Consider the following 72,089-nt stretch of genomic DNA (forward strand, 5'->3'; position numbering starts at 1 on the left):
GAGCAAGTGTCTTTTAATTTCACGACTGCAGTCACCATCTGCAGTGATTTTGGAGCCCAAGAAAATAAAAGTCTCTCATTGTTTCCATTGTTTTTCCATCTAACTGCTGTGGAGGCTTTTTAGGGCAATGAAAATACTCTATGATATTATAAGGATATTGATGACATTATACATTTGCCCAAACTCATAGAATATAGCATCAAATTGAACCCCAAGATAAACTGTGATTTTTGTGTGATTATGTATCAATGTAGGTTCTTCTTTGGTAAAACTGTACCATCCTGATGAGTAATGAAGAGAATAGAGAAAATTATGCATGTGTTAGGGCAGGGAATATATTGGAAATCTCTGTACCCTTCTCTAAATTTTGCTGTAAATCTAAAATTGCTCTTGAAAAATTAAAGACTTAAACATATACACACATATTAGAACTTGAACCTACTGACCAAATCTCAAATATTTTTAGTTATACCTAACTTTAAATTATACCCCTGTGAAATCTACATGCTTCATTTTAATTTTCACTGGAAAAGATAGTTACCTTTTCCAATCAACTTGACAATATTAAAGGAAATTAAAATGATGGTCTGCACTACTATATGAAACGATTTCTTTTCCTCCTCCTACTATTATAGATATGACTTGAATTACATGTTAGCTTATGTAAAATGAGTTTTGGTCTCAGCTATCATATAAGTCAGATCAATTGAATATTCCACCACTGTATTTTAGCGATTATAAACTAAGTTTAATATTATAAGTTGCTAAAGGAATGTTCTAAGAAAATACAGAATTATAGGACTTCCCTGGTGGTCCAGTGGTTAAGACTTCACCTTCCAATGAAGGGAATACAAGTTCAATATCTGGTTGGGGAGCTAAGATTCCATAAGCCTCATGGCAAAAAACAAACAAAATAAGCAGTGTTGTAACAAATTGAATAAAGACTTAAAAATAGTCCACGTCAAAAAAAATTTAAGGAAAAAAAGAGAAAATGCTCTTAATTTTTAATTATTTTAATGTTAATCTTCATAAAAGCAGCACATTGTAATGAATAAGTTCCTAAATCCCCAGCCTAACATATGTGTCTGGTTTGGTTTCTATGACTCTACTTACCTCTGTTACTGATTGTAATTATACTTTTTCACCTTGCAACTGCTATGCAATTAGATTAATCAAATTAGTTTTTACTTACAATGCCCCCCCCAACTTTTGTGCTTTATCTTCACTTTTTCCAATTTACTATAAGGTGACATAGTACATTCAGGTCCTGAAATAATTTATGCTAGACAGATAAGTCAGGTTGATTTAAAATAGTTTACATATAACATACTAAGATCGTCTACCTCCAGATCAAGTTTTAAGTGAAGGTTTAACTATAATACACACACACAAAATGGAATATAGGATGTAAAATTCTGTAAAGTATGAAGAAGTATTCACATAAAATGAGACACGATGTGCAACAAGTTTAATCCCACTAAGTAGGAAATGCTCCACTTTTCCATAAGAAAGTATTTCAGGTAATACAAAATTACTTTTAGAAACCTATTTTTCTATAAATATGATGCATTTTATAATAGAGCCCATACTCATTTCTATTCAAATTACCAAAAAAAGTCCTTAAATTTTTGCCAAAAGCATAATCTTCATCACTAAAATGGGTTTTATAGTGTAATTTAAATCTTTGGTGGCTTGCCTGGAAATGTGCATGTTTCATGAATATTACAAATTAGTGGAGATGTTGATTGCTGATGTTGTATCATCTCCAGCCACTCACTATTAAACAGAAAAAGAACAGTCTACTCAATGTTGCATTCACCTTTCAAATGGTGATTCAAATTCCTCACATCTTTATGGGGAAAAAAAGACCATAGTTTGGTTCATAGGGTATTGCAATATATTGCTAAATTACTGTGATATTTACTTGAATTTGCTTGAATATTAGCAAATAAAGATTAGTGAATTGCAATGACCTTTTGAAAAGATAACTTCCCTGGTGGTTCAGATGGTAAAGAATCAGCCTGCAATGCTGGAGGCTTGGTTTCCATTCCTTGGATTGGGAAGATCCCCTGGAGAAGGAAATGGCAACCCACTCCAGTATTCTTGCCTGGAGAGTTCCATGGACAGAAGAGCCTGGAGGGCTGCAGTTCATGGGGTCGCAAAGAGTTGGACACAACTTAGCTACTAACACTTTCAACACTGTGAAAAGATAACAGTATAGGTGTATAATCTTGATCTTCTGGAGCAAAAAGGTTTCCTTTGCTGTTTATTGGCCTACTGTCTGTTCTATTGTATCTATATTTATCACAGTCTTGAATTTTGTCAAAACATTTAGGTGATGGTTTAATTGTGAAATTAAACCAAATAAAAGTGAAGTGGCTCAGCTGTTGATTTTTTTCTTTATTTCCAGTATACAACATTTTATTGTCTGTCTGCTGCTGCTGCTAAGTCACTTCAGTCATGTCTGATTCTGTGCGACCCAATGGATGGCAGGCAACCAGGCTCCCCTGTCCCTGGGATTCTCCAGGCAAGAACACTGGAGTGGGTTGCCATTTCCTTCTCCAATGCATGCAAGTGAAAAGTGAAAGTGAAGTTGCTCAGTCGTATCCGACTCTTAGCGACCCCATGGACTGCAGCCCACCAGGTTCCTCCGCCCATGGGATTTTCCAGGCAGGAGTACTGGAGTGGGGTGCCATTGCCTTCTCCGTTATTGTCTGTTTAGTAGCCTCTAATTCTGAATTTTCTCCTAATATAGGATTCAGCTCTCACCTGGTACACAAAGGGCTAGACTAGCTCCATCACTGAAGAACTGTTCAAGGAATCACTTCCTATGGGGATTGCAATGAAAACTTCTATTAATAATTGGAATCCCAGGCAGATGGTTGGGGGTGGAAAGAACAAATCCCCACAGAACTACTCAATGTCCACTTTTCAACTTTCCAAATTTCCCCAAGAAATACTCTGCTACACTTCTGCTAGGAACAGTGTTAGTCAAACACACAGGGTAGACTAAAGTTTTTGTTTTATCTTAACGCATTGAGAGAATGTTGTTCATGTCCTAAAGAGCAAGCATGTAAAAATTAGAGGTGATGTTATTTGAGAGTTTAAGTATTGTTTAAAAAAAATCTTGAGGAGACAAAGATCTTGCTGGGTTAACAGTAGAAGCTAATTATAAGGAGACTACTAATAAATGAATAATCCTTAAAGAAAACTAGGAAAACCAGGGCAATGCTTCTTAATCTCCAGCTTCAGAATACCTACATAGCTATGAAAAGTACTTGAAAACATTTAGTACCCTAGAGAAAACAAAAAATTGATTTATATAGATACATTACAATTCAGGCCAAAATGTCAACAAAGTTTTTTATGACAACAAAGTTTTAAATTCACATGAAGACCTCTATTTTTATGTTGAAAAGCAAATCACGGAAACAAACTATGGCATGCCTGACAAGAAGTAAAATGAATAAGCACTGTCCTTTTAAAATGGGAGCTTAATTAAAAGTATATTATAGGTGTTATAATAAATCAAGAGAAAAGAGAAATGAGGAGTAGACCTATAAATCTGTAAAAATCTTATTTATGACAGAGTTTTCATAGCATTTCAGTATGGAAAATTAAGGATTATCAACATCTGGTTCTGGGACAATGATTGTCAACATGGAAAAAAAATCAAACTTTTACATAAAACACTAAAAACAATCCACATGGGTTAAAAAAAAAAATCAAGCCATGTGGCTTAAACACATACACAAACCTTTAGAAGACAATATAAAATAATGCTCTTTCTGATCTTTATAAACTTTAAATCTCTGATAAATCTCATTGTTTTAAAATTAAGCTTGCTATTGATTGAAATATACTCTAAAGAAAGCAAAATAAAACTAACAGACTGAAAAGTGACTAACAAGACATGTAATTTAAAAGGAATTAATGTCCATGATATATAAAGAACTCCCTGAAATCAGTAATAATTTTAAAAGGTAAACAACTTTGTAGGGAGAAAAAAAAGTAAAACAGGAAAGAAAGTGAAAGTGTTAGTCACTCAGTCCTGTCAGACTTTGTGACCTCATGGATTGTAGCCCACCAGCCTCCGCTGTTACTGGAATTCTCCAGGCAAGAATACTGGAGTGGGTTGCCATTTCCTTCCCCAGGGGATCTTTCCTACCCAGGGATTGAACCCAGGTCTCCCGAGATACAGGAAGACTCTACATACTGAGCCACCAGGGAAGACCAATGCAGGAGACACAAGTTCAATCCCTAATCCAGGAAGATTCCACATGCTGTAGAACGATGAAGACAATGTGCCACAGCTACTGAGCCTGTGCTCTAGAGCCTGGGAGCAGTAACTACTGAGCCTCAGTGTAGCAGCTACTGAGCCTGTGTGCCTAGGGTCCAAGCTCTACAAAAGAAGCCACCACAGTGAGACGTTCACAAAACCCACCTACAGAGTAGGCCCTGCTCACCACAACTAGAGAAAAAGCTTGAATAGTAAAGAAGACCCAGCACAACCAAAAATAAATGAATAATTTTTTAAAACTGTTTGACATACCATCTATTGGTGAAATATGAAGTAACTTAATCTTCATATGTTGCTCACTTACCTAAATTTATAAATCATGTTGATAAACAATTAGCTTTTTCTATAATATTCAAGAAATTTCAGAGATTCCTCTATATTCTAGACACTTCTATTTGTGTACCAGAAATGCTCATAGAAGCATTATTTGTGATAGGAGGAAAAAATCAACAGAAAAATGGATAAAGAAATCATGGAGAAGTCATATTTTGCAACACTGAGTAGGAAATGGCAGCCCAATCCAGTATTTTTTCCTGGAAAATTCTATGGACAGAGGAGCCTGGTGGGCTGCAGTCCATGGGGTCTCAAAGAGTTGGACACGACTGAGCATACACACATGAAACAGCAGCAAAATTGAAAGAACTATAGATATACCTGTTGTATCAGTTGAAGTCCAATCAAGAAAGAGAAATTACACAGTGTTTTAACTTTGAAAGTTAGAAGAATTATTTACTATATCAGGAAACTGGAAAAAATAATTGGCTTGAAGTAAAAGAAACTCTGAGACATACAGAAATTGCAAATATTAGGAGAAGCCAGAAGTCTTAAGGCTGAGATTGGATGCCCTAAGGAAAACCTGTCTCTCTCTCTCTCTCTCTCTCTCACACACACACACACACACACACACACACACACACCACCTTGAAGTGAGAGCCAGACCTTTGGAGAGGGCATTGCTAATGTTCACTGAATGCAGAGAAGTGATTTCATCAGAAATTCACCCTCTAGGAGCCTGGAAAAACCATTCATGGGGAGGAGTATCATCAGCAAAACCTCCAGAGTCGTGTGCTAAGGGAGGGTGATGGGTGCTAGGTGGTGCTGTGTGATGCCTGCTATAAGATTATGTACTAGAGAAGCTGTCTGCACTGCAGGAGCCCACTGAGCAGCTAGTTGGAAATATCCCTTCCTCATGCAGTGTCCTTTTAGTGTCCTTTGAATATTCATTGGAAGGACTGATGCTGAAGCTGCAATACTTTGGCCACCTGATGCAAAGAGCTAACTCATTGGAAAAAACCCTGGGAAAGACCCATGCTGGGAAAGATCGATGGCAAAAGAATAAGAGGCGGCAGAGGATGAGATGTTTAGATAGCATCACTGACTTGACGGAATTGAACTTGAGCAAACTCCTGGAGATAGTGGAGGACAGGAAAGCCTGTATGTGCAGTCCATGGAATTGCAAAGAGTCAGACATGACCTAGCAATTGAACAACAACAAAACAACATACTGCCAGTTGGCAAAAAAAAATTATTTAAAAGGTCTAGATCCATTGTTGGTCTAGATCCATTGTTGTTCATCTTCTGAAACAAACACAGACAAGGTATAGGAGAAGCATGAAACAACTTCTTGACTATCTTTAGTCAAGATACATGGAAGATGACACTTTTTATCTTCTCTGTACCCTTTGTTTGGATACTAATATTTTGCGTGGGCTTTTTGTATTGAATTTTAAAAAATTTAAAGGCCCAAATCCAAGATATATTGAATAGAAAATCAATCTGACCAGTGGAGTATATGTACTACATACATCACTCAAATATTTCAGTGCATAGAATAATATGTACACTTAGAAAATTTTTACAAAGATAGCGTTATTGTTACCATCTTTCTAAATTCCATATATATGCGTTAGTATACTGTATTGGTGTTTTTCTTTCTGGCTTACTTCACTCTGTATAATAGGCTCCAGTTTCGTCCACCTCATTAGAACTGATTAAAATGTATTCTTTTTAATGGCTGAGTAATATTCCATTGTGTATATGTACCACAGCTCGATACTGGATACTTGGCGCTGGTGCACTGGGACGACCCAGAGGGATGGTATGGGGAGGGAGGAGGGAGGAGGGTTCAGGATGGGGAACACATGTATACCTGTGGCAGATTCATTTTGATATATGGCAAAACCAATACAATATTGTAAAGTTAAAAAATTTAAAAAAAAGAAAATTTTTACAAAGATAGCAAATGATATCAAAATCTGTAATAATACTGATAATAGTAACCTCACCCAAAATAATAGCTCTAACCAAAAGTAATCTGTAATTGCTAATATCATTAAATGAAGAGATTCATAGCTCTAAGTTTTAATTAATCTTTACTTTCCTATTTCTCTGACTCAGTAATAAGCTGAGATGTGATAATAGTAACATCACCCAAAATAATAGCTCTAACCAAAAGTAATCTATAATTGCTAATATCATTAAATGAAAAGTTAATAGGAAACTTCATGAATGGATAGATGGATGGATCAAGTTGTCATAATTTGGAAGTACAGAATACCATATTTCAAAAAGTTTACCGTAATGTAGAACCTAAATTCAATCAAGTCATTCCCTCACTTCTGGTTTAACATAACTATAGGTAAAATAAACATATCAAAAGTCTCTTTGGAGGTGTAATTAGCAAAATCCTGAATGTGGGAAACTTCACAGGACAAAAGATTTGTGTGTTTTTTTTTTTTTTTTAACTGTAAGTTTAAATAAGATGGCATAAGGGTCCTCAATATTAAAGGAGCTTTGAGAATACAGAAACAAAATTCAGTTTGGACCTTGACTGGATTCCAGTTTAAGTAAACCAATATAAAGGAAAAGATAAGAGATTGAAGAGTACAAACACATACTGCATTATTGATGGCAATTATAATTGGATAATGGATAATCTGCTGCTGCTGCTAAGTCGCTTCAGCCGTGTCTGACTCTGTGCGACCCCATAGATGGCAGCCCACCAGGCTCCCCTGTCCCTGGGATTCTCCAGGCAAGAACACTGGAGAATCTAACCAATATTATAAGATTTTGTTATAATACTGTTGTGATTATATTTTTAAAAGTCTTCATCTTTTAGAAACACAATTTCAGAGTTTACAGTGAAATCATTTAAGCTTGGGGTTCTAATTACTCTAATTAATTATAGATAAAAATTGATAAGCAACATGCTAAAAATTGTAGAATCTGGGTAATGAGTATATGGGGTTGCATTTCACTATTGTCTTTTGCTTCATGTATAGAATTCTCCAAAAAGAGTTAGTTACTAAGATCTTGAGACATTTCAGCAAGCAGGTGATGACAAATGGAAATGAATACTATAACATCAAGTATTAATAATTGACAATGTGTAAAATACCAATAATATTCTGTTAAATAAAAAATAACTAAGTGTCTGATCCATTGTTTAGGTGATATATATGAACAGATCAACTCTTCTCAATGTAGTTTGTGCATTATTAGAAACCTAGGTATGTTGTAAACACTGACAAAGAGACATTTAGTATATTCACAGAAGAAAAAAGAATTACAACAGTTTTCCTCCTAATTTTCAGTTGCCACTTTACACCTGACATAAGAATCTTTCAGTTGTTGCAAATAGGATATAAAGGGGCAATGGAGCAGGAAATAATTTTTATCGTGGCCTTTCTTCACTAAGGTATTCTCTGATGACAAAAGTGACATCAAAGAGTTTAGCTATAGTTTTAAAGTTTCCTACAAAAAGCATATTCAGCAGCAACAATTTTTCAACATTTCCATATACATTCTGGTATTCATAGATGTATGAATACACGACATTTGTATTCAAAATAAAGATATTATGTACAAAGCTTTATTTAAAATGAAATATTACACTTTCTCTCCATATTCATTCACATAAGTACATTCTTATTGTATACTTATATATGTGTGTATGTCTGTGTTTCCATGTGTGAACATGGGCTTAAAGGAAAACATACTATAAGTTAAAGCTGGATTGTCTATATTAACATCAAACAAAGCTGAATTTAAGCAAAGAAATATTATAATGCTAAATCTTTGGTTTTTTTAATTTAATTTTATTTTTAAATTTACAAAATTGTATTAGTTTTGCCAAATATCAAAATGAATCCGCCACAGGTATACAATGTTCCCCATCCTGAACCCTCCTCCCTCCTCCCTCCCCACACCATCCCTCTGGGTCGTCCCAGTGCACCAGCCACAAGCATCCAGTATCGTGCATCGAACCTGGACTGGCAACTCGTTTCATACATGATATTTTATATGTTTCAATGCCATTCTCCCAAATCATCCCACCCTCTCCCTCTCCACCAGAGTCCATAAGACTGTTCTATACATCAGTGTCTCTTTTGCTGTCTCGTACACAGGGTTATTGTTACCATCTTTCTAAATTCCATATATATGCGTTAGTATACTGTATTGGTGTTTTTCTTTCTGGCTTACTTCACTCTGTATAATAGGCTCCAGTTTCATCCACCTCATTAGAACTGATTCAAATGTATTCTTTTTAATGGCTGAGTAATACTCCATTGTATATATGTACCACTGCTTTCTTATCCATTCGTCTGCTGATGGACATTTAGGTTGCTTCCATGTCCTGGCTATTATAAACAGTGCTGCGATGAACATTGGGGTACACGTGTCTCTTTCCCTTCTGGTTTCCTCAGTGTGTATGCCCAGCAGTGGGATTGCTGGGTCATAAGGCAGTTCTATTTCCAGTTTTTTAAGGAATCTCCACACTGTTCTCCATAGTGGCTGTACCAGTTTGCATTCCCACCAACAGTGTAAGAGGGTTCCCTTTTCTCCACACCCTCTCCAGCATTTATTGCTTGTAGACTTTTGGATCGCAGCCATTCTGACTGGTGTGAAATGGTACCTCATAGTGGTTTTGATTTGCATTTCTCTGATAATGAGTGATGTTGAGCATCTTTTCATGTGTTTGTTAGCCATCTGTATGTCTTCTTTGGAGAAATGTCTATTTAGTTCTTTGGCCCATTTTTTGATTGGGTCATTAATTTTTCTGGAGTTGAGCTGTAGGAGTTGCTTGTATATTCTCGAGATTAGTTGTTTGTCAGTTGCTTCATTTGCTATTATCTTCTCCCATTCTGAAGGCTGTCTTTTCACCTTGCTAATAGTTTCCTTTGATGTGCAGAAGCTTTTAAGGTTAATTAGGTCCCATTTGTTTATTTTTGCTTTTATTTCCAATATTCTGGGAGGTGGGTCATAGAGGATCCTGCTGTGATGTATGTCAGAGAGTGTTTTGCCTATGTTCTCTTCTAGGAGTTTTATAGTCTCTGATCTTACGTTTAGATCTTTAATCCAGATTTAACAATGATAAATTTAAATACATTCTTTCTTGCTTCCATTAATGTGTGCAGAAATCAAGTGTCCATCCTATTTCGTTCCTTTGAAGATAATGTTTCTTTTTTCCTCTTGCTACTCAAACACTTTTGTTGTTAAGTTTCAGCAGTATTACTCTAATATTACTTTTTTGTGTTATTTATTCTGTATGTATTTTCAATAGAACACCTCTTTGTCATCAATTTTGGAAAATTCATGCTTTCTATACATTCAGATTTTTTTATTGATTCTCAGATTTCTCTTTTTGAACCCCAGTTTCATGTATATTATAGTTTTATATGGAATTGATAACATTTCTTTTATTATTAATGTTTTCTTTCTTTAATTTAGATGGTGTGTGTGTGTGTGTGTGTGCGTGCGTGCTCAGTCCTATCTGACTCTTTACAAACCCATGGACTATAGCACTCCAGGCTCTGCTGTTTATGGGACTTCCCAGGCAAGGCTACTGGGAAATGTTTGTCACATGTGTTAAGTGTTCACAGAGTCCACCTAGGTTATTTTCTCCCTTGGATACTGTATAAATTATAGTCACTTATAATTACTTGTATTGTATGCCAAAAACCTGGGTATGCTTTCTTACATATAAAATCAAGTCATTTCCTGAAAGTACATTGCTCTACTTACTTGGCCTTGATTCTCCTTTACAATTGCTTACAGCATTAAATAATATATATTTTAAGCTTTCCCCCCTGCCAGTATTTCAGTATCTATGCATCTGTACATTTTCATAGCACCTTTTTTTTTTCAAATGGCATTATGCATTTGCACATAAATTCTTCTCTTTTCCCTTGTCATCTCTGCTAATCTTTTTGCTGTTGTTGCTCCATTTGGCATTGCAAGTTCAATTTAACTTAGGAAAATCAAGCTGTCTATTCTACTTCATTCATCATCATCAACCAAAATCATTCTGGAATCAAAACTTGTTTTCTATTATCTTGTTATTTTTTGGTGATGATATATGGAAGGGAAAGTAGACAGTGGCAGGGCATAGGATTGAACTGTAGTTTATAGCAAACATCTGCCTCTGCATCGTAACCTTGTGGGATTTGTGCAGACTCTTTATCTACAAAAATCAAAATTCAGAGAGATGCCTTTTCTGCCAAATGTCGTTAGATGCAGAACTCACTGTGCAGGTCATCAACAGAAAATTTAAGTGTCAAGTACACATAGATTACTCATATTATATGCAATTATAAGAAAAACTCAAGCACCGAGTATGTTCTAAGTGCAATGAATAATTTAAATTGAATTTAGAAACTTCTATCTTTGTATTTTGAAGGAACAGAAACAATTTAATAGATCATAGTATATTTTTGATAAATGTTTTTGAGGACAGGTAATAGAAGGATAGTTTAGTTGTGCTAGAAACTTGGACGAGGTATAAACTCATATCACTGTTTTAGTACAAACAGGCAAAGGGTATTCTTAATCATATTAAGATCTGATAGTTAATGCAAAGTAGATAGTATATTTTCATCTGTGATTATAAAAAGAATACATAGTAGGTAATTTCCTTCTATGGACCTTGAAGGTTATAAATGGAAAATCACTCAGAATCACTATTCTTTTATCATGCAATTTAGCCTCCATATTAACATTTAATAAACTTAACTGTTACGCATTATACAAGTCATATGAATGCTAGGTTTTAAAGCAAACATATAAAGTCTAAGTATTACTATTAATTCATTATCTGGTCAGGTTTATGAAAGTTATTGGACTTGGACACTCATTTATTTAATTTTTTCAGGTTTTAAAGCTCTTTAAAATTATCCAACAAACCAAGATACCTATATTTGGAAGGAATATATCAATTAAATGATGACAATTGTGAGCAAAAAAATACATCATGAATTACATGAATTAGTATTTACCTCAGAAAGATTTTTTATGATTTTACTTTTGATGATAGTTCATCCTTGTTATTGTTTTAACCACCAAGTTTTTCTGAATATTATCGTTTTATTTTTACCATACACAGTCTACATGTAGGTAGCCTCTAATTTATGATTCTGCTATTTGGATAACAACTTAATTTAGATAAATCCTTTTATTCCACTATAAAGTCCAAATACTGGATATCTGAGGGCTCCTTAAAAATCCTATAGTACAACTTCTGACCTTATGCAGAAGAACTCTCTAAAACATTCCAGAGATGTGGTCAATCAATTTGGAACCTCTCATGAAGGGAAAAGCCATTTCATCATAAGCAATGTGTTCTGGCTGGGGAGTTCTTACTCGTATTGAACCAAACTTCTACTACACATTCATCTAAATTTTTCTTTTGGAGTTAAACTTAGAAAAATTTAATCCTATAATCATTAAACTCTTCACATATTTGGGAATAGCCATCATGTCCAAGAGCCTTTGTATATCAGATGAAAAATTCCTATTTCCTTCAACTGCTCTTCTATCAACATGGTTTTCGGACCCCCTATATATCACGCACTAGAATTATGTTTCTTAATATATCTATTAATATAATTTCCAGAAGTATGTACAATTTCCAAGTTGTGATAGGACCTATAACAAATCATTACCTTATATTTTCCAAAAAAACAATAACATTTTCTTTAACTCAACCTCAGATTTTGATAACATTTTTGCCAAGTACATTACACTGCCAGCTCATGTTGAATGCTTACTTATAAAAGACACAGTTTACTTTGTTCGTTTACCCAATTTGATAAATATTTTAAAATACATACTATTTCTATTTCAGGTTAAAAGCTGTGTTAGGTGCTGGGAAGAAACAGACAAATAAGATAGGGATTTCAATACAGTTGGTGAAACTGATGAATTCATATAAAAGTTCAATAAAATGCAAACAGTATGTAATTGAAGCACAGAGGAAGATTACTTAATACATACTGAGAATCAGAGAAGGTTTCCTGGGAGGTACTACAGGAGCTACATCTTGGAAAGTAAGGAGGAGGTAATTTAATCGGAAAGCACAAGGGGGTAAAATAGTGTGAGTCTTTGGAAAAGAGAAGGGATTTTTACAGTGTACTAGGAAGTCCAGCTAACTTAAATAAAAGACAATGCTTAGACAATAAACTTTACAAAGTTCTAGATTAAGCTGTTCTTTTCCACATTTACCTTTGTTTAAAAAATGTTTAACACATCCCCACTTCACTTTTTGATTATAAAGGAAATTTCTTTCAAAAAGTGCACAGAAGAACTTTTAATAAAATATAGTAGATTGGCTACAAATGTACCTTTTGTATCCCTCCAGAAAACTACTCTAACGAAAGCAAAGAAATAAAAAGCCTATAAATCAAAGCAATGACGCGTATATATGCAAGAGTGTATGTAAGTGTATTAGAGATTTCAATACAATTCTGGAGGATGAAAAGTAGAGAAAAAAATGATAGTTGAAATAACTGGGTAAAAGTAACCACAAGACCTACAGAGAATTACTAATCAGAAGGTAATCAACTTGACTCTTCCATCTCCTGCAAAAATAACTCTGAAGATGCTGGGTTCTTAGTATGATAAAGGTCAGAAAAAAATAACAGTGGAAACAGAAGGATTAAGATCAAATCTATGTATGGAAGATAGTGCAACTTCTTTTCCTCACTGTCAGGTTACACTCCCTTAGGCAGAAGTCCTGAAATTTCTTTTCTAGATTAAAGGGAAAGATTAAACACTTCTCTATTTTAGCATTTGGAAATCCTCCAAAGAAATATTCAAGACCTTACTCACATCGAAACAAATATATATACGTATACATATGTGTACATGTTTCTCACTCTCTCTGTGTTTGAGACAGACAGAGACAAAACAGCCAAACAATCTTTGGTTCCTAAATTAGAGCATAGCTAAAGACATTTAAGAAAAACATTTAATATTAAATAGCTGTTGTTGTGGTTGTTTAATCACTAAGTCCTGTCTGACACTTTTGCAACCTCATGGACTATAGTCTGCCAGGCTCCTCTGTCAAAGGGATTTCCCAAGAAAGAATACTGGAGTGGGCTGCCATTTCCTCATCCAGGGGATCTTCCCAGATCAGGGATCAAACCCACATCTTCTGCATTGCAGGTGGTTTCTTTACCACTGAGACACCAGGGAAGCCCAACATGAAATAGAAAAGCCACCAATAAGCAAAGAAAATTGCATTTTTATAGGAGCAAGAAGCTATGTGTAATACTAAAAAAAAAAAAAAAAAAGAAAAGTATATCTCTGGATGTAGGGTGGAGAAAGATATTGCATCCAGAATGAAACAATCAGAAAACAAAAACTAGCTCTTGGAAATTTAATTTATGATTTCTAAACTGAAAAAGAAAATAAGTAAAAGATTTGGAATTATTTTTAAAAAATATTTTTTTTTAGAAATTAGAATAGAAAGAAAAAGTACAAAAATATGAAAGAATAGACACTAAAACAGGAGGTTAATCCAAGAAAACTAACATCAGAGCATTAGAAATTCCAATGAATGAAAATAGCCAGACATTTGAAAAAGGGTGATGATGCAGAACTGGGTCATAAATTCAGGAAGGACAGAAAGGTAAATGTGATTTCAGGAGAAACACAAAGCTGCACCATAAACAAATATCATCATATTATACCCTCTGATTCACTCTGAGACAACATTTACATGATCATAATTAGTTCATCATTGATCATTGATTTAACTGAAAATTGGTATATCAGTGCTTGTGAAGAATCAGGAGGGAGAGAAGAGATGGTATAGTGGAAAACAGTTGAGTGGAAGTCAAAAAACAATGTTCAAACATGCTGCTGCTGCTGCTGCTAAGTTGCTTCAGCCGTGTCTGACTCTGTGCGACCCCAGAGACTGCAGCCCACCAGGCTTCCCCGTCCCTGGGATTCTCCAGGCAAGAACACTGGAGTGGGTTGCTATTTCCTTATCCAATGCATGAAAGTGAAAAGTGAAAGTGAAGTTGCTCAGTCGTGTCCGACTCTGCGCGACCCTATGGACTGCAGCCCACCAGGCCCCTCCGTCCATGGGATTTTCCAGGCAAGAGTACTGGAGTCGGGTGCCATAGCCTTCTCCAGTTCTAAACATGACAGACCAAGATTTAGCAGTAAAAGCATATGTTTTCAACAAGTAATGGTGACTCCTGAATGTTTCTGCTAAGGGAGCTGGGACACAGTCATCAGGAAAATTCAGTGCAATGTCCCTCTTTCTGGAATTTCCCCGGTGGTCCAGTGGTTGAAAATCTGCCTACCAATGAAGGGGACATGAGTTCAATCCCTGGTCTGGGAATTGAGATCCCACATGCCAAGGAGCTACTGAGCCTACGTGCCATAACTAGAGAGCCCATGTGCCACAACTAAGACCCAACATAGCGAAATAAGTAAATATATGCTTTAAAAAAAAAAAATAGTCGCTCTTTCATTTTGATTGGTTTTCAGCGTTATCTCCTACCTTGTCTTCAACTCAGCAGCAGTTCTGTGTTGTCCTTCTTCTTGTTCAGGAAAAAACCAGTGGATACAAGGGAGAGAATTCAAGTTAAGAGAAAGTGGATAGGAAAATTCCAAGGTTAACTTGTGTATCAGCAAAATGCAAGCTTCCAACATGTAATAAATTTTAATGTAGCCACCTGGACTTGAATTCAACTGTATATTTGCTTCCATGCTTTTGGCATTCTAGTCTATCATTGTCCATATGACGTCATTTATAATGCTCTGGAGGCTGTCATTTTCCATCAAGTCAGAAGAGAGAGCATATGTCTTCTCTATTACTATTTCTGAAATGAAATTATTTTACAACCAGATCATTTGAGAAATAAAAAATACAATTTTGCAACTTGATGGATTTTCATTACTTTCATTTTGTTAGATGTTTGAGTTTTTGTTTTTTTTTTTAGACCAACAATGTAAGTAATTATGACATTTTGTCCACATATTTTATCTTCCTTAGGTGATACCTCAGGTCAGTTTAAACACACACACACTTCACAATGGTCTCTATTGACTTCAACAAATCGCACTCTCTACAGATGCTCCCTGTGAGATAGAAAAGAAAGAAGCTTGTTCATAGATTCCCTGTAGCACATCACTACCATTGATCCATGGTTTTAAGGGCTTTAGCCACTAATTTCCTCCCACCAATGGAGAGACCCATTGCTCACTGTGTTTAGACTCTTTTGGCTGCCCACTGTGACTTCAGTTCTTAATCTCCCTGAAAGTGTCAAAAATCACGCTGCTATTTGGAGGGAGAGCAATTTCTTTATATATATATATATACACACACACATGCTACTGAGAGTGATGCTTTTCTTAGTATTAAGAACCCCACAATAATGGAGAGAGCTCTGAAATATGTCTGTTCTGTTCACTGTTGAATAAATAACCACAATGGTTCATCTACGTATGTCAGAGAATGTTTTAGCCATGTATTTTCACTCAAGCATTGGTAGTATTTTTAGAAAAACTGCATGATGAGTCTGTCACCAAGGTCTAAATACAGGTCAAAAATGTTAGTGCAATTAACAAAAGAAATCACTTTGGTATTTGCAACATGCAACCTTTAAAACTCTAGGTAATTACTGTTCTGTATTACTCACACAAAGTGAGTATACACACAGTTTTTCTCATTAAAGACATATTTGATTTTAAACAAATAGACCAAGTGCATTAAACAGCATAGCATATATAAGGATGTTTAACCTCACTGTTGATCAAATAAACACAAATTGAAACATCAATTAGTTATTATTTTTAGCTTTCTAAATTAGAAATATTGAAAAGTAATACTACTTAATGATGGAAATAGTTCTGGTTGGAGAATAAATCAGTTCATTGTTTTGGAAAGCAATTTGCCCATAGGAATTTAAAACTGCTAAAATGTTTATCCTCACTGACACTTTAATCCTACTTTTGGGAATCTGTCTTATGATACTAACCTGAGATATGGAAATAAAAATATGAACAAATGTTCATTCCAGCATTATTTATAATTGGTAAAAATCATCCCACAATAAAAAGATTAATTAAACTATGATACAACCATATTGTGTAATATTACACAGCCATTAATTTATTTTAATAAGAAGGAAAAGACTTATGTTATTTTGAGTTATGGTGAGACCAACAGTTCAATCCTGAACATGACTGATGCAATTGAACTTAGAAGCCGAGAATGATTGGGCATTGTTGGTACTTGGAGAAAAAATAGAACACTGCTTGCATTTGTGATATTTTTATTGGTCAGAACGCAATTGGATGCAGGTGACAGACTCACATCAGCTAGCTTATGATACGATTGGTAAAGTTTAGTGTTGTTCTCAGAGATGAATCAAATGCTAAAAACAACAACAGCAGCAACAACAAAACTCTTAAGAGGGCAGAATCCAAGATAGCCTGAGGGAACGCAAAGATTATAACCAAAGCTTGCAAAGTTTTGCATCTCTTACCTTGCCTTCTCTTTGAATGTTGGCTCAGACTCTCCTTCCACAAACACAATTCTATACACACAAGGAATAGAATTACATGGCACAAGACAGTTTTCTGTTAGTATGTGTGTATGTTTGTATCCACAAAGGAAAGACTTTCCTAGGGAAAGTCTCCACTTCACTCAATTTGTGTTATGGATCTGAGTGGAACGATGCTAACTCCTTTCCTCCTCCAATTAAAAGGGACTAGACACATATCCACTGAGGGAGTCAGTATCACAGATGCCAACTCAGTACGTGCCTCCTAGAACACAATCAACATGATATAAAGAGTATAATTAAGAAAACAAAATGGTCTGATTGCTGTGGCCAAAACTTCCAAAACTATGTTGAATAGTAATGGTGAAAGTGGGCACCCTTGTCTTGTTCCTGACTTTAGAGGAAATGCTTTCAATTTTTCACCATTGAGGATAATGTTTGCTGTGGGTTTGTCATATATAGCTTTTATTATGTTGAGGTATGTTCCTTCTATTCCTGCTTTCTGGAGAGTTTTTATCATAAATGGATGTTGAATTTTGTCAAAGGCTTTCTCTGCATCTATTGAGATAATCATATGGTTTTTATTTTTCAATTTGTTAATGTGGTGTATTACATTGATTGATTTGCGGATGTTGAAGAATCCTTGCATCCCTAGGATAAAGCCCACTTGGTCATGGTGTATGATCTTTTTAATGTGTTGTTGGATTCTGATTGCTAGAATTTTGTTAAGGATTTTTGCATCTATGTTCATCAGTGATATTGGCCTGTAGTTTTCCTTTTTTGTGGGATCTTTGTCAGGTTTTGATATTAGGGTGATGGTGGCCTCATAGAATGAGTTTGGAAGTTTACCATCCTCTGCAATTTTCTGGAAGAGTTTGAGCAGGATAGGTGTTAGCTCTTCTCTAAATTTTTGGTAGAATTCAGCTCTGAAACTGTCTGGACCTGGGCTTTTGTTTGCTGGAAGATTTTTGATTACAGTGTCAATTTCCGTGCTTGTGATGGGTCTGTTAAGATTTTCTATTTCTTCCTGGTTGAGTTTTGGAAAGTTGTACTTTTCTAAGAATTTGTCCATTTCTTCCACGTTGTCCATTTTATTGGCATATAATTGTTGATAGTACTCTCTTATGATCCTTTGTATTTCTGTGTTGTCTGTTGTGATCTCTCCATTTTCATTTCTAATTTTATTGATTTGATTTTTCTCCCTTTGTTTCTTGATGAGTCTGGCTAATGGTTTGTCAATTTTATTTATTCTTTCAAAAAACCAGCTTTTGGTTTTGTTGATTTTTGCTATGATCTCTTTTGTTTCTTTTGCATTTATTTCTGCTCTAAGTTTTAAGATTTCTTTCCTTCTACTAACCCTGGGGTTCTTCATTTCTTCCTTTTCTAGTTGCTTTAGGTGTAGAGTTAGGTTATTTATTTGACTTTTTTCTTGTTTCTTGAGGTGTGCCTGTATTGCTATGAACTTTCCCCTTAGGACTGCTTTTACCGTGTCCCACAGGTTTTGGGTTGTTGTGTTTTCATTTTCATTCGTTTCTATGCAAAAGAAATAAAAGGAATCCAAATTGGAAAAGAAGAAGTAAAGCTCTCACTGTTTGCAGATGACATGATCCTCTACATAGAAAACCCTAAAGACTCCACCAGAAAATTACTAGAACTAATCAGTGACTATAGTAAAGTTGCAGGATATAAAATCAACACACAGAAATCACTTGCATTCCTATACACTAATAATGAGAAAACAGAAAGGGAAATTAAGGAAACAATTCCATTCACCATTGCAACAGAAAGAATAAAATACTTAGGAATATATCTACCTAAAGAAACTAAAGACCTATATATAGAAAACTATAAAACACTGGTGAAAGAAATCAAAGAGGACACTAATAGATGGAGAAATATACCATGTTCATGGATTGGAAGAATCAATATAGTGAAAATGAGTATACTACCCAAAGCAATCTATAGATTCAATGCAATCCCTATCAAGCTACCAACAGCATTCTTCACAGAGCTAGAACAAATAATTTCACAATTTGTATGGAAATACAAAAAACCTCGAATAGCCAAAGCGATCTTGAGAAAGAAGAATGGAACTGGAGGAATCAACCTACCTGACTTCAGGCTCTACTACAAAGCCACAGTTATCAAGACAGTATGGTACTGGCACAAAGACAGAAATATAGATCAATGGAACAAAATAGAAAGCCCAGAGATAAATCCACGCACATATGGACACCTTATCTTTGACAAAGGAGGCAAGAATATACAATGGATTAAAGACAATCTCTTTAACAAGTGGTGCTGGGAACTCTGGTCAACCACTTGTAAAAGAATGAAACTAGAACACTTTCTAACACCATACACAAAAATAAACTCAAAATGGATTAAAGATCTAAACGTAAGACCAGAAACTATAAAACTCCTAGAGGAGAACATAGGCAAAACACTTTCTGACATACATCACAGCAGGATCCTCTATGACCCACCTCCCAGAATATTGGAAATAAAAGCAAAAATAAACAAATGGGACCTAATTAACCTTAAAAGCTTCTACACATCAAAGGAAACTATTAGCAAGGTGAAAAGACAGCCTTCAGAATGGGAGAAGATAATAGCAAATGAAGCAACTGACAAACAACTAATCTCGAGAATATACAAGCAACTCCTACAGCTCAACTCCAGAAAAATAAATGACCCAATCAAAAAATGGACCAAAGAACTAAATAGACATTTCTCCAAAGAAGACATACAGATGGCTAACAAACACATGAAAAGATGCTCAACATCACTCATTATCAGAGAAATGCAAATCAAAACCACTATGAGGTACCATTTCACACCAGTCAGAATGGCTGCGATCCAAAAGTCTACAAGCAATAAATGCTGGAGAGGGTGTGGAGAAAAGGGAACCCTCTTACACTGTTGGTGGGAATGCAAACTGGTACAGCCACTATGGAGAACAGTGTGGAGATTCCTTAAAAAACTGGAAATAGAACTGCCTTATGATCCAGCAATCCCACTGCTGGGCATACACACTGAGGAAACCAGAAGGGAAAGAGACACGAGTACCCCAATGTTAATCGCAGCACTGTTTATAATAGCCAGGACATGGAAGCAACCTAGATGTCCATCAGCAGATGAATGGATAAGAAAGCAGTGGTACATATACACAATGGAGTATTACTCAGCCATTAAAAAGAATACATTTGAATCAGTTCTAATGAGGTGGATGAAACTGGAGCCTATTATACAGAGTGAAGTAAGCCAGAAAGAAAAACACCAATACAGTATACTAACGCATATATATGGAATTTAGAAAGATGGTAACAATAACCCTGTGTACGAGACAGCAAAAGAGACACTGATGTATAGAACAGTCTTATGGACTCTGAGAGAGAGGGAGAGGGTAGGAAGATTTGGGAGAATGGCATTGAAACATGTAAAATATCATATATGAAACAAGTTGCCAGTCCAGGTTTGATGCACGATACTGGATGCTTGGGGCTGGTGCACTGGGACGACCCAGAGGGATGGTGTGGGGAGGGAGGAGGGAGGAGGGTTCAGGATGGGGAACACATATATACCTGTGGCGGATTCATTTTGATATTTGGCGAAACTAATACAATTATGTAAAGTTTAAAAAATAAAATAAAATTTAAAAAAATAAATAAAAAAAAAGAAAACAAAATGGGAAAGAAACTGTAAGATCAAGCCACTCAACGTGGCTATTCTCTTGTTCTCTGTACATCTTCTGCCAAAGCAGTGCCTGCTTCACCTACACACTATTCACATGACTGGCCTTCCTACATACTTGCCCCAGGCTCCAGTTAGTGATTGTTCTTAAAGGCCACAGTGAGAGGCCTGCCTCTCTGCTAGAGTCCCTGGTAAGTGATGAGCCAAACTAAAGTCAATTCCCCATATAATTGGTAATCTCTCCTTTCCTCTCTGGAATGAAGACTACCATCATGTCCTGCCCCCCAAATGCCTCACAGGGTGTGGTGTTGCTCCAGGACCTTGTTTCACATGATTAAGCCTCTTTATGCATTAAGCCAGTGGTCCCCAACACTTTGAACATGAGCAACCAGTTTCATGAAAGACAATTTTTCCAAGGACTGGGAAGGAGAGGAAGCCAATGGTTTCAGGATGATTCAACTGCATTACATTTATTGTGCACTTTTTCAATCCCTGGGTCGGGAAGATCCCCCTGGAGAAGGGAATGGCAACCCACTCCAGTATTCTCACCAGGATAATCCCATGGACAGAGGAGCCTAGTGGGCTACAGTCCATGGGATCTCAAAGAGTCGGACAAGACTGAGTGACTAACACACATTAATTTCTATTATTATTACATCAGTTCCCTCTCAGAGCATCAGGCATTAGATTCCAGAAATTGGGGACCCTGCATTAAACCAGTAATGTCTCTATCACTGACCTCAGGTTCTTTCTCCACCTTTGACACTGGGAAGGTTTAGTTCTTACAGGCTGCAGTCCAGTGGAAATATACCAACATTTTTATGACAGCAGCATTATAGCTTTTAAAATGTAAACACAAACCAAATTTTAAAAAAGAAAAATTCTCTGAATAAACTGCTTTTCAAGTTTTCTACAATGAACTCACTTTTTTTCTGTTTAAATTGCTCCACAAGTATTTCACAGCTTCCCAGGTGGCTCTGTTGTAAAGAATCCACCTGCAATGCAGGAGACACAGGTTAGATCCCCAGTCTGAGAAGATCCCCTGAAGAAAGAAATGGCTACCCACTCCAGTATTCTTGCCTGGAGAATCTCATGGACAGAGGAGCCTGGCAGGATACAGTCCATGGGGTTGCAAAAGAGTGGGACATGAGTTAGTAGCTAAATAACAAGTGTTTCAGAAAGTAAAGAGAGAGGGAGTTTAAATAAATATATAGTAATGTAAAATGTTAATACATTATAGAAATGGCAAAGTAATGTTGAGTCCTAAAATAGGAGTTTTGTTAGCATATGGGCATTTCTATGCCTAAGCAGCTAAAAAGCAATAAAGGGCTTTTGATCAATTGAATTAATGATGTAGCCGGAAGAAAAGGTAGGCAGAAATACACAACATAAATTTAGAAGAAACAAACATTTTGTTACACGTTTTTACAAATGCAGAAAATGTGTGCTGTTTGCTGAGAAATGCTGGTATGAACTTACTTTTCTTTCGGAAAATAATTACACAGGGTGACATAAAGCAGAGTTACTCTTCCAATTTATGTGAACCTAGCAGCCTTGAAAATTACCTTACCTCTGGAAAAATGATTACAAAGACTCAATTTTGGACTTGATTTGTCAAATTCAGGGTATTATACTATGAGGACCAGGGTATTCAAAATCTATCCTGTAAAGTTTATGGTATCTTGTTTTTCAGATCTGAGAGATGACCAGAGTGCGCCCATTTTCTTGAAACATGGCCACCCAGTGTATCAAAGGTTAAGACTTTGATAAGTTGGCTTTTCTGATGGTTTCTTAAAGTTTATGGCCATAAATTTATATTATAGATCATGCACTTCCTCATATTAAAATATTAAGACCTTTTACCTAAATGTCAGGCAGAATCAATGAAAATGATAAGTTGGCACCCTTTTCTCAGTGAGTTTTAAAACTTCAGTTTTAAACTTCAGTTAAACTTTCTAAATAATACAGAAGCAATTTTTTATTAAATCATTTAGCTCAGACATTACAAAGTAAAATCCCATGAAAAGCATGAAAAGCAGGCTTTAACACTTCTCTGTGAAGACCTATGCTGTTTACTTGAACATAAGGACAGTTTGTGATGATATAGTCATTCATTTATGTCCTTGGCATACCCCAGAACTGGTGGCGGTTCTAATGATGTTCTTCCTACTGAAAACAAGAGAATCACTGCTCGATGGGGAATTTGGAGGTCCATGAGATGGAGATAAATGTATTATCAAATATGAACAATTATCCCCCAAATGTATATACTAGAACAACCTCATCTTAACTAGATGGTAAAACACAGAAATATTTGGTAGAAAATCTATCCATGTCTCTGTGGTGCATGTGTACTCAGGCATGTCAAACTCTTCACAATACCATGAACAGTAGCCTTCCAGGCTCTTCTGTGCATGGAATTCTCCAGGCAAGAATATTAGAGTGGGTTTCCATTTCCTCCTCCAGGGTATCTTCCCTATCCAGAAATCAAATCAGCGACTCCTGCATCTCCTTCATTGGCAGGTGAATTCTTTTACCACTGAGCTACCTGGGAAGTCCATCCGTGTCTGTACCCTGTAAGTTAGCAGTGGGCAGAGAACATACCTACATGGAGTCACTGTGATGGTCAAATAGAGAAAAAATGGAGCTAAAACCTAACTTTGAGAACAGGCCTATGGGACTTCTCTGGTGGTCCAGTAGTTGACTTTGCCTTCCAATGTGGGAGTATGAGTTCATTCCCTTCTCAGGGAACTAGGTTCCCATAAGCCTCTCGGCCAAAAAACATGAACAACAGCAACATTGCAACTAATTCGATAAAGACTTCAAAAAAACGGTCCATATCAAAAAATCTTAAAAAAAAGAGAGAATGTGCCTAAAAGCCCAGGATGGGTCACAGAAACCTTCTGTACCTTATTCCATAATTTAATTCATAAGTAAGGTATAAGAAAAGGAAGAGTAAAACAACATATGAATAATCAGGTCCACATATCTCCCCTCTGCTTTCAGGATTTATCTCCTGCTTTCAGATGGTAAAGAATCTGTCTGCAATGCAGGAGACCTGGGTTCGATCCTTGGGTCAGGAAGATCCCCTGGGGAAGGAAATGGCTATCCACTCCAGTATTCTTGCCTAGATAATTCCTTGACAGAGGAGCCTGGCGGGCTACAGTCCCTCGGGTTGCAAAAAGTCAGACATGACTGAGAGACTTACACTTTCATAGACTAAGGAGCCAGAAATCAGTATCTTGGAGTCACACAGCAGGCACATTCAAGGTATGTATTTAAGCAACTCTTTGGATCAAAGTCTGATACTGATGTTCAGACTTCCCTGGTGGCTCAGACGGAAAGCGTCTGCCTACAATGCGGGAGACCGGTGTTCGATCCCTGGGTCAGGAAGATCCCCTGGAGAAGGAAATGGCAATCCACTCCAGTACTATTGCCTGGAAAATCCCATGGACAGAGGAGCCTGGTAGGCTACAGTCCATGGGGTCGCAAAGAGTCGGACACGACTGAGCAACTTCACTTTCACTTTCACAATGTGGGAGACCTGGGTTTGCTTCTGGGTCGGGAAGAGCCCCTGGAGAAGGAAATGGCAACCCACTCCAGTACTCTTGCATGGAAAATCCCATGGAGGGAGGATCCTGGTAGGCTACACTTCATGGGGTCGCAAAGAGTCAGACACTACTGAGGGTCTTCTTTCACTTTCTGATCAAAGTCTGATACTGATGTTAGTTTCTTATTGTGCAGTTTCAATGAGATTGATACAAATGAACATGAGGTTATTCCAAAATTAGAAGTCTCCTATGAATCAATTCTTGGACTTCAGAGGAGCTGATGAGTCAGGAGTAGCCTCAATCATCTGGGTAAAACAATAAAATCCTGTAATTCAGAGGACAGCAGCCAATGAGGCCATACCATGGAAAAGTTGCTCCTCATATACTGGGATGATACACAGCTTGAATCATTTTAAAGAGTTGAGATCCGTTCTACTTAACATTGGACATATATGTCCAGTGAGTAGGTTGGACATAAATATTTAATCAAATGACATAAATCCACAATATGTTTTTATGTAACAAACTCTCACTTATTCACAGATGTATGGGATCTTTCCATATATGTACATCACTGTAAGAGTATCCCTTTGTAAGAACTTGAAACCACAGGGCTAAGGACCATTACAAATACAATAAGAATCTGTTCATTTGACAGAATAACACAGCAAACTCCCATTGGAATTCTGTGGTTATTTAGACTGTGCTGCTGATATTGTTTTGGCTTTTCCTTTGGAAATCTTGTCACTAATTCAGATAACATTTACTTTGGCAAAACACATCATACCATTTTCAGTTGTCCCTTACTTCTCTGCTTATTCCTTTTTAGCTAATAAGAATTACAACTCCTTCCAAAGTTTAACAGTTTAATTAACTTATCTCTTATTATTCTGATGATTATACTAATTTGTGTCAACTGAAAGTGATTGATTTTATCCTTTATTTAACTCCTTGAGGTCCCAATTACTAATAACTGGGTTGAGAATATTACTTTGAAGTTAACGGCAAATAGCCATCAGAAAACATTTTATGTGTATTCTAAGTATCAAGTGTTAACTAATACAATGTCTATGAAGGCTCTGATTAGAATGAAGCACTTCCTGATCCATTTTTTCTCTTCTCTTATTCAACACTAGGACCAAGAAAGAGAAGAGTGAAAAATAGAGAGTGAAAAATGGATCAGGGAGTGCTTCAGTTCTAATCAGAGCCTTTATAGACATTGTATTAGTTAACATTTGACACTTAGAAAGAATACACATAAAATGTGTTCTGATGGCTATTTGCTGTTAACTTCAAAGTAATATTCTCAAAAGCCAAAGTTGCTCAGTCGTGTCTGACTCTTTGCAAGCCCATGGGATTCTCCAGGACAGAATACTGGAGTGGGGAGTCTTTCCCTTCTCCAGAAGATCTTTCCAACCCAGGGATAGAACTCTGGTCTCCCGCATTGCAGGCAGATTCTTTACCAGCTGAGCCACAATGAAAGCCCAAGAATACTGGAGTGAGTAGCCTATCCCTTCTCCAGCAGATCTTCCCAACCCAGGAATCAAACCAGGGTCTCCTGCATTGCAGGTGGATCCTTTACCAACTGAGCTATCAGGGAAGCCCTGACATTCTCAATCAAGATGTTTCTCTGGAAATTTAGACCCCTAGTCAACTGTCTACTTGACATCTCCTCTTGGGTGTCCCATGGGCATCTTGAATTTAACAAATCCAAAACAAGACTCCAAACCCCTTCTTTTCAAAATCTGCTATCTTCTCTATCTCCATTTAGTTCTTTAGGTTGAAAGTGCTAAAGTGGTTGACTTTGATTTCGCTCTCTTACATTATTTGTAATTCTCAAGCAAATTTAGTTGAGTTCACCTTTGAAAGGTGTCCAGAACCTATACACTAATCATCACGGTCATTGTTACCATCTTTGTACAACTACCATGATTTTCTCCTGAATCTGTGTTATAACCTCCTCACTGGTCTTTCCATTTTGCCTTTGCCTAATAGAGTCTGTTTGTTTGTTTGTTTTTTCCCCTAAAAATCCAAAGGATCCTTTAAAAACCAAAGATGGGTATTCATAACCATCCTAGGGTGTCTCTTTCCTTTCAGAATAAAAAGCAAAGATCTTCCAATGACCTATGACACCCAGTATTCCCACCATACCCAATCCTGTCATTGTCACTTCTCTTTCATGTCCTACAACTCTCCCCTTCTCTTTCTACTCTGGAATCCATGGCTATCCCATTACTTCAAAAATGTGCCAGAAATGTGCCAATTTCATAATTTTTGCTATATCCTCTACCCAGCATGGGGCTTCCCTGGTAAAGATGGGAAAGGGATCTTACATGGGGCTCAGTGGTAAAGAATCTACCCGCCAATGCAGGACACCTGGGTTCTATCTCTGGGCTGGGAAGATCTCCTGGAGAAAGAAATGACAACCCACTCCAGTGTTCTTGCCTGGGAAATTCCCTGGACAGAGGAACCTGGCAGGCTATAGCCCGTGGGGTCCTAAAAGATTCGGACATGACAGCAACTTAACAACAAAAACTACATAGCATATTCTTCCTTCAGGTATTGACAGTTTCCCTCACCTCCTTCTGATCTTTGCTAAAGTATCAGAATCTTGGCACTTCCCTGGTGGTCCAGTGGTTAAGACTTCGCCTTCCAGTGCAAGGGGTACAGGTTTGATCCCTGGTCAGGGAGCTAAGATCCCACATTCCTTGTGGCCAAAAAACTAAAACATAAAGCAGAAGCAATATTGCAACAAATTCTTTAAAGTCTTTAAAAATGGTCCACAGGAAAAAAAAATCTTAAAAATAAATCAGCATCTCATTTAGGCATTCCTTAAGAAAATTATTTAAAATTGCAAGGCTCCAAAATGCTTCCAATACTTCTACTTAGTCAATCCTGATATCTTTTCCTTAATATTTATCTGACATACTGGAAGTGCTTTCCCAATAGCTCAAGAGGTAAAGAATCTGCCTGCAGTGCAAGAGATGCAGGAGATGCAGGTTCGATCCCTGGGTGGGGAAGATCCCCTGGAGGAGGAAAGGGTAAAACATTCCAGTATTCTTGCCTGGAAAACCCCATGGACAGAGAAGCCCAGAAGGCTATAGTCCATAGGGCTGCAAAGAGTCGGACATTACTGGGCATGCATGCATACCCATACTAGGTTAAATTTCTCCCATGGCAGACATTGAGACAAGAATTTTATTGCAAGTAGTGGTTTATTAGGTGAGTAATCCCAGAAAGTACCAGTAGAGGAATAGATAAGTGAAGCTGGAAGAAGAATGCCAATACAGGTTACATTAAAGAGCAGGTTACAGCTGTGTTTAACTAGAGCTCAATTGTCATGGGAACATATGGGCAATCTTAGAGAAAAGACCTGTGTTGTCTTATATGAGCTATGAGAAAACTAGTGTATTTAATTGTCAATTCACTTAAGGCAGTTCCTTCTTTCTGCGGGCATATGCATTATTGCAGAATATATCAGGCAGCCATAGAAAGCCCTCAGGCAATTTTTTGCAAGTGTTTGCTGCAAGAAGCCATTAGATCTGAGCACACAAGGAAAGAGCTTGCTACAGATACTGTCCACTACAGTATACCTTTTGCACAATTCACATCTACTCATTGCCCTGTTAAGTTCATTCATTCTATCTAGCACTGATTCTTTAAGGTCATGGTTAGTCATAATGTCTGTACATATGTATTGGGGGCTGTGCTGGGTCTTTGTTGCTCTGGGTGTGCTTTCACTAGTTGTCGTGCACAGACTTCTCATTACAGGGACTTCTCTTGTTGTGGCTTGAAGGCTCAAGGGCACTCAAGCTTCAGTAGTTGTGGCACATAGGCTTAGTTGCCCCGGGGCATGTGGAATCTTCTGGGAACAGGAATCAAACCTAGGTCCCCTGCATTGGCAGGTGGATCCTTAGCCATTGGACCACCAGGGAAGTTCATCATAATTTCTATTAATAAATAGATAAATGCAATGTTAAAACAGGAACATTGCTGGGAAAGTTATGGATCCCTACTATTATAGTTGGTTCTCCAGGTAGTAATTTGATTGCTTGACAAGTGGATTACATCAGACCTTCATTCCTGAAGGGGCTGAGATCTTATTAATACGTCCTTGTCTGGATTTGACTGTTTCAATTGTCCTTTCAAGGCTATTGCTAGGGCAAGAACACCGAGAGGCATCTCAGTGAATTTTTGTGTTCAACACAACTGTTTATTGTGCTATTAAGTAGCTGCAGTCTTATATTCTCATGATAATAAAGATCAATTATTGCTTCCAGTAAATATACATCTCTTTTTTCCCCATTAGTCTTCTGGCAGGAGAATCCCAAAGAGTGACCATAGGTTTAGTCTGTGTTATAACTATAACAGAAATGTTCCCTAACCTCCAAGAAGCAAACTATTTAATCACATGGATCCTGAAGATGCATGGAGTGGGAAGCACATATTCTGTAGGTGGAACACAAGGAAGGGTTGTGAGCATGGTCACTCCTACCTCCAACACTTGGCTCCTGAACCTATGTAGTCCAGCTATCAGGAACACTGAACCAGGCATTGGGGGATTTTGTTTGCTTTATTTTTATTTTTTTAATATATAGTGTATCTTGAAGGACAGCAGAATGTTACCCTCAGACTGAAGCCTTAAATGTGCCTTTAAAATGTTGTTTCAGGGTTCTACCAGATTGTCAACTGGTGACTTTGTACAGTTAACTACACGAATATTTTCTGAGTTATTTTATGTTTAAATTATCTTGGCTTAGTATTAATATGATGGAGTCTTGCTTTCAGTAAATTAAATATTTTTTTTATGTCTGGGCCCATTTTCGTCCTATATGACAGAAGAAGATTGAGCTGGGTGATTTATAAGAACTTTTCCAGTTCTCATTTACTCTCTATCTTATCCAGATAGGCAAAAAGCTATTTCTGCATCATTTTGGTATTTGTGTTATGGAGAAAATACATAGTTGTTGAGCTTGACCTTTTGGTGGCCAATATGTGTTAATAGTATGTACCCAGATGCTGTTTTCTCATCACAAAGTATCTCCTTAATTTATATCTATATGAAATGTCCTAGGAGACACTTTAAAAACTTTAAAATTATAGGTGCATTAACATCATAAAGAAATCGGTAAAGCTAATGAAATCCAACAAACTAACAATTGTGAGTAAATTAATTCTGTAAATAAATGAATATGCCAAAAACTGGTAATTGCTGTATTCAGATATTATTTTCTATATTTCTTTTAAAAAGATTACTGGATGAAACATTTAAGTTACAGAATTCATACCACTATAAAAATGTTGAATAAGTCAGATAATTTTCTGAACCTCTATGCAAACCAAAAACAACTTGGTGCAATTTTATAATTTCAGTCTTGATTGGGGAGCTGGAAAACCTGTTTTCTAGATAAGTTTAACCCTACTATTCCAAAATGTGTGATTGTATTTATGAAATGATAAAAATCGTCAAAGGCAGGCGTATTCTTATACGTGTAGTAGATGAATCACCCTTAATTTTGACTACAGGAATCCAGCATAAATAATTCATTATAAGAATTAGAGGCAGATCTAATTCTTCCAAATAGGTAAGTCTAGACTTCTACTATTAATCAGTGTTAAGAATTACAAGGTCAATGACCTTAGAGCTATGATAATTGTATCAAGCCTAAGAATAACAAGATTGTTACTAATACCTTCAAAAGACAATATTATTTCAAATATTGGAAATAAAGTTTAGATTGTAGAAAATTATTGGGAATCAGAAAGTAAATGGTTTAGAAGTAACCAGGAAAGGCTGAGGTTGTTATTTATTATTAGAGGTTTTGAATTGATGTTATATATTACTTATTGAGCAAATATTTATTGAGTTTCTGATAAGTGCCAAATATCCTTCCAGATGCTTTCCAGGTGCTGCTATGGTAAAGAACCTGCCTGCCAATACAGGAGACATAAGAGATGCAGGTTTGATCCCTTGACCAGGAAAATCCCCTAGAGAAAAGAATGGCAACCCTCTCTAGTACTCTTGCTTGGAGAATCTCATGGACAGAGGAGCCTGGCAGGCTACTGTTCATTGAGTCATAAAGATTTGGACATGACAGAAATAACTTCACACTTAGCACATCCTGCTGCTGCTGCTGCTAAGTCACTTCAGTTGTGCCCAACTTTTAGCGACCCCATGGACTGCAGCCCACCAGCTCCCCCGTCCATGAGATTTTCCAGGCAAGAGTACTAGAATGGGGTGCCATTGCCTTCTCCTTCTAGAATTCCTCCTGACATGGATTTTATAGTCTGAGAGTGTCTTACAGGGAAAAACAGGATTTTTTTTTTGAAGTATGGTGTTGGTAAATTATACAGTATGCAAGATGATGTGATAAAAAAAACTATGAAAAGTAAAGATAAAATAAAGAGAGGTACAGTAAATGAGGAAAATAAATAATGTTGCATTTTTTTTCTAAAAGATAGTAAGCAGAGAGTGCACTGAGTTAATGTGAATAAAAGTTGGATGAAACAACAAGCCATAAACCCTCTAAATATTCAAAGAGCCATCCTAGATGTAGAAAGAAGATGTGCAAAGTTTCTACCCCAGAAACACGCCTGACAAGTTCAAGAACATTAAGGAAGACAAGTGTGGTGGAGGTGAGTGAGTAAAGGGATAAATCATAAGAGACAAAGTCAAAAATATTCACAAGAGAACTGATCATGTGAGACCTTCAAGTTCATCACCCACTCAAAGCAAGGTGGGAAGCCACTGGAGGGCTTTGAGGGGAAAAGAAGTGGCACGATCTAACACAAATAACAATTACTACTTCTGTTGTGTTTACAATAGACAGAAGCAAGCTTGGAAGGAAGTAGGAGGACAAGTCAAAAGTTGTAGTGAAAATCTAGAAAAAGAGATTGGTCCAGGGGTATGTTACATTGAAGGTAGTGAGAAGAGGTTTTATTCTTTAGTAGGCTGTTTTTTTTTTTTTTTACAGGAATGGGGGCGCATGGCATATGGGATCTTAGTTCCTCTACTGTTGGAACTGAACCAGTAACCCTTGCATTGGAAACATGGTGTCTTAACCACTGAACAGCCAGGGAAGTCCCAGATATTTGGAAAATAGAGGAAAATTGATTTTTTTGTAGAAAGATGGAGTTCTTATTTAATGATATTAGAAATAACATGTTTTGGAGATAATATAAGGAGTGTTACTCTGATATTCAAAATCTTAGAGATTTACCTGGAAATATTGAGTAGGCAGTTGGCTGCATTGCTCTGAAATCCATAGGAGCGGTAAGCTTAGAAATATAATTTAAAGTATTAGAATAGTGAAATTACCAAAGGAGTGGAGGGAAGAAAAGAAAGCTGTAGTAACATTAGAGTTTTAGAGTTATCACAAAATAGCCCTTTTCTTTAAAATTATAGCCTTTACATTAAAAGCATCACTTGATCTCCCAGTCGATAGCTAAGCCAATAAAGTAGTCGTTCATCTCCTAGCTATTAGTTAATAATTTAGGCATGTTCAGCTATCATAATAATTCAACTATAATTTAATAATTCAGTGAAAATTCGAGATTTTTTTTAATGCTTTCAGTTCGCCCTTAGGGTAAATAATCTATACAACATGCATAGCATAATCAGGAAGGAGCAAACACACTTTTGAATCTCTGATGAAAGCCACCAAGGATATATGTAGCACACAACATTGCATCATTGGACTCAGAAATCATTACATGCAATGTTAATGCGTGAAAATATGTAAATTCGTGGCTTCTACAATATGCTTTTCCTAACTCACAGGTGTAATAGACAAAAAAAAAACAAAAAACCAACAAACAGTATTTAGGATTTTTCTAGGAATAACACTGACATTTTTCAGGTTTTTAAAATTTATTATAGTCACAAAGGGGAAAAGTCCCTGGAGGGATATAGATGCTGTACTCATAAGTGGGTAATTTGAGGTCACATTTAATAAAGGGGCAAATGTGACAGCAAGATTCAAAGGGGTGACTTGGTAGATGTCATAAAACTAGTAACTTCTATAACCGTCATTTAAAACTTAACTCTTTCTGACTTCATGTTCACAGATTTAATATGATACCACACTTTTAACACCTACCTTCACAGTTTGGAATGGACAAGTTAGAGGAAAAAATCCAAACCTCCAAATATTTCAACAGACCTGTTCACATACATAAAGCTTTGTAGATTAATGTTTTAGAGCAGGAAATATAATATTGCTTCCATTAGAAGAGAATAATAAAAGTGAAGATTCTTCAAATAATTTAGCACATTTAGAATTACTAATAAGAAAATGCACTAAAATACATTTGTGTTATTTATTTATGGTGAAAAGAAACTTTCTTACTAAATATTGTATAAGCATTAATTAAGAGGGCCAGTAACTATTGATAAGCACCGGGGACTTCTCTGATGGTCCAGTGGTTAAGAATCCACCTTCCAATTCAGGAAATGCAGGTTCAGTCTCTGGTTGGGGAACTAAGATCCCATATGCCTGGAGAAAGAAATGGCAACCCACTCTAGTATTCTTGCCTGGAGAATCCCATGGATGGAGGAGCCTGGAGGGCTACAGTCCCTGGGGTCACAGAGGGTCGGACATGACTGAACGACTTCACTCACTCGTTCACTCACTCACTCATGTCACAGGGCAACTAAGCCCGCAAGCCACAACTAGAGAAGCCTGTGTACCACAACAGAGTCCATACATTGCCACAAAGACCAGCACAGCTGAAAAAGGGAAAAAAGAAAATTTCAGAGGTAAATCACTATACACTATTGTTGGGCATCACTGGATAACTTTAGTACCTAAGCCCCCATGTACACTTTTTAAAAATTATAAACACTGGGATATTTCAAGAATGTAATGGGTTATTATTGTATGTTTGAGTGATCATGGTCATTCTGTTTAGTCTGCTTCCTCAGTGCTTCATGCCTTTGTCCCTTTCTTTCTCTTTCCATTATCCTAACTCAGCTTTATTTCTTGGTCAGACTCACATCATCTCTCATAGTTGGGGAAAAAAAAATCAGACACTTACACTATCCTCAGCATTTACAGGTTAAGGTATGTTTACAAATATGAAACTTCTGTGGTTAGTTATTTTTCTAATCCTATGGCCAGTTAAATCTAATAAGCCTTACATCAACATTATCATTCTTTACCATCCAGTATAAAAAAAAACCCTCATCTATCTTTTCCTACACTATTTTTTGTATGATGCTTTGAGTTTCCTTTCCCTGACCAAACTGACAGCTTCTCACCACTACCCAAACCACAACTGAGAAAACTTTAGAAAATTCTAGAATCAAAATGTGCATATCCCTCCAGCACTGGGTAGTAAAATTATTTTTAAATAGTCACCAGTACTATTCCTAAATTAATACATGTTTATTAGACTGAATTTATAAAGTATTGGTTTGAATTTTCAGAGTGTTGGGTTGGTTGGGACATACCCAATGATGAATAAAGTAACAATGACACCTGGTAGGCATTATAAAATAGAAATATAGAACTTCTTATTAGAAGCAATTGACCTAGGTAGAAACATTCTCTCTTCTCCTGCTGTCACTGCTGAGACCACTTAGCAGATACACTGACTCCACTCACCAGGCAACTTGGAGGACCTCAAATAGGCTAAGATAAAATTCATCATCCATTCCTAACAAAAACTCCAAAAGGCATAGAATAAGGTTAATTAAGTTTTATTCCTGGGCTGGGAAGATCCCTTGGAGAAGGAAATGGCAACCCACTCCAGTATTCTTGTTTGGGAAATCTCATGGACAGAGGAGCTTGGCCAGCTACAGTCCATGGGGTTGCAAAGAATCCGACCTGACTGAGCAACTAAGCATACCTGCATACACATATATACTCTGAACGTTATATATGTGTGTATATAAGTACATATATATATGCATATATATGCATATGTATACATGTATATACATGTATATGTATATATATGTACATATATATATTCCATAAAGTTTTGTAATAGATATGTATATATGTATATACATATAAAATGTGTTTATGTGTGTGCATAATTGCTATAAACTCAAAAATAGACCAACCAAACCTGAATGTGTGAAGAACGGGAAACAGCAAATGTGTTAGGCCAACAGTTATTGTTTATGTTATAATCACACACATATACACACATGTACATGCACACATATCTACATAAGCACACACATGTATTTTTATCCACATACATATATAAAATTTTATATATTAGATGTTTCACAACTTTTGCATTTTTAATAAATTTTTATTTATTTATTTATTTTTGGTTACACTGGGTCATCATTTTTTTGCATGCGGGCTTTCTCTAGCTGCAACAAGTGGGAGCTACTCTTCATAGCAGTGCTCGCATTTCTCATTGAGGTAGCTCCTTTTGTTGCAGCTCCTGACTCTAGGGTGTGAGGACTCAGTAGTTGTGGCAAATGAGCTTAGCTGTCTGGTGGCATATGGAGTCTTCCCACACCAGGGATGAAACTTGTGTTCCCTGCATTGGCAGGCAGATTCTTAACCACTGGACCACCAGGGAAGCCCAACTTCTGTATTTTAATTTATTTTGGTGCACTTTTAGGTTTACAGAAAAATTGAACAGAAAGTGCAGAAGAGTTCCTGCATTCTGCTCTGCACTCCTCCTCAGTCATTTTTTCCCATAATTAAATCTGTCATTTTCCATAATTAAATCTGGCATATTTGTTACAAAGTATGAATCATAATGGTACATCACTAACTAAAGACTACAGTTAGGGTTCATCCTTTGAAAATAGTTCTATGGCTTTTGAAAAATGCATGTCAAGTAAGTACCATTACAGTATCATATAGAACAGTTTCATCATCCTAAATGTCTCCTGCACTCCACCTGTTTCTCTCTCTCCACAAACTACTGGAAACCACTGATCTTTTCATCATATCTTTAGTTTTGCCTGTTCCAGAATGTCATACATTTGAAATATATACAATGCAGCCTTTTCAAACTGTCTTCTTTTATTCAGCAATATGCATTTGAGTTAATCTCTTTTAGTGGCCTGTGTTCATTGCTTTTTTATTTTTGAATTCTATTCCACTGTATGGATATACCACAATTTATGTTCATTAATCTATTGAAGGACATCTGGATTGCATCCAGTTTGGGGCAATTATGGATAAGGTTGTTACATATATTCATGCACAAGTTATTGTATTAACATACATTTTCAATCATTTGGGTAAATAGCAAAAAGCATGATTGCTCATCATAAGATAATGCACTGTTTGTAAGCAGTTGTCAAACTCTCTTTCAAAAAGGTTGTGCTGTTTTTCCATTGCCACCAGCAAGGAACAATAGTTCTTACTCCAGATTTTTGTCAGTATCTGGCAACCTCAGTATTTTTGGGATTCTAATACGTGTGTAGAGATCTCTCTTGATTTTAATTTTCAATTCTCTAATGAAATTGTTACACACCTTTTCATATGCTTTTCGGCCATCTGTTTATTTCCTTTGCTGATGCCTATTCATATTTTTGGATTGTGTGCTTTCCTCTTGTTGTGTTTTAAGAGGTTTTTGTTTTTTTCTTGGACTTATTTTGAATAAAAACCATTATCACATATACATTTTGCTTTTGTTGTCTTCCAGTTTATGGCTTGTCTTTCCAGTCTTTTAACTGTGACTCTCCAGAGTACAAGTTTTTAATTTTAATGAGTCCAACTTATCATTTTTTCCATGTGTTGTCCATTTGATGTGCATACTAAAAACTCATCACTAAGTCCAAGGTCAGATAAATCACATATATTATCTTCTAAAAATGTTATAATTCATGTTATACATTTATATCCATGATCAATTTTGAGTCATTTTTTGTGAAATGTGTAAGGTGTGTGTCTAGCATCATTTCTTTGCACATTGGCATCTAGTTGTGCCAACACCACTTGTTGAAAAAACCATTTTTCCATGGAATTATCTTTGTATCTTTGTCAAAGATAAATTGATTATGTTTGTGTGGGTCTATTTCTGGGCTCTCTATTCTGTTTCACTGAGCAATCTGTCTATTCTTTTTCCAATACCACCCTATGATTACTGTAGATTTATAATAAGTGTTAAATTCAGTTCAGTCTCTCAGTCATGTCCAACTCTTTTTGACCTCATGGAGGGCAGCACGCCAGGCTTCCCTGTCCATCATCAACTCTCAGAGCTTGCGCAAACTCATGTCCATTGAGTCGGTGATGCCATTCAGCCATCTCACCCTCTGTCATCCCCTTCTCCTCCTGCCTTCAATCTTTCCCAGCATCAAGGTCTTCTCCAATTAGCATCAATCCTCCAAGGGTTTTTTGTTTCCCCCTTTCAGTATTGTGCTCATTAATTCTAGGTCTTTTGATTTTTCATATCTCTAAAAAATAATTTATTGAGATTTTAATTTGAATTGTTTTGAATCTATACATCAAATTGGGAAGAATTGAAATCTTAACAACATAGAGTCTTCTTATCCATGGACATGGAATATTTCTCCATTTACTTATATTTTCTTTGATCTTTTGCAATCAGAATTGTGGTTCTCTTCATATAGTTTTTGTGCACATTCTGATACAATTTTTGTGCGCACGTATGAATGGTGCTGCATATTTTTATTTCAGATTTCACTTGCTTATGTCTGGTATTTAAGAAGCAATTGCAAAGGAGGCCAGTGGTGCAATGGATGATGAATCTAACTGAAGATCAGAAGAAAGCAATAGCTGTACAATTATTGAACACCCGAAACTAATACAACATTCTAAATCAACTATATTTTAATTAAAAAAAATCCAGGTAATTTTCCACTTGAAAAATAATAAAAGCAACAATTGTAGTTGTTGTCAGAAGCAAAAGGTAAATGATTAAATTCACTCAGAATACACTAAAAACTGATGCAGAAATTGAATGTTTCTTTGTTCATGTAAGGATGTATATGCTTAATAGAGATAGCCATAAATGACATTCAGAAGGAAAAAGTTAGAAAACATTATTATAAATGTGGAAATCAAAGATGTCAAAGGACACTTGAATGGGATATTGACATTTGATCAGAAGCCTTTTTACTCATATTCTTTTCAAATTGAAGATTACAATGGCCTTCATGCCTACATAGTCTAAATTATTTTATTCATCTAAAATTATAAAAGTGTATCTCCAGATATAATTGCCACACAGGTGCACATTTGGCAACAAATAAAATAATTTTTTTATCAATAAGTTAATTTGACTAGTGTTTGTAGATATCATTTAGTAGTTTCTCACTGGATATCAAATCAGATTACTTGCACAACAGCTAGCTAGGTTTCCTATTTTCTCTGGGAATCTAACTAGGTATACGTAGTGTCCTATATCTTAAATTTTTGTCTTTAAAATTCTTTTCAGATGATTATACATTTTCTCTTGGAATTGCAGGCAATTTCCTCATTTCAATCAAGAGGTTTTTTTTTTTATTGTTTAAAGACTAACATACATGTTTCTGTGTGTTTGTTTATCCCAAACATTAAGGGATTTTTCCCCATGAATGTAAATGAATGCATCACCTTCTGAGTGTTTAGTACAATTGGTTGGCAAACTGTTTATATTTCACTTTCTCATGGATTTCTTAGACTACACATTTGCTTCGAAGTATGTAAATAAATATTAGGCCAAACATATAGAAGATATGTGTTCCTTTTGAAATGTATAGTTGCTAGGCACCTTTTTCATATTCGTGTGCATCGGTTTTCAGTGGGGTAATTGTATCTACCTTTTAAGTTTGTTGTAAGAATCAGTAGATTCACAGATGTCAAGTGTTCTTGATCGAAGATAAGCAAGCTAAATATTAGCTAATAGCTTTCCCCAGATGACTAATGTCTTGCTATTTACCAGAAACGCATGAAAAAAATACTACCAACTACAACATTTAAACTAATTGATTTCTAAAGTTGGTTATACTTACAAAGTCTTTCTATTTATTTGAATGTGTCAATTAAGTTTAGATCAATACTTTGGTAGTCTACCAACATATCATAATGTTGCTTAGTGTTTTATTACATCCTTCAGCCATAAGAATTGCTACTGCATCCTGCTTTGTATAACAAATCATTTTTTTGTTACTTAGATGTAATATTTAAACATTGAACTGTTTAAGACAACTTCAAAGGCTTTCTACAGTTAGTCTCTCAAAAAGTCCAGACTGACACTCAAGATATTACATAACTTTGACTCCACCTTATCTTTCCATTCAGTTTCTTAACAAGGCAAACTAAATTTCTTGCTGCTTCCAATTCACATATCAATACGTATGATTCCTGCCCCTCAGATACACAGTCATTCCTCTCAAATTGTTAGGCGTGAAATTCTCAGGTAAATGTTAACTCCTCATATGTAATTAAGTTCTGATCTCAATAATGTCTAATATTTCATTGCTAATACACCATACATACATGAAAGGTAGGTTATTATTTCAGGCTTTTGGGTGTTTATAAATGGGCTTAGCTAAAAAGGCTCCAACTAGCACATGAAGTGGGTGAAAGCCTATGATTACAAAGTTTTCACCAAAACCCTGTTCCAGTGGCAGCTTGAAAACATTTCATCTTGGGTGAAATAATGAGATAGTAATGAAGAAAGTTACTATCAAATTAGTGAAAACAAAACAAAGTTACTCACAGCCAGGATATGAATAACAGAAAGTGAATAAATAACTGAATCAACCTCAGATGCTATGGAAAAGGACTTTATCAGTTATATAAAGTATTAAGTATGAAATTAGTCTTGGAGCTTTTTGTTAATACCAAAATTTTCACACTCCCATTGGGTGGTTCCAATTCCAGGTAAGGTGGAGTAAACATATGTTTACCTTTCTCTTCACTGAAAAATATTATAAAACCTGTACAGAATGCAGAGCCTAGCTATTTGAGGACTGTGAAAGCAAAAGAGCAACAGAAAGTTTGAGGAAGAAGACCAGAACCCAAGGATCCAATGTGCTACCAAATCTGTGTTGAGTTTACCTTTTTTTTTTTTTCCCTCCAGCATTTCCCAGCCTAAAGCCATCTCAGCTAAGAACTCAAAAGTAACACAGGACAAAGAGAGAGATACAAGAGTGCACTATCTTGTACAGTATATAAGAGTATACTCTTGAGATACAAGAGTGTACTATCCTCCAGCTCAGAGTGAGGAAAAAGTACCTTTTTTTTTTTTTTTAAATCCTTTCTTTCCTTTCTTTAAGGCTTTGACTCCCGAGGAATTGCACTTTGGCAGCAGGAGCCTAGGAAACAACTCTAAGGGTTAAAAACTCTTCTCCCCATTCAGTACAAGTGGTGTCCCTTGAGCACAGGAAAAACTAATATTCTCCCTCTTTCCTTCTCTATCACTATCTCTCTTTACTCTTGCTCTCTTTCTCTGCTACTTGACAGTGGGTACAGCACAATCACAGAAGTGAACACTGTCTGCCAGTACACCAACATGTGGGCAAACAAAAATTACTTGGTAGAGAGCTTGGGAGAGAGAAGCCTGGGAAGGCTCCTCTAGGAAGGAAAATACAAACTCCTGAACCTGCCACCGTGAAATGAAATATTTCCTGCTATATCAGTGGGTAAAAAACATCAGGTATCCATGATTCCAGACCTCCAAGTGTGATATTCTGAGCCATGCTAACAAGCAAGCCACTCCCTACACAAGGAACTTAAGGATATCACAGTTCAGTTCAGTCGCTCAGTCGTGTCCGACTCTTTGCGACCCCATGAATCAAAGCACGCCAGGCCTCCTTGTCTAACACCAACTCCCAGAATTGACTCAAACACATGTCCATTGAGTCGCTGATGCCATCCAGCCAGCTCGTCCTCTGTTGTCCCCTTCTCCTCCTGCCCCCAATCCCTCCCAGCATCAGAGTCTTTTCCAATGAGTCAACTCTTCGCATGAGGTGGCCAAAGTATTGAAGTTTCAGCTTTAGCATCAGTCCTTCCAAAGAACACCCAGGACTGATCTCCTTTAGGATGGACTGGTTGGACCACCTTACAGCCCAAGGGACTCTGAAGAGTCTTCTCCAACACCACAGTTCAAAAGCTCAGTTCTTCAGCACTCAGCTTTCTTCATAGTCCAACTCGCACATCCATCCATGACCCCTGGAAAAACCATAGCCTTGACTAGATGGACCTTTGTTGTCAAAGTAATGTCTCTGCTTTTTAATATGCTGTCTAGGTTGCTCATAACTTTCCTTCCAAGGAGTAAGCGTCTTTTACTTTCATGGCTGCAGTCACAATCTGTAGTGATTTTGGAGCCCAGAAAAATAAAGTCTGACACTGTTTCCACTGTTTCCCCATCTATTTCCCATGAAGTGGTGGGATCAGATGCCATGATCTTCGTTTTCTGAATGTTGAGCTTTAAGCCAACTTTTTCACTCTCCACTTTCACTTTCATCAAGAGGCTTTTTAGTTCCTCTTAGCTTTCTGTCATAAGGATGGTGTCATCTGCATATCTGAGGTTATTGATATTTCTCCCGGCAATCTTGATTCCAGCTTGTGCTTCTTCCAGCCCAGCATTTCTCATGATGAACTCTGCATAGAAGTTAAATAAGCAGGGTGACAATATACAGCCTTGACGTACTCCTTTTCCTATTTGGAACCAGTCTGTTGTTCCATGTCCAGTCCTAACTGTTGCTTCCTGACCTGCATACAGGTTTCTCAAGAGGCAGGTCAGGTGGTCTGGTATTCCCATCTCTTTCAGAATTTTCCACAGTTTATTGTGATCCACACAGTCAAAGGTTTTGGCATAGTCAATAATGCAGAAATAGATGCTATTCTGGAACTCTCTTACTTTTTCAATGATCCAGCAGATGTTGGCAATTTGATCTCTGGTTCCTCTGCCCTTTCTAAAACCAGCTTGAACATCTGGAATTCCACAGTTCACGTATTCCTGAAGCCTGGCTTGGAGAATTTTTTTTTTTTTTTAGTTGTTTTTTTTTTAGTTTTTTGTTTATGATAATGATACCATTTCATGCGAGTCAGAATGGCTGCAGTCCAAAAGTCTACAAGCAATAAATGCTGGAGAGGATGTGGCTTGGAGAATTCTGAACATTCCTTTACTAGCGTGTGAGATGACTGCAGTTGTGTGGTAGTTTGAGCATTCTTTGGCATTGTCTTTCTTTGGGATTGGAATGAAAACTGATCTTTTCCAGTCCTGTGGCCACTGCTGAGTTTTCCAAATTTGCTGGCATATTGAGTGCAGGACTTTCACAGCATCATCTTTCAGGATTTGGAATAGCTCAACTGGAATTCCATCACCTCCACTAGCTTTGTTCGTAGTGATGCTTTCTAAGGCCCACTTGACTTCACATTCCAGGATGTCTGGCTCTAGGTCAGTGATCACACCATTGTGATTATCTGGGCCGTAAAGATCTTTTTTTGTATAGTTCTTCTGTGTATTCTTTCCACCTCTTCTTAATATCTTCTGCTTCTGTTAGGTCCATAGCATTTCTGTCCTTTATCGAGCCCATCTTTGCATTAAATATTCCCCTGGTATCTCTAATTTTCTTGAAGAGATCTCTAGTCTTTCCCATTCTGTTGTGTTCCTCTACTTCTTTGCATTGATCACTGAGGATGGCTTTCTTATCTCTCCTTGCTATTCTTTGGAACTCTGCATTCATATGGTTATATCTTTCCTTTTCTCCTTTGCTTTTCACTTCTCTTCTTTTCACAGCTATTTGTAAGGCCTCCCCAGACAGCCATTTTGCTTTTTTGCATTTCTTTTCCAGGGGGATGGTCTTGATCCCTGTCTCCTGTACAATGTCATGAACCTCCATGCATAGTTCATCAGGCATTCTATCAGATCTAGTCCCTCAAATCTATTTCTCACTTCCACTGTATAATCATAAGGGATTTGATTTAGGTCATACCTGAATGGTCTAGTGGTTTTCCCTACTGTCTAATTTAAGTCTGAATTTGGCAATAAGGAGTTCATGATCTAAGCCACAGACCGCTCAGCTTGTTTTTGCTGACTGTATAGGGCTTCTCCATCTTTGGCTGCAAAGAATATAATCAATCTGATTTTGGTATTTCCATCTGGTGATGTCCATGTGTAGAGTCTTCTCTTGTATTGTTGGTGTTTGCTATGACCAGTGCATTCTCTTGGCAAAACTTTATTACTCTGTCCTGCTTCATTCTGTACTCCAAGGCCAAATTTGCCTGTTACTCCAGGTATTTCTTGACTTCCTACTTTTGCATTCCAGTCCCCTATAATGAAAAGGACATCTTTTTGGGGTGTTAGTTCTAAAAGGTCTTGTAGGTTTTTATATAACCATGCTGGTTGGGGCATAGACTTGGATTACTGTGATATTGAGTGTTACCTTGGAAACGAACAGAGATCATTCTGTCGTTTTTGATATTGCATCCAAGTACTGCATTTTGGACTTTTTTGTTGACCATGATGGCTACCCCATTTCTTCTAAGGGATTCCTGCCCACAGTAGTAGATACAATGGTCATCTGAGTTAAATTCTCCCATTCGAGTCCATCTTAGTTCGCTGATCCCTAGAATGTCGATGTTCACTCTTGCCATCTCCTGTTTGACCACTTCCAATTTGCCTTGATTCATGGACCTAACATTTCAGCTTCCTATGCAATATTGCTCTTTAAAGCATCCGACCTTGCTTCTATCACCAGTCACATCCACAACTGGGTATTTTTTTGCTTTGGCTCCATCCCTTCATTCTTTCTGGAGTTATTTCTCCACAGATGTCCAGTCACATATTGGGCACCTACCGACCCGGGGAGTTCCTCTTTCAGTATCCTATCAATTTTGCCTTTTCATTCTGTTCAAGGGATTCTCAAGGCAAGAATACTGAAGTGGTTTGCCATTCCCTTTTCCAGTGGACCACATTCTATCACACCTCTCTACCATGACCTGCCCGTACTGAGTGGCCCCACAGGGCATGGCTTAGTTTCATTGAGTTAGACAAGGCTGTAGTCTGTGTGATTAGATTGGCTAGTTTTCTGTGATTATGGTTTCAGTGTGTCTGCCCTCTGATGCCCTGTCCCAACACCTACTATCTTACTTGGGTTTCTCTTACCTTGGACATGGGGTATCTCTTCATGGCTGCTCCAGCTCCAGCTGCTGCTCCTTACCTTGGACGAGGGGTATCTCCTCACAGCCACCCCTCCTGACCTTGAACGTGGAGTAGCTCCTCTCCACCCTCCGGCGCCGACACAGCCATCTCTCCTTGGACTTGGGGTTGCTCCTCTCGGCCGCCTCCCTGACCTCAGGTGTCTGGTACCCCTCCCGGCTGCCGCCCCTGACCTCGGGCGTGGGGTAGCTCCTCTAGGCCGCTCCTGTGCCATCGCAGCCTGGCCCTCACAGTTTTCAGCAATAACTGTCTTTGGGTGTGAACCGGTAAGCCCTAAGGGAATTCAAGAAAAATAATACCTCTGCAAAAAATGCAGGATGCTGGCCCTAAATTGCTGAGATGCATATGAAAGGAATAACTTCTATAATTCCAGACTCTTGCATCTTCTCATACATAGAAGAACCCTAAATTTCTTAACTTGATATCTGGCTTTCTTTACTTACAATAATCTTTGATGTTCAGACTGCCTGCCCCCCTTGTTACAAACGTCTATATAAACTCCTTACCTCCTCTCCCCTGTTTCCCCGCCTACTTAGAGCAGTCTCTCAGGGCTACCTGAGATGCTGTCTCCTGGGCTTGAAGTCCTAAGATTTTCCCACTAAGTAAAACACTCCCTACTTTCAGGCTGTACCTATGAATCTGACCTAGAGTCACCTATCAAAGATTTTGAGAAATAAATTAATGCCAGGTCTCCACCCAGGTCCCAAACTGACCACTGAATGGCTCACAAATAGGCAGATCTGAATAGCACTACAAAGCTTTGAAACCTGAACTGACCTTAGAGTATTGATTTGGAGAATACAGGATGAGAGTTTTAGCCTACTCTAACAAGGTCAACTGCCCACTAGAACAAAAATATCAACACACACCATAGTATCTAAAGAAGGCCCAGCTTCTCATAATTCAATATTCAAAATGTCCAATGCAATCCAAAGTTATTGAGTATACCAAAACCTATGAAACTATCAAGTCCCATGATAAAAAACCATCAATGAAGGCCAATGACAAAGTGACATACGTGTTGGAATTATCTGGCAAAGACATAAAAGCAGCTACTACAAAATTTCTTGAAAGAAGAGCTGCAAACATTTATTGAAAGAAATATTTAAAATGGAAAGTATCAGCAAATGGAGATATGAAGAAAAACCAAATGGATATTTTAGATATGAATTATACAATAAGTGAAATGAAAATAATCACTGAATGGAGTCAATAGTAAAATTGAAATGAGAGGGAAAAATTAGCAAATTACAGATAAATCAATAGAAATTATCCAGCATGAACAACAGAAAAAAGTTGGAAAAAAATGAATCAACAGAGAGTCAAAGACCTTCAAAGCAACACCAGAAGATCTAACATTGGTTTTATTGCAGTCCCAAGGAAGGAAGATACAGATTACAGCTCAGAAAAAAAATGTTTGAAGAAATAATGACATAAAACTTGCCTGATTTGGCAAAAGACAGAAACCTACAGATTCAAGAAGATAGTAAATCCTAAATAGAATAAACCTAAGGAAACCCATGCTCAGATACTTTGAAATCAAACTGTTAGAAACAAAGACAAATCAAAATAAATGAACATTAAAAACAATCAGAAAAAAATAACACAACACCTACAGGAGAGCAAAAATTAGAATGACTGTAAATTTATCAGAACACTGAAACCCAGTAAAGCCAGCATAACATATTTAAAGTATTGAAACAAAGTAATTGTAAATCCAGAATTCTGTATGTATGTGGTAAACACATCTTTCAGAAATGAAGGTGAAATCAAGACATTCTCTGAGGAAAGAAAACTAAGAGAATTCATAGTCTGCAGACTTGCTTGAAAAGAAAAAAAGTTAAATGAAGCACTTCTGAAAGAAGGGAAATGATATTAGAGAAATATGACACACCAGAAATAAGGGGCAATGGAAATTATAAATGTCTGGGTAAGTAAGACTTCTCAAGTTCAAATTTCAAATTTTATGTGATGATTGAAAAAACAAGCTATATTATCACACTGGTTTTTCAATATATGTAGATGTAATATATTAGTTAGGTAGCCCTGAGATGGTTAGATAAGCTTCATAGACTCAATGGACATGAACTTGGGCAAACTCTGGGAGATAATGAAGGACAGGAAAGCCTAGTATACTGCAGTCCGTGGGTTGCAAAGAGTTGGACAGGACTTAGAGACTGATCAACAGATGTAATATAAGGTAAGTATAGCATTAATAGGAGAAAAAAAGAACCTATATGGTACTAAGATTTCTATGTTCAATTGAAGTGGTAAAGTATTATTTCTGAAAAGTCTTTCAAAAGGGAACTACATTTTGTAGTTTTGTAATCCAAAATGCAACCCTTAAAACTATTATCAAAAGAGATTTTGTTAAAAGCACTGTAATAAATTGAAAATATAATGTTAGAATGTTTAAATCACTCAAAAGAAGCAGAAAGCAGGAAAGGGGAACGTGAGAAATAAAAACAGAGAAAACAAACAAAACAAATAGTGACGGACGTAATTTCAAACATTAATAAGTATACATGATTTAAACACACTTATTAAAAGATGGAGATTGTCAGAATGGATTAAAAATAAAATGACCAAAGTATATACCACTCAGAAGAAACTTACTTCAAATATAATGATATGAGTAGATTAAAAGTAAAATAATGGTAAAAGATACACTATGCAAACGCTAATCAAAGGAAAGCTGGAATCGCTATATCATTATAAAAGTAAACTTCAGAGCAAATAAATTTACTAGAGATGCAGACAGAAATAGGGAGATTGTGTATTGAAGAAAGTGTCAATTTATTAGAAAGGTATAGCATTACTAAATAGATGTTGAACTAACAGAGTTTCAAAATACATGAAGCAAAAACTGACAAAACTGAAAGAAAAAATAGACGTCTACAATTATATTTGAATTTTTCAAAACTCTATTCTCAATAATAATAGGAAAAAAATCAAGTTTGTAGAAAAGCTGAACAACACTGTGAACTGACTGGATCTGATTGTCATTGATAGAAAATTCAACACCAGGTTACACATTCGTTTCAACTGCACATAGAAGATTCAACCTAGCAGACTGTATAACAAACCTTAACATAAGTGAAAGATTTAAAATTATACAAAATATGTTCCTGAGGCATATCAGAATTAAACTAAATATCAATAAGAGAAAATAACAGAAAAATCACCTATGTGTAGAAATTCAATAACACAACCCGAAAAAAAAACAAAAAAAATCCATGGATAAAATTTAGGAGGTTTCAAAGAAAGTTAGGAAATCTTTTAAACTAAATGGAAGAGAAGACAAAATCAAAATCTGTGTATTACAACTTAGATAAAAGTTATAGAATCTAGAAAACAAAAGACAAGTTAAAATTAACCGAGAAGAAAGAAAATAATAAGGGCAGACATTAATAAAATCAAAAACAGAAAATGAAAGAAAATTATAAAATTAAAATAGGGTTCTTTGAAAAGAGCAATGAAACTGATAAGCAATTTTAACAATACTAACAACAAAAAAGAGAAGTAATAAATTATAAATATCAAGAATAAAAAATATCATTATAGATCTTGACATGATGTTATTATAAGGATAAGAATATTATTAAAGAGCACACAGAATTTAATTGAAAAGTTAATGAAAATACTACGAACAACTCTATGACCATAAATTTGAAAAATTAGACAAAATAGACTAATTTCTTCAAAATCACACACCACTAAAGCTCACTGAAGATAAAACAGATTATCTGAATAGCATTATAACTATTAAAGAAATTGATTTTGTAGGTGAAATCTCAAAAGAAATCTCCATGTACACTGGTTTTTACTGATGAATTCTACAAAATATTTAAAGAATAAATAGATTCAATGCTTTGGCATCACTTCCAGAAAGAGATAAAGAAAAGAAATACTTCACAACTCATTTAACAAAGCTGTGATCACCCTAAACCATACAAACCAAGTGAAAGTGAAAGTTGGTCAGTCATGTCCAACTCTTTGCAACCCCATGGCCATGGAATTCTCCAGACAAGAATACTGGAGTGGGGAGCCTTTCCCTTCTCCAGGGGATCTTCCCAACCCAGGAATCAAACCCAGGTCTCCTGCATTGCAGGTGGATTCTTTACCAGCTGAGCCACCAGGGAAGCCCATAGACAAAATTCAAAGGAACAGAAATGCGACAGGTCAATTTCTCTCATAAGCATAGAAACAAAAATTCTTAACAGAATATTATCAAATTAAAGCCAGCAATATATAAAAAGAATATTATAGCATGAAAAAATAAAGTTCATCTCAGGAAAGCAAGGCTGATTCAATACTCAAAAATCAATTAATATTATGCACTATATTCAGTCTAGAAGAAAGAAACCCATGGTTATCTCAAGAAATGCAGAAAAGCATATAACAATATACAGTTTCAGTTATTGATAAAAATTCTCAGCAAATGAGGAATAGAAGGGCATTCTCTCAACCTGATGAAAAGCATGTATACAAACTTATAGTACTAGAGTATTAAATAGTGAGAAAATGCTTACCCTCTAAAATATGGTATAAGGCAAAGATATCAATTCTTACTGCTTTTGTTAGCAATCTACATTCAGTATTAGCCACTCTTAATATACAGTGTACAATGATTTCTTTATAATTCTATATTCCCAATATTAATGTCTCTTTCCTCATACTTGTATGGAGTGCTACATAATTAACAAAGATGACTGGAATCCCATCAGGAAAGCAATGATAGATTGGGGAACTACTGTGTCACTTGGAGGAGGCAATGGCACCCCACTCCAGTACTCTTGCCTGGAGAATCCCATGGATGGAGGAGCCTGGTGGGCTGCAGTCCATGGGGTTGCTAAGGGTCGAACACGACTGAGCGACTTCACTTTCACTTTTCACTTTCCTGCATTGGAGAAGGAAATGGCAACCCACTCCAGTGTTCTTGCCTGGAGAATCCCAGGGGTGGGGGAGCCTGGTGGGCTGCCGTCTACGGGGTCGCACAGAGTTGTACACGACTGAAGGGATTTAGCACTGTGTCACTACCTGATCTCCCTATCTCTAAATGCTACCTATCTTTACGTCAGCCTCAATTCCCCACCATCATGATCTCCTGTGTTGAAGCAGTTTCACCATCTTAAGAACCATACTACTATTGTTTTTATCTTTTTCTTCTATATTAAAATCAATTTTTTAGTATTTCAAGGGCTAAGGCTCTACCAATCATCTCTACTACCTAAAACAAGCATAGGGACTAAAACTAGCAGGCCTTCCAATTTATTTAGTGATCAATAAATGATTACAACTAAGATCTTTCTCTAACTCCCTTCCACAAGTACATTTAATTTACAGAGTTTGATCTCTTTTATTTCCCACCTCTATACTTTTTATTAATGTCTTGCATCTGGAATACTTATCCAAAGATGCATTTCAATCAATTAAAATAATTGGCTTATCCTTCAAGAATTTTTTTCATGATGATGTTACGTTTTGTATAATGTTATTTAGACATCACTTGGCAATAAAAGAAGTTTTTCTTTGCTCCATATATCTTTCTTCCCAACTTGAGTATAAGCTCCTTGAAAACAAGGACTATGGTATATGGTGTGTGTGTGTGTATGTCTTTACAGGGAAATTGACATTAAACATATGTTGGGTATTTGTATGATTTTTTAAAAATTCTAATTCTTCAATCTGGATTATTCAGAATAAAAATGAATATTTTAAATCTTGTACTTCCTGTTGTTCTATTTAGACTTAGCCATTGAACCTGAGATCATCTATTTATTAGACTGAATATGATCATAGTATAAATTATTCATTTTCAGAGATGCTGCCTTTAATTGTTTGTTCCTCAATATGGTTTTACTCTGAGTATATTTTTACTAGCATAAAAAAATAAAGCTTTCTCTGACCCTTTCTAAAATTCCACTTACTAATATAAGACCATCTGTGTCAGAATGTGAATAAGTAAAAGCATATCTACCTCCCCCAAAAGTGTATTTTATGAATTAATATTTAAAGTTTTCCTAAGTTTTCTTTTCCTGCCTCATGGTGGAGACAAATTCCTGTCAATAAGCAATATAATTGTTAGCATCTTTGTTACTTTTCCCGAGCTAAGCCAAGTTGAACTACTTTTGTAATTAAAATAAATGCATTGATATCACATCATGTGGCTATTTGCTATGTAACAAGATAATTACTTTTTCTGGGTAAGAATTTTAGAAAATGATATTTTTAATGTTTTCTTAACATTTCTATTGGCCTTCTAAAAATCCTGATGCTCACTTCTATATTGTATAATCAAAATTTTTTAAAGTCCTTCTGAGTTTATTAAAAGGTATTCTCTTTTTTTTCATGTATAAAAGCTAAATTCAAATCCTATAGGCTTAAACTCTAACTGGAGTATATAAGACTATTCAAAATTCAAAGTTGCTTTCTGAACAGATTGCACCAGCTAGTTGATGAAACTTGAGCTAATTACACTAATGTTGACAAATGCACTGGCACAAAAACAAATGTCACATTTTTCAAAAAATTACACCTCTTCAAAAGATGCTAAATAGATTCAGTGATTTGTGGGTGTAACTGAACTATTTGTGCAAAAACAGTTTTGAAAATTCTGATTTAAGATATAAAAAGACTAAGTACAGTATAAGTGCTTATATGCCATTTTCAAATGTATTTTAATGAAATATTTGAATTTTTGGAACAATAAAGAAATTACTATATTTGGCACTGGAACATCTTCTCTAAGTTGTTTATTTTAAATGTTGTGCCATATACAAAAATAAAATCGTTCTATCTTAAGGAATGCCTTTATTATAAATTGAGTTGGTATGGATATCTGAAATGAAAATGAATATTTCAGAGATTTGAGTCTATATCCTATTCCAGGGAAAGTATTTCTTTAAATTCAGCCACAAAAACACTTACACTTTCTATTACTTGGCAAATTAGCTACTTTATGCTAAAAGTTTTATGTTAAGAACTTGTTAAAAGTTTTAAGCAAATGATCTAATTTGATCTTTCTAATAGTCCTGTAAAGAGGAAATGATCAAAATGAAGTATCTGAGAATCAGAGAGATTATATAACTCTTCCTATTTAATAGGTTTAGATTTTTATCCAAGGACTCCCTAACACTCAAGCTTCAACTGTTCCTACTGTTCCACCAGAGCTCTCAAATGTTTTATCTGAATATCATACATTCAAAATGATCAGCTTCCTTCTATTTCACATTTAAGAGTACAGTCCGATTATTCCAGAATATGTCAATGATTCTTTGAGAGTTGCGGTTTGCTTTCTATTTGTTGTTTTGAACAGCCCCAAGCTACTGTTTTGGCATCTTAGAAACAGCCTACCTGGGTTAGATATGTTCAATAAATCTCAAGTAATCAATCTCATCTGGAACATTCAGTTCAATTCAGTTCAGTTGCACAGTCATGTCCGACGCTTTGTGACCCCATGGACTGCAGCACGCTGGGCCTCCCTGTCCAGCACCAACCCCTGGAGTTTACCCAAACTCATGTCCATTGAGTCAGTGATGCCATCCAACCATCTCATCCTCTGTCGTCCTCTTCTCCTCTCGCCGTCAATCTTTCCCAGCATCGGGGTCTTTTCAAATCAGTCAGCTCCTCACATGAGGTGGCCAAAGTATTGGAGTTTCAGCTTCAACATCAGTCCTTCCAATGAACACTCAGGACTGATGTCCTTTAGGATAGACAGGTTTGATCTCCTTGCAGTCCAAGGGACTCCTAAAAGTCTTCTCCAACTTCACAGTTCAAAAGCATCAGTTCTTTGGCACTCATCTTTCCTTATAGTTCACCTCACATCCATACATGACTACTGGAAAAGCCATAACCTTGACTAGATGGACCTTTGTTGGCAAAGTGATGTCTCTGCTTTTTAATATGCTGTCTAGGTTGCTCATAACTTTCCTTCCAAGGAGTAAGCATCTTTTAATTTCATGGCTGCAGTCACCATCTGCAGTGATTTTGGAGCCCAAAAATATAAAGTCAGCCACTGTTTCTACTGTTTCTCCATCTATTTGCCATGAAGTGATAGGACTGGATGCCATGATCTGAGTTTTCTGAATGTTGAGCTTTAAGCCAACTTTTCACTTTCCTCTTTCACATTCATCAAGAGGCTCTTCAGTTCTTCTTCACTTTCTTCCATAAGGGTGGTGTCATCTGCATATCTGAGGTTATTCATTTAAAAGATTAAAATGAATTAGAAATATTGATGACAGAAATCAAACTAGTCATTAAAAAATTAAAAGGGAGTTTAAATTACAGGAGTTCTGTTAGTTATATGGAGAGATGAGGACTTTCGTTGACAAAGATTTTTCTCACTGAGCCACAGAAGAGTAAGATTCAACCACTCAGAGTATCATTAACCTCTGTGATCAGGGTTCAAAATGGTCCTTCCCTTAGCCTCAGTTAGAAATAACCAGTCATCAACATGACCTACTGGTGTCACCAATGCATATGACTCTTCGACCTTTAAATCCATCTACAAACCAATATAAATCCATATTAAAGTTATAAAGGGAAATCTAATTTCTAAGGTAGACGTAAAGGAGGTAACTCCTAACTTTAATCCTAACCGTAACTCTAATCCTAAATCCTAATCATATAAACCCTAAATCGTAACCCAATACTTTTTATTATTCTATCACCTATTATGGGGCAATTACAATTTCATATTTATTAAACTTGATCTTCAGTAGATTTTACTTTTGTATTGTTGAAGCCTTATCTTTTCCTACCTGATTATCTGACCCCTAATTCAATCTAAAATTTGTTTACTCTTTGCTAGCCACTTAAATTCTTATTTTCCAGACTTTTGACCATCTGGGACTTCCAGTTTGCCCTAGTTTTGGGGGAGCCATGAGACTTCTCAATTGTTCCTCAGCATGCTTACCTTCTGTGGACTTCTCTAGGTTTTAGTCTTTTACCAACTGGTTGTTTGAAGCTGAAACATCTTTCTGGTTGTCAGGCATATAGAACAGCACTCATATCTGAAACAGTATTGTTGGGACTAGAGATCACTAATCGGAATCCATAAAATAAGCAAAAATTATGTATTTATTTAAGATCAGGATTAACAGTTTCAAAGATATGTAGGTTTGGCTCTTCCTTGAAATCTCTGGGGCTTTTTAAAACATTAAAAGTAACATTCTGGAGTAGGAAATGGAATCTCACTCCAGTATTCTTGGTCTGGGAAATTCTATGGACAGAGGAGCCTAGCGGGCTACAGTCCATGATATCCCAAAAGAGTCAGACATGACTTAGCCACTGAGCATGCACACAAAAATAACATTTAAAAAGGTTTTAAATTAAAAAAAAAAAAAAAAAGAAACACATAATTTCTACTTTTTTTTCATGTTATAAAACTTGCCTAAAAATCATTAAGGTAGAGTTTTCAGCATATCCACTCAGTGTTTCTACCTTAGTAACTGGTTTTATGAGAGGGCAACTCTCTACACTCAGTACCGTATAGAGAGATAGCACCTGTTATCTTCTATTGGTCTTTTTATTCACATCCAACAGTAATAAAAATATTATGTTTGTTCATTGGATGAAAGAAAGTGAAAGTGTTAGTCACTCAGTTGTGTTCAACTCTTTGTGACCCCATGGACTATAGTCAACCAGGCAACTCTGTCCATGGAATTCTCCAGCAAGAATACCGGAGTGGGTTGCCATTTCCTTCTCCAGGGGATCTTCCTGACCAGGGACTGAATCCAGGTCTCCCACATTGCAGACAGACACTTTACTGACTGAGCCACCAGGGAAGACCATATTCCTTGGATACATGATTCCAATTCTAAATTGTATTGTCATTTTAATTAAAGTCTAAATTTTTACAATATTAACATTCTCTTTTAAATGGTCAAATATTCAGCTACTTTTTATGACTGTTTAACACAGTGCAAAGAGCAAAGCCCTATGCAAAACAAAACAAAACCTGGGTTCAAATTTAGGAAAGTGATCTACTAGGTACTAGATATCAAGCTAGTTATTTGACCTTCTTTGTGCTCTACTTTACTTGTCTAAAAATAGAATGGTATTCCTTGCTTAAATTTTAAATATACAAAATCTTCACAAATTATAACATTCAGCATATCAAGACCTAACCTTCCTAATTAACAGCGTATGGTTTAATGGGATGCTAATGGAAAAACTACTGAAGTGAGGAATTTTGTTTTCAAATAACCAAAATATAGAAGGAAAGCTTATGATTAATATGAATTCAGGTATATCTCCCTGGGATAGCTTGCATTTCACAGCTGTTTCATCAGGTTAGCATCAATCACATTCTTTGTCTTTGTTCTTTGTTTATGCCCAACCCTGAGTTGGGTACAAGTATATTGAGTAAAGCTGAATTCTCACCTTTTTTACATGAAAATAAAAATGAATATCTAGGAGATACTTTTCCAACTGGTTATTTTAGAACTGAGTATTCCTCATTATTTCAAAAGTTCACCAGACAAATCATTTTGGACCAAAGACAATGAATTTCTGTAAAAGTAATGACTTTCAAGATCACTTAAGATGTTCCTCTAAAAATAAATCCAGAGCTTTCTCAATTATAGACCAATTAATGCATCTAATTATAGATTTGATTTCATATGTATATGAAAAGTGAAATATTGTCAACCAGATAAATAATGTCAACCAGATAAATTTGAAAACAATAAATGTTTTCAAATATTTATTATCATGTCAGGAAAACATGTAGACAAGTAAGGTTCTGATCTGGGTGTTGCTGTTGATCTTATTACTTTTCCTCCAAATATTTCAGCATGTTACAGAGATAGAAAGTAAAAGTGTTAGTCTTGTCCAATTTTTTATAATCACATGGACTGTAGCCCACCAGTTTCCTCTGTTCTTGGAATTTTTCAGGCAAGAATACTGGAGTGGGTTGCCATTCCCTTCCCCAGGGGATTGAACCCAGGTCTCTTGCATTGTAGGTGGATTTTTTTACCATCTGAATCACCAAGGAAGTCTTGCTATAGAGATAATCTAGACATAAATCAAAATAGACACAGTTCAGAAAGATAATTGTTATTTTACTAGATATTAAAAATATTTTGCCTATTGATTTATACAAATGAAGATAATAAATATTGGGTTTTGATAGATTAATACAAAAACATAAATATTATTATTACCTTATGGAATTTCATTATATGAAACATGACATGCTTTTTAAAATCTCAAAAAGTTTATTAGCAAAGATTCAGAAGAATGGGGTCTGCTCTTCTTTGAGCTATACACTTGTGATCGTATGTAGGTTATGGCTATCATTAAATGGAAAATTGCTTCTATCTTTAAATTTGAATTTTAATGACCTACATTGTTAAATATACATATTTTAATAATATTAGAAATAACACCTTTGCATGTTTCATCTTCAATAGTAGCCCAGATAGAGTAGATACAAGCTGTCTCTACCAGTACCACTGTCCTTTACTGAATTTCTTTGTGATTAAATTTGATTTTATGATTAGAGAATAATAAAGATATGGATTAGATTTTTGCTAATTGTACTTTTTTATTTTAAAAACATATCTGTCACTACTGTTGCTTTAGCGTTCTTTTAGTAGTTCAAAAAGAGAATAAAAGCAACTAATAAGATACCTTAAACTTTCTTCTAACATTATTAATCCAACTAGTGTTTAGGGACCCGGTACACTGACTGATAGAAAGAAATTATTTTTATTCCACTCAACATCGTTATAAATTATATTGGAAAAGTGAGACCAGATCTTGCTCAAGAAGTGCCCCTGCAGCTTTGAGGATGTGGTGATCCTTTTTTCTTTTAAGAAAATTAAATTTAATTTGTAAAAGGTTTATCTGGCTAAAGTACCCAAATTGAAAGTTAAATATTCCAAGATAGTTATCTTAAATGTAGACCACTAAGTAAACTTTCAAAGTCTGTCCAGTGTTTTGAGTAAGAATGTAGTGATAGTCAAAAGAATAAAGCCAACCTTGAAACAGTTAAATTTTGTCGGTATCTGGTCAGAGAATGAAGGTAATTCACTAACCAGCCCAGTAATATTATTATGTATACCTGTGGCGGATTCATTTTGATATTTGGCAAAACTAATACAATTATGTAAAGTTTAAAAATAAAATAAAATTAAAAAAAAATAATAAACACTACCCCAATTTTGGGATAACCAAGATACTAGAAAAATAAATGAAGAAATCAGAATTCAAGGCATATTTATTCAAATAGATCAGTCACATAGAAATAAACCAAAGAAAGATTACTGGACCCACTTTTTATGTCCCTCAAATCTAAGGGACTATAGAGACTCAGAGAAAGTTCAATTAAGACCCTGACCCTTAAAGGGATGTCATATAGGTCCACATCTTTTAGTTTCCCATCCTTAATTACTAGAGCTGTCCACACTATTTTGAAATAAATCTCTAGAGAAAAATGGAATGTAAACTCTTTCCCCTATTGTTAATGCTTGCTTTATAGATGATGAAGAATAAAATGATTGATCATGTACTATAATGATGGATAAGGACAATTTCTGGAAAGGTCAAGCCTATTAAATAAATCTTAGAATATATTTAAAAACATCGTATCTGCCTCACTGGGACATGGTAACTCTTTTCAATGACAGGTGGCCTTCACATCAGAGGCGTAAGAGCAGTGGTAAACAGCAGACATTCACACTTCACTAAAAGAGCGGTAGAGAAAGAGTGACGACTGGGAAATTACCACTGCCAAAGTAAGAGCCCATCTTGAATAGAACAAAATAGATAAAGACCTTGACTATAGCTGCATAATCCTGGAACATCTTAATGAAAAGCAATGCAAGACAAAACAAACAAATGAAACACAACAACAAATAATCCTTTTCAACACTCAGACATTTGTGGACATGGTAACATACAGATATTGGAAAAAATTATTTATGTTCCCATGACATGCAAAAAATTAATAAATAAAACACTAGTAATAAGTTTTTAAAAAATTAAAAAAAAAACCTTTCTATCAAACATGCATTTTTTTCTACAATATGTTGAGAAGCTTTTTTCTATCAGTTTAGAAACTTAGAAAAAAAAGTTTCATTTAGATTTTTACAGAATTGTGGAAGCAAATAGCTGAAAGGGACATCAGCTCCTCTTAAAAACACAATACATATTTTTTTTAGTCTTAATTTTATTCTTTTTTACAACAAATGCACCATTCTACCCATCTTCATTTATAACTTAATATATATAATTTCCTTATCTTTAAATTATTTGTGAAACATAATAGGTGGGGAGAATTCCATAGCATGCTTTCATCAGCCTAATATTAATCTATGTAACCATCCTTCTGGAGATCTATTCCCAAATTCCAATATTTTGTAGTTGCTTGAAGGGACTCAAATTCTTAGTATTGCCATATTTTGTACTTGCTCTTTTTCTGCCTAGAATTTCCTGTTTAAACCTCATGTCCCTGGAAAGTTTATTCTGATTCTCTGTAGCTTAATGTACGCATCATCTCTTCCATGAAGTCTTTCTAGCCTTTCCCAGATAGGGTCGAGTTCTCCCTCAGGTTTTGACAGCATTAATGTTGTCACATTTTCCTTTATGCATGCCTCTGTTATAGGACTAGGTTAGAAAACCCCAAGTCTTTTCCTCTGTGTGGCTTCCTTATTCTCACATTATTACCATACTCACAATACTTCTGACACAAGATGTATGGGATGGAAGGATGGGGTTTCTTACACTAGCAATTCTCTGCAACATCAGCTAAGTGTCCTACAACTTAATTCTGACTCTCTCTACCCAGAGAAAATATCAGATCCCACAGGTGAAGGGACTGCTTTCATCCCACCTCGGATGCCATTTAAAAAACCAGGTTGTCATCCGTGTTTCTGCTTAGTTACCCAACCAGTTCTCGAACCTGTGCCCCCTGCATTGGAAGTGCAGAATCTTAACCACTGTGGCATTAGGGAAATCCCTCACGTATGTTTCTGAACAATCTACTAAACATCTGAGGTTGTCTTGACCCTCTCCTCCCATACAATTAATTCTCTAGAGCAGCTCAATGGAGAATGAAACACCAAACCACTCCAGTATTCTTGCCTGGAATATCCTATGGATAGCGGAGCCTGGTGTTATAGTTCATGGGGTCACAAAGAGTTGGACACAACTGAGAACATACACAGAGAAGCTCACAAAACTCAAAGAAACATTACCTCTGCTTACCAATTTATTAAAGGATATAATAAAGGAGGGGCTTCCCTGGTGGCTCAGATGGTAAAAATCTGCCTGCAAAGCAGAGACTTTGGATCAATCCCTGGGTCCAGATGATCCCCTGAAAAAGGGAATGGCTACCCACGCCAGTATTCTTGCCTGGAGAATTCCATGGCAGAGGTGCCTAATGGGCTACAGTCTATGAGAACTCAAAGAATCAGACACAACTGAGCAACTTTCAGTTTCACCTCATGATAAAGGATACAGATGAACAGCAAGATAAAGAGATATGGAGGCCAAGGTCTAGGAGGGTCTCAAGGGCAGGAGCTTCTGTTCCTATGGAGCTGCCTATGTCACCACCAAGGATGTCATGGATTCCTTGACCTGGAAACTCTCAGAAACCCATGCTATTGGAATTTTTATGGAGACTTTATCATATAGGCATGTTATATCATTAAGTCTGTATTTAATCCCCCTCTCTTCTTAAGAGAATTTAAAGGGAAGGAGCTGAAAATTCAAAACCCTGGTGACTGACCCTCATCCAGGAACCCTTCAGAAGTCCACAGAGTGTCTCCTCATTAGAACGAAAGATGCTCTCATCATTTAGGAATCTACAAGTGTTTAAGAGCCCTGTGTCAGGGATTGGAAACAAAGACCAAATATATTTTTCTTATTATACATCACAACATCACAAAGATTCAACACATTACAATAATTACTTCCTGATTGTCTCTTCAACCAGACTTCTAGACTCTTAAAATCTGGACCTATGGAGCAATTATTTATTTATCTGAAAATCTAAAACAGTTCCTAATACATGATATGCATTTAGTTAACAAATAAATATGTGAATGACTTAGAGAAACTTCATACAAACTTGCATAGAGAATGTTGTCAAATGAAGCTATAATGACAAACATATTGCTACCACAAGCACAGATATGCAGATATTTTACATACTGCATTAGTTTCCCAAAGCCACTACAGCAAACTACCAAACATTCATAAGTTCTGAAGACCAGAACATGGACCATGAAGGGCCATTATTCAGCCTATCACTAATACTCAGTTGCTGTCTGATAGATAATTTTATAAATATCATTTAATCTTTTTGATGACATATCTCCATTAATTTGAATCAACTACTTCAATGTGCTATAATAGAGTAACATATCCATTGCAGAAAAGAAACGCCTTCTTATACCATAGAGTTTTTCAAACTGTTTTTTGAGAAAAGTCTCCATGGCAAGTGGCAGGGAGGAGAAAACATGGCAACAGAAAACTTTTCTCCAAAGATGAGTTGAAGAAAAGCCTCTAGACATCAAACAAATGAAAACAAACTACGAAGAAGCCAAGCGGAGGTTCAAGAGTTCTGTTGTATGGCTTGCCTCTACCCCTGCATGGCCTTTAGGTATGTCCACAGGACCCTCGAGGTATGAAGAATTCAGTTTGAAGAGTGCTAATACCCTTCCTCAAAATTTGAAATTGTTTCTACCACTTGATATTGGTTTATGTTCTTCTGATTTAGATAGTATCTGTTCCAGGCAACTGACTTTTATTTATTTAGTATTTTAACCTAATATGGCAAAAAGTTTGTTAGAAACTGACACTAGAAAACTTGATTGATTGATTGATTGATTTGAGTAACAGAAAGATGTAATGAATGGATATCAACTATAAGGGGCTTGCCAGGTGGTGCTAGTGGTAAAGAATCCTCCTGCCAATGCAGGAGATACAAGAGAATGGGGTTTGATCCCTGGGTTGGGGGGATTCCCTGGAGAAGAGAATGGCAACCCACTCCAGTATTCTTGCCTGGAGAATTCCATGGACAGAGGAGGCTGGTGGGCTACAGTCCATGGGGCCACCAAGAGTCGGACACGACCAAAGCGCTTAACATGCACTCACACATCAACTATGAGTTTACTGATTCAGCTTTACAACATGGAATTTATTTCACATGTTTTAGTCTATTTTGTCTGTTACAAGGAGATTTGAATAAGCTAAAACAATGAGAACCGTACTCAACAAACACAGCTGAGTATTAGATATCAACATAATTTTTCAAATATAAAAACTGACTCAATGAGTTTAAGTATTATTTAAATATGTCTAGCATCCCAGTCTGTAATTTCAGGAAATATTTGTATTTAATAGTAGTCTTTCCATGAAAACAAGCCATTTCCTTATGCTTTTATGTGTTTCAGGTTTTGAAATCACAGATAACAGGATCTCTATGTATTTGTATTTCAAAATCATTGTTAAATCTCTCTTGGCCTCAAAACAACTCTGTCAAGTATGTAGGGCGAATACTATTATCCCATTTACAGATATAAAAATCTCATTTCCAGAAAGTCAAATGTTTTCTCACTAAGCAATTATGATTAATTTCTTCATGTTTGTAATAATACTATCTTAAAGAAGCTATTACTGTTGAGAAAAACTGAGAAAAATTTTGTCTGAGGAAGCAGCACAGAACCAATCTTTTCAAGTAATTTTACCAATTCAATTAACCTTATTGTCCATATGGCTTCATAACCGTAGCTCATATCACATATATACGTTGATGTCAAAGCAAATTATTTAGAAAATCTGTATTTCTGACTATAGATCATTATGTTCATACTTACAGCTGATTAGATATGTTTAACATAAAGGACTTGATATGATTAGCAACTTAATTATGGCATTTTTTTTTTTTTACTTCAGCTAAAGGATAAATTTGATTTAAAAAATTTTACTGGAGGATAATTGCTTCACAATACTGTAAATTTTATGATTTTTAAAGAATTTTTAACCAATGTGAGTCAAAAGGAAAAAAAAAGTAACAAAAAGATAGCAAATACAAATTTAAACTGGTTTGTGCAGGGTGATTTTGAAAATTTTGCATCAGAGTAATGGCATAACCAATATTGTGTGTTGGAAATACTAATTTTACCTAAACTGTTGTAATAAAAATCTAATCAGACCAGTTATGAAATCATTGCAATTGTTCATTTGAGAAAATGGTGGCTTAAATCATAGAGATAAAATGTGCAGAGAAAAGAAGGGATAAGAGTTACAAAAAATGAAATCTGACACAATTCATCTGGTGGCATGTGATGGTAAATCAATAAAGAGGAATAAATGAAAGATGATTCTAAGATTTTAAGGATGAGAAATTTAGAGAATGATAGTACTTTCAAATAGTACAAGAAAAATTTTTTTGAAAAGGGTAGAAGTACAATGAAGGACAAATGAGTTCACTTAAAATATACTGAGCTTCAGAAATCAGTGTTATATCTCAGTAGAAATATCCTGCAACTACTAATGTGAAGTTGGATTAAAAATAACAATATTAATAAGACTTTAAATGGAAGTACAGGCTGGAAATCAGCTACACTGACATAAATGAGGCATCTGTATTTACAAATAGGTTTGACAAGAAAAATACTGTATAAAGAGAGTGTTCCGAAGATAGAGTTCTTGTAAAATGCCTACAGTTAGAAGACACACATCTTCCTTTACTTTTTTCTCTCTTTCTCTCCCCCACCTCCTCTTAGTTTAAGCACTGGAATGCTCTAAGAGTTTCCCTGGTTGATTACTTGGAGCTTAGAAATTCAATACGGGTGACTCAATGGTAAAGAATCTGAATGCCAAGCAGTAGACACAGGTTTGATCCCTGGGTTGGGAAGATCCTCTGGAGACATAAATGGCATCCTACTTCAGTATTCTTGCCTGGAAAATCCCACAGATGGAGGAGCTTCAGGAGCTACAGTCCATGGAGTCACAGCACATGCTGCTGCTGCTGCTGCTGCTAAGTCGCTTCAGTTATATCCAACTCTGTGCGACCGCGTAGACAGTAGCCCAGCAGGCTCCCCCATCCCTGGGATTCTCCAGGCAAGAACGCTGGAGTGGGTTGCAATTTCCTTCCCAAATGCATGAAAGTGAAAAGTGAAAGTGAAGTCACTCAGTCGTGTCCAACTCTTAGCGACCCCAGGCTACCAGGCTCCTTCGTCTTAGTGACTAAACAGCAGCAACAGCAGATTCAATACTGCCTTCCTCTCAATGCAGTTAAGATCATGGAACTTGTTTTTCAGGCTATGAGGGATATGCAAATATTAGAATGGATATATTGTATGCAATTTTCTCTGCCATTTCTTAAAATATATCCCCTTTACTAAAGTATTAAGGAAAAACATTTATGGTGGAGTACCAACATTTTTATTTGATGGCTTACCACTGTAAGTTGAAGATGACTATTTTGGATTGTGCCATTTAATTGGGCTCCCCAGTTTCAGTGTTAATAACAGGACCTAAAGTTGTAGAGGCTGGGTGCTGGTGATACTCAGGATTAGAGAAAAGAGAGCCACTTACCCCAATAGGCTGAAGGGACAAAGGGACATTCAAATAATTTTAACTACAAGATTTGCAGCAAAGTTTAACTGATTATGCAATTGCTATACATGAAAGGAATTGGTGGTCATTTTGATATTGTTTGATCTTTATATTCAGAAAAAAAAATTCTGTGTCTAGAGATTGTAGTCTCAATGAGTTCCAGATCTAAGCTGGTTTGTACAACTGGAGACTTTATTTGTAGGGAAAATCTGTGTGCTGTGTTTAGCTGCTCTGTCGTGTTTGACTCTTTGTGACCAAAACGACTGAAGCCCACCAGGCTCCTCTGTCCATGGGGATTTCCAGGCAAGAATACTATAATGGGTTGCCATGCAGACCTGGATTTGATCTTTGGGTTGGGAAGATTCCCCTGAAGGAGGGAAAGTTTAGCTCACTGAAAATAGGCCAATTGCAATGGAGATGCAAACATGTATTCTGAATCTTCCTTTAAACCATTGCCAGAGAAACTTGGCTACATTAGTCACTCAGTCTTGTCCAACTCTGTGATTCCATGGACAGTAGCCCACCAGGCTCCTCTGTCCATGGGATTCTCCAAGCTGGAATACTGGAGTAGGTAGCCATTCACTTCTCCAGAAGATCTTCCCAACCCAAGGATCAAAAGCAAGTCTCCTGCATTGCAGGAGGATTCTTTACTATCTGAGCCACCAGGGGAGCCCCAGATGGTGTTTATACCTGATAAAATGGAAATACCAGAGATTAACACTTACTCGGAAGTAGCATTAATTCCTGTGGAACCAAAACATTACCGTGATTCAATCACCAGTAGTGTGATTTGCTTACAGAAGTTAGGTGACAGATGAAATCATATCCGGAGTCCAGTTCACAGTGGCCTCAATAGCTATTTCTTTAGTATTAAAAAGTATGATTTTCCCAACTGGTGTCTCAGATGGTAAAGAATCTGCCTGCAATGCAGGAGATCTGGGTTCGATCCCTGAGTCAGGAAGATCCCCTAGAGAAGGGAATGGAAACCCACTCCAGTATTCATGCCTGGAGAATTCCACAGACAGAGAAGCCTGTTGGGCTACAGTCCAAGGGGTCACAAAGAGTCAGACACAACTGAGCAACTAATACTAGCATCTAAATCTATAGCTACAGTAGAAATATCTGGCAACTAACAGAATCCTTTCATTTGTTCCATGACCTATATTTGTAAAAAGATCCAAGACAAATGAAGAAAAATGCCCTGAAATTTGACTCCCTTCTACAAATGCAATAATAATCTAAACACATCAAATTGACATAGCTCCTGATATTCAATATACATGTAATTCCTTAGCAGGCTGTTTGTTTTTTAATTCCAAGTATTTGCAACAATCCTTTATAGTTTGTCTTTATCTAGCAAGAACCCATGTACCCCTTTACTGTCTTAAATTCAAGTTAGGTCAAATCTACTGCATTCTGTTGTGTTAAGAACTATAAAGCATAATTCTTGAACGTTACATTGTTAACATCATTCTACAAGACTGAAGTAGTAAGTACCATAGATGGTAGATGCCATAGAAACTAACATCTTTGTCATAAGCTGAGGAAAAAAAAAGTGCTATACACACAAATGTGAGGTCTGCCACATTAGAGAAGCTTTAGGGGTCCAGTGGTCTTGGAATGCCAAGATGTTTCTCTAAAATGAGTGACAATTTGCAGCATTTTGCACCACTCACCATGAAGAAGGAGGCACAACAGATGGTGAGCCTATTTAGGTTTGATGTCTGCTGTTCTGATTCACTTATTTAGTAATCAATAAGTCTGTTAACTTTAACTGGACCCAGTGCAAAATGTGGCTCATGCAGTTATGGGTCTTATGTCAACCACTATGAGAAGCACATGCTGTGGCTAGTTGCTGTTTACAGGAGAGATATAAAGCAGACCTGAATATAATATGTAGGATGAAGAATCATCAGTGAGAAAAAAAAAATCTGTTTGTCTCAATCTAAAGAGATTTTAAGATTCTCTGTTATGCATGGTTATCAGAGCAACAGCAGGATAATATGACAGCTTTTGAGATCTTGGTTAGAAGTGAGAAATGCTTTTACCAGGGATCTCATTCATGGAAACTGAGACTGATCATGGACATTTTAGGTTTTACGTGTCCTGAAATCAACAGACATTGAGAAGATTATTATTCTGGTTAGAGTAACATTTCCTTATTACAGGGTAAAACATTTCCTTATTACCAGGGGAAAATGGGGTTCTGCTTTCACAGTTGGAAGCAAGAACCTTATATTGGAACCCAGGAGATTCAATAAGATGACTTTTAGAGATCTCAAGCTCATGAATAATAATGAATGGGAAAGCAGGACAACCAATAAAGGCAGAATTGACTTAAAACCTAGATTCCATTGGAATAGTCAATTAGATAGCCCAACAGATAGAGCAATCCCAGCAGCTGGTAGAGGACACGGAGAACATAAAATAGATAATAGTGAAGAAAGTTATGATTTTTAATATGGACCTCATGACCAGAAAGAGTCAGGTACTGTAGAAATTTTACTCATCTTTATTTTCTTTCCTCCTTTTCTAAGCCAATAGTGTGAAAAACAATAATTATATGTATTAGTATCATTTAGGTCCTAGATAAGAATAAAGTGATCTGACATCATCCCATGATATTGAGTCTGATTGTAGTTTATGTTTCGTCTGCACCATAAATAAGAAATTCTTCATTTGAGTGGATAACAAAAGAAGTCACTTATGTTTAGTTTATACCATCTTCCCCAGCTCTAACCCACACATTCCCTTTCCTGTTCAGAGCTCCAGGTGGTTGATACCATGGGCATCATTTTGCTTTTAGTTGAGTTTGGCAAGTGACATGCACCAGTGAGAGATTAAGGGAAAGAGAAATAGAGAGCTCAGGATATTTTCTTCCTCTGCACTTCAACTGTAACCCTCACGACTGTAACTCCCCAAAGAACTGGCCCTTCTTCAGGTTCTAGCTCCCACTGGATTTCAGTAACACTATCTTCCTCTTTTCTTCTTCAACCCAATGGGTGTAACGACACTTTCTGTTGTTACCTGAATTCGTCTAAAATCTTTCTTCCTCTTCATATACAATCACCTCAGTAATTCTCTTTAATTTTAGCCATCTGACTGGGTTTTATGTTATGTCAGTGCCCTAAATGACACAACACACTTTCCTCTGATTGTTTTCATCCCTCCAGAAGTTATGTGTGTAGTGCTTTCCAGAGAAGAATACTGGAGTGAATTGCTATGCCCTCCTCCAGGGGTTTTTCCTGACAAGGGTATCAGACCCATGTGTGTCTGTGTCTCCTTCATTGCAGGTAGATTCTTTACTCATTGAGCCACCTGGGAAGCCCATAAGTTATGTATTTGCTCCATATACTTCTGTGGCTGGTACTGTAAAATCCCAATTGTAACCTTTAGCACATGGCTTTGTCATTGTTTGTCTTCTTTGTGTTTTATAAAAGGTGTAATTGCAGCACTATTTACAATAGCTAGAACATGGAAGCAACCTAGATGTCCATCAACAGATGAATGGATAAAGAAGTTGTAGTACATATACACAATGGAATATTACTCAGCCATAAAAAGGAATGCATTTGAGTTGGTTCTGGTTAGGTTGATGAACTTAGAACCTATTATACAGAGTGAAGTGTGTCAGAAAGAGAAAGATAAATATCATATTCTAACACACATATACCGAATCTAGAAAAATGTCACTGAAGAATTTATTTACAAGGCAGCAATGAAGAAACAGACATAGAGGATAAACTTATGGACATGGGGAGAGGGGAGGAAAGGGTGAGATGTATGGAAAGGGTAACATGGAAATTTACATTACCATACATAAAATAGATAGCCAACAGATATTTGTTGTATGGCTTAGGAAACTCAAACAGGGGCTCTGTATCAACCTAGAGAGGTGAGATGGGGAGGGAAATGCAAGGGAGTTTCAAAAGGGTGGGCATATATGTATACCTATGGCTGATTCATGTTGAGGTTTGACAGAAAACAACAAAATTCTGTAAAGCAAATATCCTTTAATTAAAAAAAAGTTAAAAAGAAAAAAGATGTAATGAAAGAAATCTGGAACTTTTTCTCTTCTTTTTTCAGTTATATATTTCTAAGATATATATTTCTGGATAGTTTGTGACATATAACAAGTATTCAAAAGATCCTGTTAAATGAATGAATGGTTACTGAATGAAGATTGTCAGAATCTCAAGAAGTCCTTATGTCATTAAGAGGTAAACTAAAAGTTTGATCCCCTAAGTAATCCAAGGAATAATTACATTTTAAGAAAAAAATGGCACATGGAAAAAAGTCAAAGGGAGAACAAAACAATGATTTTTTCCAGGCAGGAGTACTGGAGTGGGGTGCCATTGCCTTCTCCAGATGTATCAGTTACAGAAAGTTAAACAGAATAAGTGCATAGACAAAGGAGAGACAGAGACCATCACTATTTCAGTAATGGGATAGAGGTAGATTGCAATCAGGCACAAAATAACCTGAACTTCATAAAATGGAATGAGGGAGTAAAAACTTTTGTATTAATTTTTGTGGGTAAATACCAGAAAGTGAGGTGATAATAAATTCAGGTATTATCAGAGGCAGAAGTGTGTTTACAGGAATGAAAGAAAATGTAAGATGACAGGAAGACAATAATTTGGGGGATTTGAAGTGACTAACCAAAAGTAGTAGGAAGTAGAAAATCAAATGATATCAAATATATACCTGGCATAACAAATGACTCCAAAAAAAAAAGTTGATGATTGATCAAATGGGAATTGTTGAACATCTGCAAATTGTAATTAGAATGAATGAAATATACATTGTGAATATTAGAGACGGAAAGGTGATATGAAATAAAACAAATGATATAGTTTATACTATTAGATATCACAAAGGATACAGGGCAAATTAGCAATATTCATCTCAACGTTCTATTCATTAAAATCACACTGAAACTAACAATTGTGAGAGAAAGACCTCATAGAAGATTTCTTGAGGCTCAGTTAGGAATTGATACACAGCCTTCTTCAGATGTAATTTTTATTGAACTAAAGTTGATTTGTAGACTCAGAAAAGATCCAAGGCTACTAAATTTACAGAGATGTGGAGTTGATTTGAAGAGTTCTCCAGGGACTTTCTTTTTTTTTTTTTTTGTACAAAACTCACAAGTATTTCCTAAATCCACCTATGTTCAAGGGTCATTTTAGTGCACCACATTTTTTTTTTCACAATTTTTCAGTATCTGGTCTGTATCTATTTGGTTTTGTTGTTAATATAACTACTTAGGGTTTTGCTGTTTTAAGCTTATCTAATTATAATTCATACAGGAATCTCTTTGGAGAAATATTCATTAAAATCAGTTCTGATGAAATTTTTTTGGGTCATTCAAAGCAAACCCAAAAGAGATGACAATTCATTGAATTCAACTCAATATTAAAATTAAAATTATCAAAGTCTATCATGGCTATTGACTTCATAGCATTTTATAAAGTAATTAAAGAATATGCAATCAGAAGCTTAATTTTTTATCTTGAGTCTCATATTTCAAGAAGTGATATAATGTGGTACAGAATTGTTTAGGTAAGTGGTTGAAACAGAATGAATGTTGAAGCTATCATACTTAAGAAGTGTTGAAGACACAAACAATTAGACCAAACTGTTGAAAGAAGTATCAACTTGGTACTGGAGTTTTTGTGAGTCATAATATTTAGAATAGTATGTTTGTTGTTGTTTAGTTGCTAGGTAGTGCCTGACTCTTTGAAACCACATGGACTGTAGTCTGCTAGGCTCCTCCATCCATTGAATTTTCCAGGCAAGAATACTGGAGTGGGTAGCCTTTTCCTTCCTAGGGTATCTTTCCAACTCAGGGATTGAACCCATGTCTCCTGCAATGGCAGGTGAACTCTTTACCACCGAGCCGTCAGGGAAGCCCAGACAGTACCTTTACTAAATACATACTATGAGCCAACAATTATAGGACGCATTTTGGGTAGCATATATGATATTTTAAGAGCAGTATGAATAGAAATGATTGCCCCATAATCAATGAACAATAATACTCTAGTTGTTGGAGGAAATCCTTCTGATCTGATTCAAGTTTGGTAGATTTTACCTGGGCTTATCTTTGTATTTGTGGTTAGCTGACTAGTAGACTAGGAACCAGATGGTCAAAGATAATCACAGTCAAGATGATTCATCTCTGGTCCTTGTGATTTATCTCCTTTATTGAGTTTGCTATCATAGCAGAATTAGAGTTCTGAGAAAGAAGTCTCTTAAATCTAGTTTAGAAATTGGTCAACTTTCATATCCCCCAGCATCTTATTTTTCCAAAACAACTCACAAATCCCCCGAAAATATGGAAGTGGAAAAGTGACTTCATCCTTGATGGAAGAAGCTGGAAAGTCATATTGCAAAGAGCATTTTAATAAAAGCTATTAATTGGAATTACCAATGCAAATAAACTATCATATTATCTATTAGGTAAATATCAGAGCTAGAAAGATGGGATTGAAAGACATCAGTCCTAATGGATTTCACCCTAACACCAATGTGCAGTCTGTCCCACTACCAATGATGAAAGAACGAAGAGGAAAACTGTGAGCCAATATGGGAGGAATCTAGATGTTGATGAGCAACAATATTGGGTATTGGCAAAGGCTGGTATAATCAAGTGATATGGACCTCAGTAGAAAAGACACTAAACTGACTTTATCACTACCACTAATAGAAATATATGAAAAAAGAGCCACATTCACTGGGAATGCATGCTTGGGAAGTAATCAAGATTGAGGGAAAGATGAGTGTCTGTGAAAGAAAAGAAAATGTAAGGTAAACACTAAAGATTTCATAATGAAATTTGGTTCTTGGTCTAAAAAACAGTTGACTTTGTAGAGGGGCTGTAATAGAAATACAGTGAGAGTTTAAAAATAGGAGGACATGTAAACATTATGTTTAAGCAATATATAGTGGGAGAAGGCAATGGCACCCCACTCCAGTACTCTTGTCTGGAAAATCCCATGGGCGGAGGAGCCTGGTAGGCTGCAGTCCATGGGGTCGCGAAGAGTCAGACACAACTGAGCAACTTCACTTTCACTTTTCACTTTCATGCATTGGAGAAGGCAATGACAACCCACTCCAGTGTTCTTGCCTGGAGAATCCCAGGGACGGAGGAGCCTGGTGGGCTGCCGTCTGTGGGGTCTCACAGAGTCGGACACCACTGAAGCAACTTAGCAGGAGCAGGAGCAGGGGATAAAAGTGTCTTCTTACAAGGCAGTATGTGAATATAAGCATATCATATCTCTACACATCATGGAATTAAATTAGAAGGCAATATCTGAAAGATATTTGGAAATACCCTTAAATGATTCAAAAGAGCCCACAGATCAATTAAATAATTAAGGCAGCAAACAAAACTTTTTAACTGAAAAAAAAATGAAAGCACAGCATAAGAAAATTTCTAGTATCAAGCTACAGCAGTAGAGAGGAAATTTAAAAGAATACACATTAGAAGAAGAAAATTAACAAGTCGGTTATATTCACTTCTTCCACTAGTTGGGAACACCAGCGCGTGGCCCCAGACTCCTTTGGCCCTTGCCTTGGGCATTGTTTAGAACACACAGGATACACAGTCACTGCATTAACCAAGTCACTGTATTTCAAGGGCACTTGGGCATCCTTGGCAGTTCGCCATTCACCTGGGCATGAAGTAGCATGCCCCAGGCCATGGGGTCAAAAAGAGTCAGCCACGACTTAGTGATTAACACACAGATATCAGTGGAATTTCCCCCACTCCTTCCCTACAACACCCAGGAGCTGCAATGGGATGCAGGGTGTGGGGGGGCCACGTTGAAGGATATACACACTCACAGGACCTAGCAAAACCTGAATTTTTAAGACTGGCAGACAGGGCACTCCTACGCTGCAAATAGGCATGCCACTTAGGAAAAGAGGGAGTTTAAAGCCCAGAAGAGCTGGGTGAGGGCTTCTCAGGTGGCACAGTAATAAAGAACCTGCCTGCCAAGTCAGGAGACACTTGTTGACTCAGGTTGGATCCCTGGGTTGGGAAGATGCCCTGGAGAAGGAAATGGCAACCCCCACTCCAGTATTCTTGCCTGGAGAATCGCCATGGACAGAGGAGCCTGGCGGGCTACATTCCATGGGGTTGCAAAGAGTCAGGCACAACTGATCAGGCACACAGAGGTGGGTAGATGGAACATATTCTCGTCTCACTCCTCAGTAGGAAGGGAAGTTCTTATCCTTCCATTGCTGCTGCTCCAGGTACAGATATGCTGTGTACACTGGACGCTGTTGCTTTCTGGGGTGTAACATGTTTCTGTTCCTCCTGGAGCTGAGACTCAAGTCCTAGAGGGTCTCTTCTTTTTTTGTCTCAGCCACAGTGCCCAAGTCATACCTTTCAGAGTCACATACATGGCTAACTCAGATGGTAGCCCTGCTCAGGAGATGCCTAGAGATTTAATCTGCTTCACTAATATTTTCATCTTCTCAGAGGTGACCAGCTGCTCTGATCCCCAGTCCCACACTTGCCCTCTCTTTACCAGGTGGTATTCTTTGATGGCTCAGATGATAAAGAATCTGCCTGCAATGCAGGGGACCCAGGCTCGATCCCTGGTTCAAGAAGATCCCCTAGAGAAGGGCATGGCAACCCACTCCAGTATTCTTGCCTGGTGAATTCCATGGACAGAATAGCCTGGTGGGCCACAGACCATGGGGTCACAAAGAGTGGGACACAATTGAGTGACTAACACTTGTACCTTTCATTTTCATTTCATAAGCAATGGAGGCAGTGCTTTAAGTAAGGAGTAAAAGTTCCTAAAATCCCAGATTCTTATAAAGCTTGTTCTTCTTTCACACGGGACAGGCTTGCATGTTAGCAATCACAACTCTGGTACAACACACATCTTACTCAATCAAAGGACTCCCCAAAACATTAGGGCAATGCCTCCACCTTGAATTTTCTGTGGATTCACTGCCGGTTCTTTCCTTCCAGCAAAGTCTGCATAGGGTCTACAGCAGAGACAAGTCTTCACATCTTAACATTATATCAACAAGACCATTTTGCTGAAGGGACAGGCATCAGTCTTTGACTACCTTCTCGTGATATTTTGTGAGGTTGTGCATGTAACCTTGGCGAAGCACTTGAAATGTCACTTGTTCTCTTCCACATGAAGGCAAATCAGCCCGATGACTCAGTGACCAGGGTTCTACTGAAAAATAAAACATTTGTTAAGTTCAGTGCAACACAGCATCCTCCTAGAAACTTGGACAAGGTATCTAAGTTGGTGGCAATGTTGGGCTCAGCTGTATAGATGAGGGGAGGGGCCCTATTTTGTTCATTTCTCAGTAGTTCATGGTCAGCTGCCATGAGGCTTTGTCATACCAGGCTGTTGAAAACACTATGGGCAGGGCATGTAATACCCATGCCATGCAGTTCTTGGCTGGGTTGTCCTATTTCCTTATACCCGCTGGCTCCCTTTTGTGGTTTTCCCTCAGATTGGTTTGATTACTCTAACTCAAAGGTGGAGTTCACTAACACAGGTATGCAGAGCTTGACCTTGTAGCAAAAAACTATGGCTACAACTATATTGGAAATACAAAGAAGTACACATGTATGAGGGCTTCCCAGGTGGCTCAGTGATAAAGAATCCATCTGCCAATGTGGGAGACCCTGATTTGATCCCTTAGTCTGAAAGAACACCTAGAGGAAGAAATGGCAACCCTCTCCCATATTCTTGCCTGGAAAATTCCATGGATAGAGGAGACTGACTAGTGGGCTACAGGTCCACAGGGGCAAAAGATATTAATAAAATACAAGAATTAAACTTGTGTAAAGGTTCTGCTCTGAGGAGCAGCAATTGGATATTGCTCATGTATAAGGACATTTAAAGGTTTTTTTTTTTTTCCTATTATAAACCACATAAAACTATTTGACTTATAAGTTTGTGCATACATAGGTGTGGTGAATAATAAAATTAAAATGGGTAAAGTCTAACTCTAAATAATATACTGATCACCATTAACTGCATGATGTTTAATGTTAATGATAACAAAATTTAATAGTTTTGAAGTAAAATT

Source organism: Bubalus bubalis, chromosome 4, assembly GCF_019923935.1.
Source record: "Bubalus bubalis isolate 160015118507 breed Murrah chromosome 4, NDDB_SH_1, whole genome shotgun sequence".
Taxonomy (NCBI): Eukaryota; Metazoa; Chordata; class Mammalia; order Artiodactyla; family Bovidae; genus Bubalus; species Bubalus bubalis.